Genomic DNA, 72,089 nt, shown 5'->3' on the forward strand with positions numbered 1-72,089 from the left:
TGGAGACCGGTTTATAGTTTAGTTACCGTACTATCAAGAGGGCTCTCGAGTGAGTAACTCGATCGTATCGTTCGGAGAGAGCTCAAACCTTTGCATCCTTGCATCATCTTTCTTGGTTGTTATTTGGACCTTATCCATGTGATGTTTTAGAGCTTGTGCTTATTCTCATGACAAACTCTAGTTCATCGAAAACGGATTTCGCATAGATCACTTGTTGCGTTTTCGAGATTGGTTCATCATCTTTCTTGGTTTTATTTGGATCTTATCCATGTGATGTTTTAGAGCTTGTGCTTATTCTCATGACAAGCTCTAGTTCATTGAGAATGGTTTCTGCATGGGCAACTTGTTGCATTTTCGAGATTGGAGGTTTTACCGGTATGTCTTTTTTAGATAGGTCAAACCTTTCATCATTTGTTTCTATCCTCCCTTGTTGGACTATGATGGTTTCCTGCATGATCTTGTAGAGCTTGTTCCTAGCTTCAAAACAAGCCCAAGATCATCAAAATCGGAGTCCGGATGCTAAAGTTATGCCCGTTTTAGTTTTGGTGTTTCTGCAGTTTTCTGGGGGGTGGATAATCCGGCCCGAATGACCAATTCTGGGAAAATATCTGGCAAAATATCCGGCCCAGTCTAGGGGCGATTTTCGGGGGGCAGATAATCCGGCCTGGGAGGTCCCAAACGGTCATATTTCGTTGGGAGGGGGTATATAAGACCCCCTTCTTCCTCCTTGGGCTGGTTGGTTCACTTTCTCTCTCTCCCCTCCATTGTTGTACTTCAAAGCTTGCCCTAGTTCTTGATTCCTCCCATGATTCTTGCATATTCTTGAGGGAAAAGAGAGAGGAGATCTAGATCTACATCTTGACCAATCAAATCCCTCTCTTTGTGAAGGGAATCCACTAGATCTAGATCTTGGAGAAATTTGGTGTTCCTCCTCTTATTTTGTTCTTCCTCTCTTATTCCCCCAATAGCTTTTGTAGCTTTGTTGGAATTTGAGAGAGAAGCACTTGAGCATCTTTGTGGTGTTCTTGCCATTGCATTTGGTGCATCGGTTTGAGTTTTCCACGATGATTCGTGGAAGTGAAAGCAAGAAGGTTGTTACTCTTGGGTTCTTGGAACCCTAGACGGATTCTAGGCCTTTGTGGCATCTTTGTGGTGTTCTTGGGGACTCCAATTAAGTTGTGGAGAATCTTCAAGGGCAAGGCCTTTGTGGCATCTTAGTGGTGTTCTTGGGGACTCCAATTAAGTTGTGGAGATTCTTCAAGGGCAAGGCCTTTGTGGCAATTTGTTGGGAGCCTCCAATTAAGTTGTGGAGATAGCCCCAAGCTTTGTGCGGGTTCGGTAACCTCCCTAAGGTTACATAGTGGTTCGAGGACATCCCTCTTGGTGGGAATTCTCGAGGAGAATACGGTGGCCCTCGTGCTTTTGGAGTGACTTGTCCTCCACACCGCTCCAACGGAGAGTAGCACTCGCAAGAGTGTGAACTTCGGGCTACATCGTCGTCTCCCGCGTGCCTCGGTTATCTCTATACCCGAGCTCCTTACTTATGCACTTTACTTTGTGATAGCCATCGTGCTTGAAGTTATATATCTTGCTATCACATAAGTTGCTTGTATTGCTTAGCATAAGTTGTTGGTGCACATAGGTGAACCATAGTATATAGGCTTTGGGCTTGACAAAGTAAACGCTAGTTTTATTCCGCATTTATTAAGCCCATCTCATAAAAGTTTTAAACCGCCTATTGATACGCGTACAGCACGCGTCCGTTGGGAACCCCAAGAGGAAGGTGTGATGCGTACAGCGGTAAGTTTTCCCTCAGTATGAAACCAAGGTTTATCGAACAAGTAGAAGCCAAGAAGCACGTTGAAGGTTGATGGCGGTGAGATGTAGTGCGGCGCAACACCAGGGATTCCGGCGCCAACGTGGAACCTGCACAACACAAACCAAGTACTTTGCCCCAACGAAACAGTGAGGTTGTCAATCTCACCGGCTTGCTGTAACAAAGGATTAGATGTATAGTGTGGATGATGATTGTTTGCAGAGAACAGTAGAACAATTGCAGTAGATTGTATTTCAGATGTAAAGAATTGGACCGGGGTTGATGTCTACGTTCCCCCTCCTTTCCTGTAGACAGTGTTGGGCCTCCAAGAGCAGAGGTTTGTAGAACAGCAGCAAGTTTTCCCTTAAGTGGATCACCCAAGGTTTATCGAACTCAGGGAGGAAGAGGTCAAAGATATCCCTCTCATGCAACCCTGCAACCACAAAGCAAGAAGTCTCTTGTGTCCCCAACACACCTAATAGGTGCACTAGTTCGGCGAAGAGATAGTGAAATACAGGTGGTATGAATATATATGAGCAGTAGCAACGGTGCCAGAAAATAGCTTGCTGGCGTGTAGTTGATGGTGGTAGTATTGTAGCAGTAGTAACACAGTAAAACAGTAAGCAAGCAGTAGTAACGCAGCAGTATTTAGGAACAAGGCCTAGGGATTACACTTTCACTAGTGGACACTCTCAACATTGATCACATAACAGAATAGATAAATGCATACTCTACACTTTTGTTGGATGATGAACACATTGCGTAGGATTACACGAACCCTCAATGCCGGAGTTAACAAGCTCCACAATTATGTTCATGTTTTAGTAACCTTATAGTGTAAGATAGATCAACATAACCAAATAGATCACATCAATACCATCATAGTAATAGTTAACTTCACAATCCACAAGAGATCATGATCATAGCCTACGACAAGAACCACATGGTGCACACACTAGTCACCTTTACACCAATGCAGGAGGAATAGAATACTTTAATAACATCACTAGAGTAGCACATAGATAAATTGTGATACAAACTCATATGAATCTCAATCATGTAAAGCAGCTCATGAGATCATTGTATTGAGGTACATAGGAGAGAGATTAACCACATAGCTACCGGTACAGCCCCGAGCCTCGATGGAGAACTACTCCCTCCTCATGGGAGCAGCAGCGGTGATGAAGATGGCGGTGGAGATGGCAGCGGTGTCGATGGAGAAGCCTTCCGGGGGCACTTCCCCGCTCCGGCAGGGTGCCGGAACAGAGACTCCTGTCCCCCAGATCTTGGCTCCGCGATGGCGGCGGCTCTGGAAGGTTTCTATGGTTTTCGTCAATCGTTTCAGGGTTTTCGCGACGGAGGCTTTAAATAGGTGAAGAGGCGGCGCCAGAGGGTCGAAGGGGTGCCCACACCATAGGGTGGCGCGGGCCCCCCCCTGGCCGCGCCGGCCTAGGGTTTGGGTGGCCTGTGCCCCCTCCCTGGTGGCTCTCGGGTGTTCTGGATGGTTCCGGGAAAAATAGGAACCTGGGCGTTGATTTCGTCCGATTCCGAGAATATTTCGTTACTAGGATTTCAGAAACCAAAAACAGCAGAAAACAGGAACTGGCACTTCGGCATCTTGTTAATAGGTTAGTTCCAGAAAATGTACGAATATGACATAAAGTGTGCATAAAACATGTAGATAACATCAATAATGTGGCATGGAACACAAGAAATTATCGATACGTCGGAGACGTATCAGCATCCCCAAGCTTAGTTCTGCTCGTCCCGAGCAGGTAAAACGATAACAAAGATAATTTCTGGAGTGACATGCCATCATAACCTTGATCATACTATTTGTAAAGCATATGTAGTGAATGCAGCGATCAAAACAATGTATATGACATGAGTAAACAAGTGAATCATAAAGCAAAGACTTTTCATGAATAGCACTTCAAGACAAGCATCAATTAAGTCTTGCATAAGAGTTAACTCATAAAGCAATAATTCATAGTAAAAGCATTGAAGCAACACAAAGGAAGATTAAGTTTCAGCGGTTGCTTTCAACTTGTAACATGTATATCTCATGGATATTGTCAACATAGAGTAATATAATAAGTGCAATATGCAAGTATGTAGGAATCAATGCACAATTCACACAAGTGTTTGCTTCTTGAGATGGAGAGAAATAGGTGAACTGACTCAACATTGAAAGTAAAAGAATGGTCCTCCATAGAGGAAAAGCATCGATTGCTATATTTGTGCTAGAGCTTTGATTTTGAAAACATGAAACAATTTTGTCAACGGTAGTAATAAAGCATATGTATCATGTAAATTATATCTTACAAGTTGCAAGCCTCATGCATAGTATACTAATAGTGTCCGCACCTTGTCCTAATTAGCTTGGACTACCGGATCATCGCAATGCACATGTTTTAACCAAGTGTCACAATGGGGTACCTCTATGCCGCCTGTACAAAGGTCTAAGGAGAAAGCTCGCATTGGATTTCTCGCTATTGATTATTCTCAACTTAGACATCCATACCGGGACAACATAGACAACAGATAATGGACTCCTCTTTTATGCATAAGCATGTAACAACAATTAATAATTTTCTCATTTGAGATTGAGGATATATGTCCAAAACTGAAACTTCCACCATGGATCATGGCTTTATTTAGCGGCCCAATGTTCTTCTCTAACAATATGCATGCTTAACCATAAGGTGGTAGATCGCTCTTACTTCAGACAAGACGGACATGCATAGCAACTCACATGAAATTCAACAATGAATAGTTGATGGCGTCCCCAGTGAACATGGTTATCGCACAACAAGCAACTTAATAAGAGATAAAGTGCATAATTACATATTCAATACCACAATAGTTTTTAAGCTATTTGTCCCATGAGCTATATATTGCAAAGGCGAATGATGGAATTTTAAAGGTAGCACTCAAGCAATTTACTTTGGAATGGCGGAAAATACCATGTAGTAGGTAGGTATGGTGGACACAAATGGCATAGTGGTTGGCTCAAGTATTTTGGATGCATGAGAAGTATTCCCTCTCGATACAAGGTTTAGGCTAGCAAGGCTTATTTGAAACAAACACAAGGATGAACCGGTGCAGAAAAACTCACATAAAAGACATATTGAAAACATTATAAGACTCTACACCGTCTTCCTTGTTGTTCAAACTCAATACTAGAAATTATCTAGACCTTAGAGAGACCAATTATGCAAACCAAATTTTAGCAAGCTCTATGTATTTCTTCATTAATGGGTGCAAAGTATATGATGCAAGAGCTTAAACATGAGCACAACAATTGCCAAGTATCACATTACCCAAGACATTTTAGCAATTACTACATGTATCATTTTCCAATTCCAACCATATAACAAATTAACGAAGAAGAAACTTCGCCATGAATACTAAAAGCTAAGAACACATGTGTTCATATGCAACAGCGGAGCGTGTCTCTCTCCCACACAAGCATGATGTAATCCAATTTATTCAAACACAAACAAAAATAAGAAACATACAGACGCTCCAAGCAAAGCACATAAGATGTGACCGAATAAAAATATAGTTTCAAGAGAAGGAACCTGATAATTTGTCGATGAAGAAGGGGATGCCTTGGGCATCCCCAAGCTTAGACGCTTGAGTCTTCTTGAAATATGCAGGGGTGAACCACCGGGGCATCCCCAAGCTTAGAGCTTTCACTCTTCTTGATCATAGTATATCATCCTCCTCTCTTGACCCTTGAAAACTTCCTTCACACCAAACTTCTCATAAACTTCATTAGAGGGGTTAGTACATAATCAAAAACTCACATGTTCAGAGGTGACACAATCATTCTTAACAATTCTGGACATTGCTCAAAGCTACTGGAAGGTAATGGAACAAAGAAATCCACCCAACACAGCGAAAGAAGCAATGCGAAATAAAAGGCAGAATCTGTCAAAACAGAACAGTCCGTAAATACGAATTTTTAATAAATACTTCCGTTACTCAGATCAGAAAACTCAAAACTAACGAAAGTTGCGTACATATCTGAGGAACACGCACGTAAATTGGCATATTTTTATGATTTTTCTACAGAGAAAACAGCCCAGATTCGTGACAGATAGAAATCTGTTTCTGCGCAGAAATCCAAATCTAGTATCAACCTTCGATTAGAGGCTTCACTTGGCACAACAAAACACAAAACTATGATAAGGAGAGGTTGCTACAGTAGTAAACAACTTCCAAGACACAAATATAAAACAAAATACTATAGCAAAATAACACATGGGTTATCTCCCAAGAAGTTCTTTTCTTTATAGCCATTAAGATGGGCTCAGCAGTTTTAATGATGCACTCGCAAGAAAAAGTATTTGAAGCAAAAGAGAGCATCCAGAGGCAAATTCAAAACACATTTAAGTCTAACATGCTTCCTATGCATAGGAATCTTGTAAATAAACAAGTTCATGAAGAGCAAAGTAACAAGCATAGTAAGATAAAACAAGTATAGCTTGAAAAATTTCAGCACATAGAGAGGCATTTTAGTAACATGAAAATTTCTACAACCATATTTTCCTCTCTCATAATAACTTTCAGTAGCAAGATGAGCAAACTCAACAATATAACTATCACATAAAGCATTCTTATCATGAGTCTCATGCATAAAATTATTACTCTCCACATAAGCATAATCAATTTTATTAGTTGTAGTGGGAGCAAATTCAACAAAGTAGCTATCATTATTATTCTCATCAAGTGTAGGAGGCACAGTATTATCATCATAAAAATTACTCTCCATAGTAGGCAGCACTAAAAGACCACTATCATTATAATCATCATATATGGGAGGCAAAGTATCATCAAAGAAAATTTTCTCCTCAATGCTTGGGGGACTAAAAAGATCATGAAAACCAGCTTCCCCAAGCTTAGAACTTTCTATATCATTATCAACAATGGTGTTCAAAGCGTTCATACTAATATTACTACCAGCATGCAAATAAGATTCCATAGGTTTTTTAATTTTCGCATCAAACAATCCATGTTTTAAATCAGGAAATAGCAATAGAAGCTCATTTTTGTCCATTATGCCAAACTAGTGTAAACAAGAAACAAAAAGATGCAATTGCAGGATCTAAAGGAAATAGCTTCGAGTACTTACAAGGCGCCGGAAAATAGCTTAGTAGCCGAGATCCGGAGTGTGAGTACCTTTTACCTTTCCTCCCCGGCAACGGCGCCAGAAAATAATCTTGATGTCTACGTTCCCCCTCCTTTCCTGTAGACAGTGTTGGGCCTCCAAGAGCAGAGGTTTGTAGAACAGCAGCAAGTTTTCCCTTAAGTGGATCACCCAAGGTTTATCGAACTCAGGGAGGAAGAGGTCAAAGATATCCCTCTCATGCAACCCTGCAACCACAAAGCAAGAAGTCTCTTGTGTTCCCAACACACCTAATAGGTGCACTAGTTCGGCGAAGAGATAGTGAAATACAGGTGGTATGAATATATATGAGCAGTAGCAACGGTGCCAGAAAATAGCTTGCTGGTGACATAGGCATCCCAAATGGGCCTGCCGAAGATAGTACCCGGGGTTTACTGAAGGCCCACTACCCGAAGAATAAGAAGATTCGGGAGCCCAAGATATATCAAGGAAAGTCAAGAGTTGTAATAGGAAGTGTTATTTGTAATCTGGCGGGATGAGTTAGAAACCGTCCCGGACTCTGTAACTTGTATAGCACGAATCCCTCGGCTCCACCTCCTATATAAAGGGGGAGTCGAGGGACGAAGAGAGGATCGAATCATTGTCTACAAACCTTAGTTTTCATAATCGTCGAGTACTTTTCGGCTGAAACCTTCGAGATCTACTTACCCTCTACTTCCAACTAAACCCTAGCCTACAATCCATAGGCATTGACAAGTTGATACCTTGTCAATTGGCGCCGTCTGTGGGAATTAGAGGCGTAAGGATCTGATCTCGATGGCACGTTCAAGATCTTCGACATCATCAACTGCAAGCAACACAATGGATCGAGGTAAACAGATCGCTGCTGGTCTTGTCGATTTTGTTCCTCACCCACCCTCCCGTTTGGATGCATATGCGTATCTGGCGGAGCCCATGGAGATGACGTTCGGAAGGTTTCACTTTCGCGTCGAGAAGGAAGGATCGTATCGTGTCGAGGTTCCGATTTCGTCGGGATCGTCGAAGGTCGATACCGATTTTTCAAGCTATGCGTCGTCAACCGAGTCAGGAGAAGAAGAAACTTCGGCGACACGCTACATCAGCACCAGAACAAGAGAGAAACTCGCCAAGATCTTCAACGACATGTCGTTTGAGTCATCTCATGGACTCATATATAAGCGATGGCTCAAGCGATGTCGACGATTACGACTTCATCGACAAATCTATCACAGTAGGCAAGGTCTTCATCAATCTCAACGATGATGTCACCAAACCCAACGTAGATCTGAGTACAAAGTATCATCAGATTTACGCCATTGAAGATCAAGAGGAGACATCTGAGGCTTTCGACAGTCTGGGAAATCCATACGTCGATCCCTCCAATCTGCGACAAGGCCTGGGCAACAAATACGTCGGGCCAGAGCCGCGAGATAGAGTTCAACTTTCACAAGCAGCGTGGGACAGAGCCGCGAGAGCTATGAACGGTACAGAACCAATGGCTACCACGGCCACACCAGAGGAATTGCAAGCATATCAATATAGGCTCGCACGAGCTGCGAGGGAATTGGAAAAACAGACAATGAGTTGAACAGAGAAAGGAAACAGCTTACGCATCCAGCAGAGAAGGGCAGATCTGAGTCGACAATCTAGAACTTCGGGTGATAGCCACGGGAGGCTCGGAACAGAGGAAGATCAAGGTTACAACACATACCCGAAGCGTAAAGAGAGCACTTGGTTCAAAACCTCGACATGTCCTTTATGTCGATAGACACAAGAGGAAACATTATCCCTAAGACACCAGAAGCTGGGTATATGGCGACACAAGCTTTTATCCTCGCGTCTAAACCACCTCCAGGTGATCCAAGGGAAACACTATACAATATGGCGATAGCAGGAGTTGGAGCTATGGGGACAGCGTTCGTTTCAACGCCTCCCGAAGGAACAACAAGGCAAAATAGTCCACGACCTGCAGCAGCAACGGCGGCAGCCCCTGAAGGACCAAGTGGAGCAAGAGATACGGCAGCACAAGCAAGAGTCGATAGAGCACGACAAAGCAGAAGGGATCATCGGCAATCTCCGGAGCTTAACGACGAAGATATGTGCGGCTTGCCATGCTTCACGAGGAGAGTCCGAAAACTCGAGTCCCCTCAGATTCAAGCTACCCGATAATTTCAAGAAGTTCGACGGCCTCCAAGATCCAGAGGATTGGCTAGTCGACTATCCGGAGACGGTGAAGCCGACAGAGGAACCAGGGCAACAGCTATGCAAAGCATCCAGTACATTTGAGTGGAGCCGCACGATCTTGGATAAAGAAACTCGCTCCGGGATCCATCGACAGTGGGAAAGTTTTGAGGATGTGTTCGTCAAGAACTTCGCATCCACGTGCAAAAACCCGCGTCGTTAGAGGAATTGAGAGCATGTCGACAAAAGCCGGATGAGCCAATGAGAAAGTACATCCAAAGATGGAATATCATCAAAAATTCAGCAGAAAATATATCTGACGAGAGAGCGATAGATGCGTTTGTCGCAGGAGTCAGGCGTGGAGATTTTGTCGAGGATTTGGGAAGGACCAATCCAAAGACAGTATCCGCGTTAATGGAGATAGCAAATAAATGGGCAGATGGAGACGATGCTGTCCACAACAAACGGCACAGTCGCGAGAGGAGGACCGTGGTCGAAACTATCAACCGAGGCGAAGATTTCCTCGGCAGTACCGAACTATGACGCTCCGGGACAAATTTCGGCAGGTTTTCGGACAAATACAGGAGGAAGCAACGAGAGATGATTACCGTAGAAGCAAAGTGAACAGCGAGGTGATAACAGGGATGATTCACGCAAAGAGGCAAAATAGCGGGCCTAGGTTCCCAAGACCCTTCGTGTCCCCTGAAGAGATGATGAATGGACCGTGCTGGATGCACTTTTTCCTCGACGACAACGGTAAAAGACAGTCGTGGCACTTGCGTAAAGACTGTCGAAATTTTCAGGCAATGTTGCTACGCGCGTAAACGCTAACGCGAGGGCAGCACAGAGAAATCCTCGAGAACCTAGAAGCGAGATTCACTTGCCGCCTCCTCCCGCGATCACAGACGACAATCGGCATCAGCTCGTAATAGCGGCAGCACCTGCACCACCACCTTATGTTGATCCTAACTCCAATGGAGCAGTGTCGATGATTCGTAAGGGAAGGCCGTCCAATAGAGCTCGAGAAAGTAATCTCACGACGGTGTTTATGGCAGAGAAAATGCCTCCACCAACAGTTGAGTACCTTAATTGGTCGGGACAAGATATCGGCTTCACAATAGCAGATCATCCGCAGCAAGTTCCTCGACCAGGCAGTCGGCACTTATTCTCGCCGGCGATTATCGCGGGATTTGATGTCTCTCGAGTGTTCATAGACGGCGGCAAAGAGCTTGAACCTTATGTATGCAGATACATTGAGGAAGATGAACATATCCTTAGCAAACTTGAAACCAACACACAAGGTTCCACGGCATCACACCGGAGAAACCAAGTTACCCATTGGGAAAGATCAATCTCGACGTTCGCTTTGGGACCCGAAAATTATAGAATCGAGAGGCTCGAATTTGAAGTCGTGGATTTTCCGTCGCAGTACCACGCTCTGTTGGGACGACCGGCATATGCTAGATTTATGGCGGTGCCACACTATACATACCTGTTGTGGAGGATGCACAGGCCAAAGGGACCAATCACGATCAAAGGAAGCTTTGCCTTAGCCGATAAATGCGACAAGGATTTTCACCGGCTGTCGAAACTTTCGGGATGCAAGCTGAGTACTTGGCGTCAAAAAGCATGACCGATTACGACGTACTACCGTACGTTGGAAGGCCAAACAAAGAATCAACTTTCAAGATCGAGAAAAATTCAAAAGAGGTGCAGATTCACCCGACAGACCCGAAAAGACGACATCTATCGCAAACGACATGGATATCGCATAGGAAAGCGCGCTCGTCGAGTTCCTCCGTGAGCAACCGGAAAATCTTCGCATGGTGTCCAGCCGACATGCCAGAGTACCCAGGGAACTTGCCGAGCACCACCTAAACTTGGATCCACTAGCGAGACCAATCAAACAACCTTTGCGGCGTTTTTCGGAACCAAACCGCAAAGCCATGCCGTCGTAAATCAATCGACTACAAGAAGCTGGTTTTATCAAAGAGATATTCACAGAAGCCACATGAGTAGCAAATCCCGTGTCGGTGCCGAAGAAAAACACTAAGGTCCTTCGCATGTGCGTCGACTTTACGTGTCTCAATAAACATTGTCCAAAGGATCACTTTCCCCTCCCGAGGATCGATCAAATTATCGACTCCACGGCTGGATGTGAACGTCTTTCCTTCCTGGATGCATATTCTGGTTATAACCAGATCAGATTGAAAGAAGAAGATGAAGTAAAGACCGCGTTTATTACACCTTACGGCGTGTTTTGCTACGTAACAATGCCCTTTGGTTTAAAAATGCGGGAGCAACATATCAGAGGATGATGCAGAAGTGTTTGGCGACACAGATCGGGAAGAACGTGCAAGTATACATTGATGATGTCGTCATAACATCAAAAAAGGGGGCAACGCTGATTGAGGATCTCAAGGAAACCTTCGACAACCTTGATAAGTTCTCGCCTCAAACTGAACCCGACGAAGTGTTCTTTCAAGGCGTCCAGCGGGAGAACTTCTGGGGTTTCTAGTTTCAGCAAGAGGGATCGAAGCAAATCCCGATAAAATACAAGCTATCGTAACAATGAGGAAGCCAACAAAGTTGAAAGAAATACAACAGCTAATCAAGCGAGTCGCAGCTTTGAGCAGATTCGTCGCTAGGCTGGGTGAAAAAGCGTTACCATTTTACGCTTTGATAAAGCAAGGAGATAAATTCCAGTGGAACGAAGAAGCCAACAGAGCTTTCGAGGATTTGAAGCGCACAATCTCAACACCACCAATTTTGGTGGCGCCAAAAGAAAGGGAACCTCTCCTGCTGTATATCGCAGCCACGCCCCAAGTGGTGAGCACGGTGCTAGTTGTTGAAAGGGAAGAAGAAGGAAAACTCCACGGCGTGCAGAGGCCAGATACTTCGTTAGCGAAGTTTTATCGCCCTCAAAACAAAGGTATCCTCGGTACCAAAAGATAGCATATGGAGTGTTCACGACAAAGACGAAAATTGCGCCACTATTTTTCGGCACATCCGATCATAGTGGTCAACGAAGCTCCCTTGTCAAATATACTGAACAACCCAGAAGCTACGGGTCGTGTCTCCCTTTGGGGAATAGAACTTTCCCCTCGGGACATCACGTATGAAAAAAGAAAAGCAATAAAGTCGCAAATACTGCCGGACTTCATCGCAGAGTGGATGGAGTTGCAAAATACAGGACCTCCAGATTTGTCGAGAACCTGGACCATGAACTTTGACGGGTCCAAAAGACTAGAAGGAGCTGGCGCAGGAGTAGTACTCATATCACCTGAAGGCGACAAGTTAAAGTACATCCTTCGGATGACGTTCCCTAACGCATCTAACAATGAAGCAGAATATGAGGCTCTCATACACGGGATGAAGATGGCGAAAGCCTGCGGTGCAACTCGACTAAAAATCTTTGGCGACTCACAGTTGGTGGCTCAGCAAGTTATGAAACAATGTGACGCAGTCAATGATAGCATGATGGCGTACAAGGAGGTGTACAACGAGCTCGAGAAGTTGTTCGATGGATGCGAAGTAAATCATATTAGCAGATTGAGCAACGACGAAGCCGACGTTCTTGAAAACATCGGGTCGCAATGCCTTGCAGTCCCGCCAGGGGTATTCTGGGAAGAGATAACAGAGAGGTCCACCAAATCAACAAAATCAAAAAAGAAGGAGAAGAAACCCTCGGGGGCTACCAAGGAAAAGCAAGAGGAAGAAGAAGAAGATCAGGACCTGGTCATGGTGATACGTATACCGTGGATGCAGCCGTACATATCATACATCCTCGTGAAAGAAATACCCGATGATCCAGCTTGAGGCAAGACGAGTAATTCGACGCTCCAAAGCTTTCACGGTGGTCACAGGAGAATTGTATAAGCGAAGTATTTCAGGCGTCTTGCTACGGTGTGTTACACCCGAAGAAGGAAGAATAATTACGAAGGACGTACACGAAGGAATATGTGGCCACCACGCGAGTAGTCGAGCTATTGCAGCCAAGGTCTTTCGGGCAGGATTCTACAAGTTGACAAAGAATCGAGGACGCCAAGGACATAGTAAGAACTTGCGACGCGTGTCAAAGGTTTGCCGTAAAACCTCACTCTCCAGCAGCAGAGCTAGCACCAATACCATTGTCATGGCCCTTTGCTCAATGGGGACTTGATATGGTGGGCAAGTTACACAAATCCTGGCCAGGAGGAAAGGAGTATATGCTAGTAGTCATCGACAAATTTACAAAGTGGATAGAAGCGAAGCCGATAAATTCACCAGACGGAGCATCCGCAGTAAAATTCATAAAAGGCCTCGTTTTCAGATTTGGAGTGCCCCACAAAGATCGTCACACGTACAACGGCAGTAACTTCACATCCCACGAATTCAAAGATTATTGCGAAGAGGTGGGTATCAAATTGCACTTTGCGTCAGTTGCACATCCTCAAACCAATGGGCAAGTCGAGAAAGCCAATGGTATAATCTGCAATGGCATCAAGAAACGCTTGTTAGGACCACTGAAAAAAGCTCGACATACCTGGCCAGAAGAACTACCAAGTGTGTTGTGGAGCATCCGAACAACACCAAACACAAGAACACAGAAACTCCATTTTTCTTGGTTCATGGAGCGAGAAACGATACTACCAATCGAGATAGAGCACAACTCTCCACGTGTCGTCGAATATGACGAAGAAGTGTCGAGAAAAGCACTAGAAGACGACGTGGACGCACTTGATGAAGCCCGAGACGAAGTATTGTCTCGGGTAACCAAATACCAACAGGACTTGAAGAATTACCACGATCGACGTTTGCGGCCAAGATCTTTTCTGGGAGACCTAGTTCTTCGGCTCACGCAAAAAAGTCATGAAAAACTCGAGTCACCATGGCTTGGCCCTTACATTGTCACGGAAGTAATCGGAGGAGGAGCATACAGATAAAGGACAAGAAGACGGGGGTGGAGGAGCCAAACCCCTGGAACGTGGCGCAACTCGGGCGGTTCTACGCCTAGAGTCGAAATATAGTCCTTGTAAAACTTCAATATACTGAAACGCCCGCGAGTTTTCAGACGCACTCTTTTCCTTTTTCGGGGCACTGAGTGGGGCCGGAGAAGGTTTTTAATGAGGCGGGCTCGCGGTGCTGCAATATAATAAAGATAGTGTCAATATACCTTTCTCTTTATCGACATGCTCAAAGTCTTCGCTCCGACGAATTTCAATATAGTTCATCAAAAAGAAAAACCTTGCCTTGGTATTAAAATACCTCGTGAGTCAGTAAAAATACAAAATAGTACTCAATAAAGAAGCTCGGGGACTCATATTCGCCATAAATATATAAATGCCTTGGTTCAAAACCTCGCAAATATATAAATACGGAAAGAGTCACCGAAACACTCGGGGCTAGACGAACAGAGAAATATAATGATTGCTTTACAATATAGTCATGGATTACAAAAGAAGAAGTATCTACAAGAGGAAAATAACTAGTCTTGATTCAATATGTCATCAAGAGTAACTCTGTTTCTTCAGAGCAGCACCAAGAAAATCGGCATAATGGCCATCGGCAAAAAAGTCGGCGTCCATCCGAAGAAGGTCCTCAATCATTTCTTCGGCTGTAGGTGTAACCTTCGTGTTAATCCTGTCAACACCAACTCTTCGACGTTGTACCTTTTGATGAACTTTTGCGACAACTTGGGTAAGGTCAAGATTTGAGTGGCAGATCCTGGAGCATGATAAGAGCAAATCTGGCGCCGGCTACCCGGTTGAGCTTTGACAAAATCATGGATACTGCGAGCATCCTTGAATCTTTCCATCAATTCAGGGAGAGTTTTTGGTTGGACGTTCCGAGGAAACATGGAGTTGTAAACCATGGACAAGGTCTTGGTACGAAGTCAAGGAAATCGCGAGTTTGAGAGGTGCGATCTTGGAATCGACAATTTGTCGGTTCCTCTCTCGGGGTAGCCCAAAACAAAGAACCATGGTCCAGGGAAAGGTTAACAAGGAGGTTCGTCCTAGCATTTACCCTCTCTTCCTCGGCAGCAGAAGATCGGTAAAGGAACCTATCAAAACAACGAAGGGGAAACCTTTAAGAGACATAGCATGAGGATGAAAGATATCGGAGGATGAAGCAAGCATACCCGACATATCTCGCACCGGCTTCATTCATTAATTCGAGCATGAAATTTTCTCGAGTGGTTGCCTTTTCAGCCTCGGAAGCAGCAATTTCCTTAGCAGCCACGGCCTCGTGAGCTTGCCGAAGAGCAACTTTTTCGGCTTCGGATGACTTACGAGATTGCTCCATCATCACAAGTGTTTGCTTCTTCGCATACCGAAGCTGCTGTCGAAGCTCATCCAGTTCTTGCGACAAGGTATCGTCGACAGGTGCGATGTATCGGCCAAAAGTTCTCTCGCGCGAGAAGAAGGCGAAACATCGGAAGGAGCGGAAGATGGAGTATAGTTATCAAATATCAACTGAAATTTAAACAAGACAACATCAAACAACAAGCAAAGATAGAGTTTTCATTAATCTCTTGGAATAATTACAAGGGCACTACAGTGGAGCTAAGGAAGTACGTGTCGCCAAATGACTACTTTGGCGACAAGAGCAAAAGAAACATAGAAAGAAAAATAAAGAGGCATGCAACTAGACCTCCGGCCTTGATGAGCTAGGAGTCGACGCTGGTTTGATCCCGAGATAGGCCAAGATCTTCTTCGTGTTGGGCTTGGCTGCCTTAATCAACGACCTCCATCTTGATTGCTCTATCTGCTCGGTGTCGCCAACTTTCGTCCAATCAACGCCTTTGTTGGATCGTCAAAGAACTAAAGCGATAGTGCTTTCGACAGCAATTTTCATATTTTCTTGGCGCATCTTCAGTCCAAGGTCTTCCGGTGTGTTGAACATCTTGGCAAGGTTGAGGAAAGTCGCAGGCTCCTCTTTCTTCGGGAAGAAGTAGGGGAACAATGCCGACAACACTGCGCTAGCATTCGACACACCTTCACGAATCTCGGATCCATGAAGCTCCGGATAGGAAAGTGCGTCAGGACAGGGTCATTGACAGGATTCGTCAGATCAAAATCCTGGTTTGTTTGGGCTGTCAAGGAAACAAAGCATTAGTGAAAAGACAAGAAACAACGATTCTCATAAAAATAGAAGGGATCAGCAAAATTACTTGAAAGTGCGGCGACTACGAGTTTTCAGGCGCTTGAGGATTCCTTCTTCACGAGAAGCTTGCGCAGCTTTGTGCTCATCTAAGGCAGCTGTAGCATCCTCAAGTTTTTTCTGCAGTTCCTCGACACCGGCAGCTTTCGCCTTGGCTTCATCAGCTTCGGCCTTGGCTTTGCTAGCGGCGAGTTCGGCTTTCTTGCGAGCCGCCTCACTTTGCTCAAGTTTTCGAGCAAGTGCGTTGGCGCGTTCGTTGGCCTCTGCAAGTTTCTCTGTCGAGATATGGAAAAGAGAGAGAAGAAAGATCAAAATCGCGAAAAGCAACAGGAGTAAAAAATCAAGGAAAAACAAAGAAGTATAAAAGTCGTTACCTTCGGCTCTATTAGCATATTCACGGTATCCAATAAATTGGGAACCGATGCGGAGAAGATCTTTGATCATAGGCTGTTCAAGGTGAACACAGCAAGAGAAACATCGGCATGAAAAAGAGAAAAGGTGTGAAAAAACAAAATAAGGAAAATATAGATGTCGACAAGCTTACATCATCTAAGAGCAGAAGTCGACATTTAACTGCCCAACCGAGGGGCAGGTTCAACAATCTTTTCAACCCTTGTCCTTTTTGGTGAAGGAGCAAGGGGGCTTGATGGTGGAGTAGTGGTGACGACGTTTTGTTGAGGAGGCGAGGTTTCTTCTCCTTCAACTAGCGTGTCGGAAGCAAGTACAGTACGTGACGTGCTTGTCCGAGGGGCCACGTCAGTAGTTGGTACTTCTTCCTCGTCATCACTGTTGATCAAAAAATCGGCAGCATAAAAAGCAAGACAAGATAAATATTTCGAGTACAAAAAAAAAAGGGAGAAATAAAGACGACTTACGAGCTGACGAGGGATTCAACATAAGGATCGTAAGCTGCCTTCGGATGAGAAGGAACAACTTCTTCAGCCTTAGAGGTGCCAGAATCCTCGGCATCAGTCCTTTTCCTTTTGTTCCTTGGAGAAACAGCAGGAGGAAGGGATTGCGTCGACTCACTGGCTTCGGACTCAACTTCTTTTTTCGTGAGAAGCCGCAGATTTGTGAGAACCCGCGACTTCACTTTCGGGAATAGAAGAACCTTGAGTATCTTCGGCAATGATGGCCTGTTCTTCGACTTCTCCATCCTCAGGAAGAGGAGGAAGGGAAGCCATAGTAGGATGATTCTGCAAGAAAATAGCGACAAAAGAAAATTAGCGAGATACCAATGCAATGAGATGCAAGGAAAAGTTTAGAGCAAGACAGAAACTCGAGAAGACAAAATACCTCGGGAAGAGGATTGGAAGCACTGTATGGTTCTACTCGACAAGAGGAGGGAATAGGATCCTTCTTGGCTAGTCGAGAAACTCTTCGAACCAATTTCTCCAAGTCCTTTACAGAAAGATCGTTGGAGATTCTGTTGGCGTCGTTTTTGCCAGAGTACGTCCAAAGGGGATTTTTGCGAGCCTCGAAGAGGCTGCACTCTAATCCTAAGGAAGTAGGCAGTGATTTGAACACCAGACAGCTCTTTGCCTCGAGTGTTTTGAAGCTGATGAATACGAGACATGAGTGCCTCTGTCGCCTTTTCTCTTCCTCGTAAGCTTCGGCATCCCGGGAGCGGCGGCGCTGAATTCTCGGCATTTCCGTCGAAAGGAACTATGTTGTGTTCAACGGAGTTGGCGCTTTCTTCGTGAATGTAGAGCCACTTTTTGCGCCATCCTTGGACAGAATCAGGAAATTTGACGTCGAAATAATCGACATCGGTACGAACACAGATAACAACGCCACCTATGTTATAAGTGACGTTGTGGGAGCCATTGCGGCGGAGGCAGAAAATGCGTTTCCACGAGCCCAATTGGGAGGGATTCCGAGGAAGCATTCGCAAAGTGTGATGAAAATAGAAATGTGAAGGATGGAATTGGGGTCAATCGGTGCGGTTGAATCCCATAAACGAAAAGAAGGCCGCGGAGAAAATCGTGAATTGGGGTCGAAAGACCACGGATAAGGTGATCAACAAAACTAACCCGGTACTCCATTGGAGGCTTGGGGTAGCTTTCTTCGCTGAAAGCGGATGGCGTCTTCCTTCTTCATGAGGCCAAGCCTCTTCAGCATGTTGATGTCCTGGTTGGAGATTTTAGATCTCTCCCACTCAAGATCCTCGGCGGCCATCTTGGATTCCTGAGTACTGGTGGCGAGTGAGTCGCGCGTGCGCGGTGGCATCAACGGCAATGGGCGAGCAATGCTCGTGGAGTGCGGATGATCGAGAGAGAGTTGGGCGCGGGGAAGCTTTTTGCGAAGAGGAACGAGATGAGCGGCGCAAGCGAGGGATGAACGGAGGTTGAAGAAAGGTTTATATAAGAATCGGGTGAAGCGGTGCGCCGTTGGATGAAGAAATCGTGTGGTGAAAAAAGATCTCCTAGATACAAGGGTAAAAAGGTATTTTTACCGAGATAGGCGTTACCGTACGTGCGCCGAGAAAAAGCGAAGGACGTGTGTCCCCCACTTGCACGACGTGTCAACGTGGTGGAAGCAATGGACCCACAGGGCAGAAAAATCACGACTATTCAACAGGGATGAAGTAAATTTGGTTAAGGGAAGCATGTCGACAAGGAAAATAAAAGAAGATTGGCGACAGGGAGAATTATTAAATATCATGGGAGCCTTTGATCAAATACAAGTTTTTGCCCAAATGCTCGGGGCTACTTCGACAAAAAGTAAAATTTCGAGTATGGCAATATAGAAATTGCGGGAGCCTACAACCAAGCACAAGTCCTTGGCTGTAGCCTCGGGGGCTACTCCCATCGGGAGCGCTGTTCGCGCACCCGAGAGATAAAAAAAGAAGAAGAAAGAGATCATATTGGGAAATAATGACAATATAGCGACAAGGTGGACTAAAATGTTGAGCCTACAACCAAGCACAAGTTCTTGGTTGTAGCCTCGAAACTACTCCCATCGGGAACGCTGTTCGCGTGCCCGATGAAATTAACAAAGGAAAAATAGAAAAGCAAGAGAGTATATTTCGAGTTATAATTAACTCTACATATACTCCCATCGGAGAACAATATAAGTCAAAATTGACTCGATAAAATGTGCCATTCCAACAGCCGGAAAAGCACTCAACAATATATTCTCAGAACGCCGAAGTTGCGATCAATTTCTGAATGCCGCAAATTTGCGAAGGTAAGACCCCAGATCCGTTCTGCTGGGCGTGGCATCGCCAAAGACTGCGCTCTGCTACCTTTATCCGTATCAACAGATACGAAGAAAAATCCTAACGGACGCGTTAGGTACCCGATAAATTTGACTGGGACTCGACAGAATGGTAAGACCTTAAGCGGCACCTGTCGAAGTTTACACCAGTATCCCGAGATCATGTCCAGGGACGTGATCTTGAAGTAGGTTTTTGCGGATTGCCACTAGAGCAGTTAACTAGTACCTGATCCGTCAGATGAACTAGCCCCAACTACCATTATCCCTGTACAATATAGAATTTTATGTGAAGAAATATAAAAAAGTTGAAGCTTTCGAATAAAAATAAACAGTGGAGATTTTCCCTGATTCTACGATTCAAGCAAAATCTCGGGGGCTACTGACATAGGCATCCCAAATGGGCCTGCCGAAGATAGTACCCGGGGTTTACTGAAGGCCCACTACCCGAAGAATAAGAAGATTCGGGAGCCCAAGATATATCAAGGAAAGTCAAGAGTTGTAATAGGAAGTGTTATTTGTAATCTGGCGGGATGAGTTAGAAACCGTCCCGGACTCTGTAACTTGTATAGCACGAATCCCTCGGCTCCACCTCCTATATAAAGGGGGAGTCGAGGGACGAAGAGAGGATCGAATCATTGTCTACAAACCTTAGTTTTCATAATCGTCGAGTACTTTTCGGCTGAAACCTTCGAGATCTACTTACCCTCTACGTCCAACTAAACCCTAGCCTACAATCCATAGGCATTGACAAGTTGATACCTTGTCAGCTGGCGTGTAGTTGATGGTGGTAGTATTGCAGCAGTAGTAACACAGTAAAACAGTAAACAAGCAGTAGTAACGCAGCAGTATTTAGGAACAAGGCCTAGGGATTACACTTTCACTAGTGGACACTCTCAACATTGATCACATAACAGAATAGATAAATGCATACTCTACACTTTTGTTGGATGATGAACACATTGCGTAGGATTACACGAACCCTCAATGCCGGAGTTAACAAGCTCCACAATTATGTTCATGTTTTAGTAACCTTATAGTGTAAGATAGATCAACATAACCAAATAGATCACATCAATACCATCATAGTAATAGTTAACTTCACAATCCACAAGAGATCATGATCATAGCCTACGACAAGAACCACATGGTGCACACACTAGTCACCTTTACACCAATGCAGGAGGAATAGAATACTTTAATAACATCACTAGAGTAGCACATAGATAAATTGTGATACAAACTCATATGAATCTCAATCATGTAAAGCAGCTCATGAGATCATTGTATTGAGGTACATAGGAGAGAGATTAACCACATAGCTACCGGTACAGCCCCGAGCCTCGATGGAGAACTACTCCCTCCTCATGGGAGCAGCAGCGGTGATGAAGATGGCGGTGGAGATGGCAGCGGTGTCGATGGAGAAGCCTTCCGGGGGCACTTCCCCGCTCCAGCAGGGTGCCGGAACAGAGACTCCTGTCCCCCAGATCTTGGCTCCGCGATGGCGGCGGCTCTGGAAGGTTTCTATGGTTTTCGTCAATCGTTTCAGGGTTTTCGCGACGGAGGCTTTAAATAGGCGAAGAGGCGGCGCCAGAGGGTCGAAGGGGTGCCCACACCATAGGGTGGCGCGGGCCCCCCCCTGGCCGCGCCGGCCTAGGGTTTGGGTGGCCTGTGCCCCCTCCCTGGTGGCTCTCGGGTGTTCTGGATGGTTCCGGGAAAAATAGGAACCTGGGCGTTGATTTCGTCCGATTCCGAGAATATTTCGTTACTAGGATTTCTGAAACCAAAAACAGCAAAAAACAGGAACTGGCACTTCGGCATCTTGTTAATAGGTTAGTTCCAGAAAATGTACGAATATGACATAAAGTGTGCATAAAACATGTAGATAACATCAATAATGTGGCATGGAACACAAGAAATTATCGATACGTCGGAGACGTATCAGGGATCCACAGTTCACTAGAGGTGTCTCTCCCATAAGATAAATAGCATGTTGGGTGAACAAATTACAGTTGGGCAATTGACAAATAGAGAGGGCATGACCATGCACATACATATTATGATGAGTATTGTGAGATTTAATTGGGCATTACGACAAAGTACATATACCGCTATCCAGCATGCATCTATGCCTAAAAAGTCCACCTTCAGGTTATCGTCCGAACCCCCTCCAGTATTAAGTTGCTAACAACAGACAATTGCATTAAGTATTGCGCGTAATGTAATCAATAACTACATCCTCGGACATAGCATCAATGTTTTATCCCTAGTGGCAACAGCACATCCATAACCTTAGAGGTTTCTGTCACTCCCCCAGATTCACGGAGACATGAACCCACTATCGAGCATAAATACTCCCTCTTGGAGTTAAGAGTAAAAACTTGGCCAGAGCCTCTACTAATAACGGAGAGCATGCAAGATCATAAACAACACATAGGCATAAATTGATAATCAACATAACATAGTATTCTCTATTAATCGGATCCCAACAAACACAACATATAGCATTACAGATAGATGATCTTGATCATGTTCGGCAGCTCACAAGATCCGACAATGAAGCATAATGAGGAGAAGACAACCATCTAGCTACTGCTATGGACCCATAGTCCAGGAGTGAACTACTCACTCATCACTCCGGAGGCGACCATGGCGGTGTAGAGTCCTCCGGGAGATGAATCCCCTCTCCGGCAGGGTGCCGGAGGCGATCTCCTGAATCCCCCGAGATGGGATTGGCGGCGGCGGCGTCTCTGGAAGGTTTTCCGTATCGTGGCTCTCGGTACTGGGGGTTTCGCGACGAAGGCTATTTGTAGGCGGAAGGGCAGGTCAGGGGGCCACATGAGGGGCTCAGGAGACAGGGTGGCGCGGCCAGGGCTTGGGCCGCGCCGCCCTACCCTCTGGCCGCCTCGTGGCCCCACTTCGTTGACTCTTCGGTCTTCTGGAAGCTTCGTGTGAAAATAGGCCCCTGGGCGTTGATTTCGTCCAATTCCGAGAATATTTCCTTACTAGGATTTCTGAAACCAAAAACAACAAAAACGACAAGCGGCTCTTCGGCATCTTGTTAATAGGTTAGTTCCAGAAAATGCATAAATATGATGTAAAGCATGCATAAAACATGTAGATATCATCAATAGTGTGGCATGGAACATAAGAAATTATCGATACGTCGGAGACGTATCACCTATTCACCCCCCCCCCCCCTCTAGGCGACATCCGTGTCCTTTCATAGTTATGGAGATGTTGGGTGTAATGCTTAAAAAATTTAAGTAATAAAATGCCCTTCACCAAAAAAATCTTAACTTTTTGAAGCATAGAAATATGGAGTTTGGGGCAAGCAAGCTAGTGTACCAGGTATACACGAGTTAAGAGCAACTCTAACAGTGATTGAAAAATGGGCCGAAAGCGAAAAATTCCGGTGAGAATACAGGTTCAGGCCGAAAGACATCCAGAACGGAGCCCAAACTCGCGGCCTGGCCCGTAAAATAAGTTCGGTGGCCCGAGAAATTGGACGGTCGCCCCGTATTTATACAGGGCGCGGGGCGAGTTGGGTTCCAAAACCCTACTCCTCCGCCGCTGCCGCCGCTCCACCGCATCGCAGCTCCACCTCCGGCGACGAAGTAGTTCACCGTCGTCGGCTTCTCCGATCCGCCGCTACCAGCTCCGATACGCGTCGGTATGGGAGGGGCCGAATCGGCGGCGGAAAGTCGCCACCGCGTCCGCCGGGTGTGCGGTCGGAGGCGGACACCTTTTCAGTTTTTCAGTTCACCTTTTCAGTTTTTCAGTTCGCCTTTTCAGTTTATATTCTGCACGTCGACTAAAAACGTCGAAAGGGAAAATTTGGGAGACCGAATTTCATCTTTTCGGTTCCGACATTATATGGGCTGTCGTAGAGATTCTCTAATTTCGGTGAATATCTGCTCTCGCAGCGACCACTTCACCCCCACTGCCCTGTCCACGCCTCCAGCCCTCTAGCAAACTTCGGCCCAAAGCCCAAGTGCCAAGTTCCAGCACAAAACCTGGCCCTTCCCTTTCGCACGCGCCGCCACCCGCCTCCTGTCCCAACCCTTGTTCCACCGCCGCCGTTCCCCCCCTCCGCTGCAGGCTGCGGCTAGCCCCCCTCTCCTCCTCCACGCTGAAACTCGACAGGCCGCACGAAAATCCCAGCGCAGTACTGTTACCATGGGGAAGAGCAGCAAGAAGAAGAACAAGGTCATCCTCGCGCCGCCGCTGCCGCCGGAGCTCGACGAAGACGATATCGTCGTATCCGACGACGATGTCGAATTCGTCGAGAAGAATCCACAGCAAGCCCGCAATCTCGCCGACCTGGACAAAGATGCCATCGACGGTTTTCTCAAAAGGATCGCCGACCACGACGACGACAAGGTCGAGCTCCTCTACGAGGAGCGCGAGCGCAAGAGGAGGGCGGCCGAAGCACTCAAGCCCAGGAACGGCGACGATATCGAGGTGGACCCCGTCGACGCGCTCCCTGTCAAGACTCTGGACGGGAAGGTGGTCTACAGACCAGGTATGCATCAGACTCGCTCAAGTTCTATTTGATTTCGAGCCGCGGAATGAGGGGAACCGATTGAGTCAGTCTTAATCCTGAATCTGGGGTAGGAGCACTTGCTAGCTGCACAGGGCTTTGGAGAAGTTGTGAACCACATACCATATGCCCTCTATATTAGCAAATGATTAGCCGCAGTTCTTTTGGGTCTGTTTTTACCAAGTTTGATTGATTGTTGGAATAAGTAGGAACATACTCCTGTAGATGCTTGGCACAACCTATAAGCACATGAAGAAAACAATGATTTCCGTAGGAAATGTACGGCCAATGGCTTGTTCACATTGTTTTTGGTCTGTGAATTAAATAAGGTCTTACATCCTATCCTATTGTTGTTGGTCCATGATTTAATAATGCCGTATGTAGAAATTGCTTTAACTAAATAAATTGGCACGCAATCCTTACATGTGCCCTAGAGAGATCTTCCTGCCCTGATGTGTGCGTAAAATGACCGAAATGAAACAGAAATATAAGTCAAAAGCATCAAGCAGTTCTCTGGAAATATGTCAAGCATTGCCATATGAGTTTGAATGAATTGTAGGCACTGTTTACCCTACTTCTCTAACATCACGCCATGACATGCAGCCAAGAAAGCAAGGTCTGGTGACGAAGCTAATGGCGTTAAATCTAGATCTGAAGAAAAAGGGGATGGTGCCACCCAAGGTTCCCAAAAAGAACCTAAGGGAAGATCCAGCAAAAAGGAAGCTAGTAAACTACAGAATCTGCAATCTCCAACTGAAGTTCCCAAGGAAAATCTGCACTCAGTAGTGTTGGTACTACCTCTGTACTTGTTGCATCAGTCTGAAGCTCATTTTTCCAAACAACCTTTCATGTGATTTTACTCCCATGTTACAGTTCGCAGCACTTTTATTTGTTCAAACTGCTTGATATCATGAACGCAAATTACATGACCATGTTTGATTGCAAACATCTAAGTATCTTAGACATTCTCAACATATGGCAGAATAGCTGAAGTAACAGTAACATAGCTTTGATTATTGGATGGCTCATTAACTTGTTTTTGACATAACAAACTGAATGCTACAGTTTCATAAGTGAGAAGAAATGTTGAGCCAAATGAAAATGAATAAATGCAGCATCAGCTATTCAACATAGAGTATAGAGGTGTATGGATATTTGTTATAGAGAATAATGACAACGAAAGCAAACGTAGAAGTTATAAAACAGTTCGTCAGATATCATATCAATTAAAATGGAAGCATTTAGCTTCCTTGGGTCATAATTTCAACCTTTTCCATCTTATACAAAATTGCTACTCCCTCCGGATCGGTTTAACAGGCGCGCACACAGTTTAAGACAAAGTTTTGAGATTAATTTGGTCAACAAGATATAAATTATATGTCTACAAAATCTATACCATTAGATTCGTATTCAAAAAAGGTTTCAAATGATATAATTTTTGTGATATATATTCCATATTTTGTTGACCCAAATAATGGTCAAAGCAATTTCTTGAACTACGTGCGTGCCTGTTAAACCAATCCGGAGGGAGTACATTTTATTCTCAAATAGTGAATTTTGCTGTCTGAGTTTACTATATACTACGATTGGCAGGAAGAGGTGAAAGAAGAACTTTCATCTGATGAATTGTTTGAGAAAAAGAAGGCCCAGCTTGCTGAACTAGGGATGGCCTTGCTTGAAGACCCAGAGTCAAACATTAGATCCCTGAATGATCTGTTAATCTTATGCAACGACATGGACCAGAAGGTTGTTAAACTTGGTATAATGTCCTTGCTTGCTGTGTTTAGGGACATAATTCCCAGGTACATGACCGTTCAATTTTCAGATCACCACAGTGACAATGTTTCCAAGGGACTTATATATGTGTCTTGATCTTCTTCTCCAGTTATCGGATTAGGCAGCTGACAGAAAAAGAGCTCGCTGTAGAAGTTTCAAAAGAAGTGAAGAAGACGAGATATTATGAATACACGCTTATTCGCTCCTACAAGGTTTTATTCTGAATCCTGCTTCATACCCTTCATACTTAGTGACAGAAAGTCATTTGATTATGAATGATGTGATCATGGATAATGTTTCAGTGGCTCATCATTCGCTTTGAGTTTTTTTTCATACTATTACTTATTATTTGCCACTGATGCTGCATCTTTCGTTGATGGTCAAAGATATTTCTAGATGCTCTGATTGTTGAAATTCATCTTCTTTTTTTTTCTCTTTCTGTGCACTTTCAGGCATACCTACAAAAACTGATATCACTGGAGAAGCAACCGTATTTCTATCTTGTGGCTGTTCGTTGCTTGTGTAGTTTATTAGATGCTGCTCCGCACTTTAACTTCCGTGAAAGCTTACTGGCTAGTGTGGTAAAAAATTTAAGCTCCTCGAATGATGTAGCCAGGTATCTCCTTTATTTTTATTTACTTACGCAGTTATGTCAAATCATTTTCTACCTGTTAATGCCATAATGAGTCAATCATGTAGTTGACTTACATATAAGTCGTAACGTTAGCATCTGGGTTATTTCCCATGGCGGATTACTTCCGAAATTCCTATCTGCATTTAGCTACTGAGTACAACTATTGTCCCGCAGATCAATCCCCATCCCCGCCGTGCATGTATAGGTGAATGGGACCCCAGTATAGAGTCAATCTCTGATTCCATATTTAGTTCATTTCATAATTTCATCAAAGGGCAAGTGGGCAACTATGGACAAGTAAATCTGTAGTTATACACACTGAATGAGATATACTGTAGAGTCTAGACAAGTAAATCTTAGATGTACCCCTGTTTTATACATTTTCATGTACCGATTTACAGGAATATCAGTAAATATTGGGGGTATAGTGCAGTATGTAAGGCACCTGACTCCCATGTAGGGTGGTGGTAATAACTTTTCCGATAATCAGGAGCTGCCAGGGAACGGGGCCTCATAATTGCCGGTGTTCCAACTGTTATTTATACTTGTTGGTAATGCATCAAACCATTGCTGCATGGAACGCAAAAAAAATTTTGGCACGGGGGGGGGGGTGGGGGGTGGGGTGGGATAATAGTTTTATCTTCCAGTGACCCAACTTTCGTTTGTAATCTAATCACTTTAACTTTAAATTTGAAAGCCGTAGATAATACTATCAGGTGTCTAAACTAATCTGATGAGTATCTATTTTTTTAGTAAGGGTTAATAAATTAATCCATTCATTTATTAGGAGTAGTCAACTAGAGCAGAGTAGTCCATCTAGCAGCATTGACCTAACTTGCATCTATCTCTCACAAACTTGTAGGAAACTATGTTGTGAGGCGATAAGATCTCTATTTAGAAATGAAGGAAAACATCGTGGTGAGGCAACCATTGAAGCAGTAAGATTGATAGCAGCCCATGTCAAGCTCCATGATTGCCAGCTCCATCCCGATAGCATTGAGGTATGTATGTGTTGAAATTGCCGGTTATCGTTTGGCTGCTAGCATCTTTTCATGCAGTTGATACATGAAGATTCTTGGTTTATCTTGCTGGCTATGGCTCTTTTTTCTGTAGGTCTGCTTGTCTTTGAAGTTTGATGAAGACCTTGGAAAAGATGATAGCAAGGAAGACAAACTGAAACCAAAGAAGAATAAACGATATCAGAATCGGGATGTCGCAAAACCGAGTGAGAAGAAGAAAATAAAAAAGGAGATGCTTTCTAAGGCCAGACAAGAGGTAACATTCGATGTTGCATACTCTTGTAGCATAGCCTTTAATTCTCATGAGGTTATATTTATGCAGGTTCGTGCGGATCTTAGAGCTGTTTCGTTTACTCTTGATCCAAAGGAGAAAAAAATGATACAAAGGGAAACTCTCGCAGCTCTGTTTGAGACCTATTTTCGAATTTTGAAGCATAGCATGAACAATTCAAGGTTTGTGCATTGTGTATCTGAGTTTATGGGTAGAAAGGATTCATGTCTGGTAGTATATGTTTGGAATTGTTGCCTTATATCATAATGTTGCACTCCTGACGATGATGATATTGTCATGTCAATGATTCTAGGTACAAGGCCACCAGTGTCTTTCCTGGTGGCTCGCACCCTTTACTTGCTCCATGCTTGGAGGGCTTAGGAAAATTCTCGCATTTAATTGATTTGGATTTCATGAGTGAACTTATTGCTTGCCTTAAGAAGCTTTCTGGGTATACAGACCATCAAGGTGAAATTCCGCCAGATAATGCACTCTCTGTGTCAGAACGTCTGCAATGCTGCATAGTTGCTTTCAAAGTCTGGAGGAACAATCTTGAGGCTTTGAACGTTGACCTGCAGGACTTCTTTGTGCAGCTTTATAACCTTATACTGGAGTATCGGCCTGACAGGTTTGGACACTATTCATACCGGGAGTTGTTTCCTCTGCTTCATCCATTCCTTGACAATGTTTTACTTAAAAAATTGTCATTTAATAATTCATGGGATATTTTTTATTATATCGAACATAATAATAGCTAAGCTATCCGTATGATGAGAAGTGCATGACCTGATCTATTGCATCCAGAGATCATGGAGAGGTTTTGGCCGATGCTCTGAAAACACTTCTGTGGGAAGGCAAGCAGCAGGATATGCTAAGAGCAGCTGCTTTCATTAAACGTCTGGCCACATTTGCTCTGTCATTTGGCTCTGCAGAAGCAATATCAGGTTTGGATATATCATTACCCCATGTGATTATTGGCTAGTTGGCTACCAAGGCTTGCAAAGTATTTTATTTTATTCGAGTTTGGTAGTATAATGCAGTGATCCATCTGCCGAGTCAATCTTGCGTAGCAGAAATCATGGGACAGTTCATAGTAAATTAGTAAATGACCCCTACATAATCACGATACTTTTGCTACAGGTGATCATTTTAGGTTGCTTCCTAGGGCCCATACAAATATGCATCACAAGATGAGTAAATCATCAGTAAACCAATAGATAGATATGTAAAGTAATTTCTTCCTGGGTGGTTGTTACAAGCACTTGTTGTCAAAGCGTTGTCGTTTCCGGTTGCCTTGCACGCATAATGATTTACATGTTCGTCTAATGTTTCAGCCTTGATCACGCTGAAGCATCTCCTCCAGAAGAATACAAAGTGCCGAAACATGTTGGAAAATGATGCTGGTGGTGGTTCCCTGTCCAGCTTAGTTGCGGTATAAGCTTTCCCTTCTTTTTTCTATTCAATCATGTACAGTTTCTATTTATCTGATTATTATGCAAAAAAAATTGTTTGTTCAGAAATATGACCCAGAGGCTAAAGATCCTTATTTGAGCGGCGCACTAGCTACAGTCCTTTGGGAACTTAGCCTTCTTCAGAAGCATTATGACCCATCTGTTTCTGGAATGGCTTCAAATGTCCTGAGCATGGCAAATCTGAACGCCACTCAGAATCCAGTTCAACTTTCTAGTGCAAACCCTCTGGAAGCATACAAAGACTTGTCAATGGGGCTGGAATTATCAAAACCAGCCGGCAAGGTGTTGACGCTGAAGTGCAAAAGGAAACGGCGCAGTAAGGAGTTTGTCGCCCTAAGCCCAGATGTGCTTCAGAAGGCAGATTGCACGGTGGGTGAAGATGAACTCAGAGAGAAGTTGCAAAGTCATTTTGCGGTGCTAAGAGGCATTTCAGAGAATGAGAGATTGAGGACCGAGTTGAACCATACATTGTCATCCATAAACATGTATAAGGAATACAAGAAGCAGAAAAAGCAAAGCAAGAAATCAAAAACTGGCAGGAAGAAAGTTACAAGGTCATAGGGATTGGTCGTTTTCTGTTTGAGGATCTTTTCCACACCAGCGATAAAGGTGTACTTCAATTTTGTCAGTGTCATTGTACTGATTTAGTGTAGTACATACTATTTGGTTCCTGTGACACACACTGTAGTTTCTGTGCAAGATACGAACGTTACATGCTTGATCTACTTGATGTTGCTCTTTCAATATGCAATTGTTACGTGATCTTTTTTTTCATACATATTTCGTACAAACTCTGTTTACACTTCTATAAGACATTTTTGGTAAAACGTCTTTGGCTTGCCAAAACGTGAAGTGAACGGAGGGAGTAGTTACTACCAATTGACAAACCATTTCCATCTACAAAGTGGTACTTTTTTTTGACAATCAATACCACATACTAACTTTATATTGACAAACCACTTTTTTTTGACAAAGTGGTACACATTGAAGCCCCTAGACTCGCTGCCGCCGAACGAGATGCCGCCGCCACCGTTGGAGAGACTGAGACCCACGAAAGCAGGTCGGTCATTGCCGCCACTGCCTGTCCCGCCCCCGACGGACGTACACCAGTTCGAAGAACCGGCCTCATATGGTGCCGGTGGGCGAGCTGGGCGGGACAGACCGACGCGTCGCCGTGGCGCCACCTGCTCGCTGCCTGCCGTGCCCATGGAGAAGGAGGGCAGCCGCTCACTGCCTGTCATGCCGATGGAGAAGGAGGGCAGCGGACCGCGTCCAACAAGACCAAGTGGTGGAAGTCCTCCGGTTGCCGGCGACCTAGGTTGGAAAGCAACACGAGAAAGCCCACGCAGGCCAAGAGGAGGAGTCCGGCGATCTCCTTCTGCTTGGTGCGGCGGCGCCATGGCCTCGAGAGGGAGGAGGAACGATACGATCTGGAAGTTTTGTTTCTCTACCAATCTCTATATAAGGAGGAGAAGTGGCGCTAGAATTTCGGCCAGAATTCCAATTTTGGTGCAGGGAAGAATCACGGGAGTTTTGGAAGCGAAAAATTTGGGATTTCATTGGAACTTTTGGAGCGAAACCTTGCGGGAAGGAAATTGATGTAAAAATCGCGGCAACTTTCGCAGGGAAGAAGAGGAAGGTTTTGCTCGATCGGTCTCCACCACTGCATGCCCGGAAACGATTCGATTAATGGACGGGAGGAGTACCAAAGCCGGTAATTACGTTTAATTAGGCGTGTTGGGTTTAATGGGCCTAATTAGAGAAGCTATTTTTACGTTTAATTAGGCGTTTTGGAGTACAGCTGAAACGAATCTACAACCAATCGCTGATTGTCTTGGTCCCAGAGATTTCTCAACCACGCCCTGTATACCGTGAAGGAGGGAGTAATAAAGTACATGGTAAATATACACAAGTTGACTTCAATAATTACAAAATAAAGTATAAAAGAAACAAGGATTGCAGAATACTTATTGTGGTCGATGATATCTTCAATGTGGCGAAAGCCAACAAGAAGACTGCTACCAAACCCTAACCTGATCTATTGAAAACATTATTTTATGAAAAACTCCACGCATAGATCAGATTCACCACCCCTCACGATGCCGGCAAGACCGGACGGAGGAAGAGGAACCGATTTATGGTGGAGATCAAGGCGCAGTTTTCTTGTAGGCGGCAGCTGCCAGGGAAGACGAAAAGATTTTTTCATGTCAAAGTAATGTTGGTGTTCGTTGTTCCATCTACAAATCGGTACTTGGTTGCACAGGAAGAAGTTAGAAGTGCTATATAACTTCGAAAAGGTTAAGGCTGCTGGCAAGCTTACATAATCGAGTGATTGTTTGGAAGCATATAAAACACATACGCAAACGGTCTTAAGCTGCCCCTGACAGAATTTTCAAGAGTGTAATAATTAAGTCAGCCAACAAAAGACAATTCAGTTAGGCAACAACAGGCAGATGGTAATGCCCTTCGGCTCCCTTTCTCCCAATTTGTAGTAAAATGAGACCCAATATATGTTCCGTTCCACTCACGGAAACACTGAAACAGGTTGGTGTATCAAGTTACAATGCACAATAGATAATGTAATAGTATCTAGAAAAAACTTCTCAAGGTACTAGTTCAGAATTACAAGAATGCCGACGGTGCGGGGTTGACGACGATATGCCTAAGAGGATTCGAGACGTCACCCCCGCCTGCATGCTTCACAAACTCTGCAGGGGTGAGGAAGCTACCATGGCAGACGCAAACTATCCTGACGCCCTCGCCGCCTTTCTTATACCTGTATAGGAAGCCATCGATTTTCTTTCCGCCAGGCCCTTCGACTTTGGAAGAGACCATCGGCATGTCCTCCATCATGCACTTCTTCATGTCGCTAGTGCTGCTTGTCCTCATTGTTGTCAAGGAGCCAAGCGTCCTCAATGGAGGCTGCTCCGGCATCGCGCTGTTTGTTGGCCCCCCAGCTGCTGCTGCTGTTGCTGGAGGAGGAATCACAATGTTTTGATTTGTATTTTCATTGGTTGAACTCCTATCGTCTGTTGACTGGCAGACTGCACTTCTGTCAACACCTGAGAACACAAGAAGAAAAATTGAGTTTCCTTGATGAGCAGATGCAAGCAGAAACTAAGACACCAATTTATGCTGCACCAGATTGATTATCTATTCTTTCTGCTTTTGTATGACCCAGTCTTCACATCGGCTACTACAACAATCCAGCTTTGAGATTTGTGCAAGGAGTTTGGCACATTGCATAAAACGCCCTACTTTAGATCCATTTTTTATCGGCCATTCCTTCCTTTTTTACAGAACAATCCCTTTTTTTCTATCTATATTTCTTTGCAATCGTTTTGGTAATACACTAATACAGATAGATAGACATCGATATACAAGTAAGCTTAAAGCTCGGAATTTTCAAGATTAAGCGTCAGTCACTGGGGATGCATACTTTTGTAGTTCGTGGAGGAAAGCGGCATACTGGGGATGCACATCAACAGTACCGATAGAAGTACTTAACATTAACTATGCTTGAAGTTGTAACTGACCAGGTTTTCAAAGGTAAACAAGGGAGGAGTCAAGAACACAAAAGTTTTAAGAACAACTCTTATCTCCAAGTTCTGATAGGCCATATACCCAGAAGATTCTAAGGTCAGAACTAACGAGGAGGCATAAGATGGGTTTTTGTGTTTGGAGGTTGCTTAGGTAAGTCCATATTTAGACTCTTTCTGTTAGCTTTAATATGCAACTACAGTCGGTAAGTTATTCTGCATATAAGTTCACCTTTGTCTAGTACAACAAAGTTTGCAAACTTCCTTTTTCTTTACACTGAGGTGTTGGGGACAAAATAGTTGAAGGAAAAACCTATTTGAGCCACGAACACCTGAAAGACAAGAAACCAAAAGAAAAACTGGACACCCGACTCAATCTGGAGGTGGCTTGCGTGGTTTACGTGTGGTAGTGGTGGGTTTTAAACCGGTTAAGCACTCGGGGTTAACGTCTTCAGGTGAAGTAGTATGAAAGCACGTGTGAGTCACTAGCATACGTGGTCCACGATAGCCCTCAGTAAACCTTCCGTAAATTTGGGCCCTAGGCATTGCAAAAGTAACACTCACGAATTCATAATATTGTGTTCGACCACTAAACCAGAGTATATGCATAATAATAGTGCACTACCAGCATTTGATATCATTATCAAGCTTGTGATTCATGCATTCTCCATACTGGGTATATGGTTTAAATTTGATTGTATGGATCAGCTTTTTTGTTTGTCCTATAGCCATTAGAGGAATTTTGAGGTGTTATGTCACTACCCTAGTTCGATGACTCTGGGTGATTATGAGCACTAGACTAATATTCCCTGGGTAGCTATATTTGTCATGGGGTAGCAGACTGTACAAAGAAAGTTGAAGCACACCAGATCACACATTTGCAGTTGTATGATACGAGGATGCGACCAAACATGAAGATAATAAAACGGGTTCCAAAATAGCCCACCCACGGATGAAGAGAAGCATAATTCAGTATCTGACAAACATTCATGTCATTAAACTTATCTCACTAATCAAATATTCGCCACTAGCTAGCGACACACCCGGAGTAAGAACTATATCGTTGTACATCTATGTGCATAGCTAGACTCAAATCTGGGACTAAAAATTTGGCATACCATTATCCAAAATACAACTGCAGTTTGTAGGAGGAAATGAGTCAATATTTGTGTATTTCTAGCTTATTATTGACGACTCTGGTCCTCCACCCTCTCTCTCTAGTCATTATTACACCGCATGCTTTTCAAACTAGGGTGGCATCTTGCAATTGCGGATATGTTCTTTTTTTTGCGGGTATGTTCTTGTTAGGCAATATTAGTATGTTGAAGCATCGGTTACAGGCTGCAACTTCAAGCAGCCCAAATCTGATTGTGTGGATCAGCTTTTCTGTATGTCCTATAGTCCTTAGTTGAATTTTGAGGTGTTATGTCGGTACCCTGGTTCGAAGATTCTGGGTGATTATGAGCACTAGACTAATATTCCCTGGGCAGCCATATTTCTCATGGGGTAGCAGACAGTACAAAGAAAGTTGTATGATACGAGGATGCGACCAAACATGAAGATAATTAAAACAGGTTCGAAAATAGCCCACCCACGGATGAAGAGAAGCATAATTCAGTATCTGACAAACATTCATGTCAATTAAACTTATCTCACTAATCAAATCTTCGCCACTAGCTAGCGACAAACCGAGAGTCAGAACCCCATTATATCGTTGTACATCTATGTGCAGAGCTGGACTCAAATCTGGTACTGTACTCAAAATTTGGCATACCAATATCCAAAATACAACTAGAGTTAGTAGGAGGAAATGAGTCAATATTTGTGTATTTCTAGCTTATTATTGCCGACTCTGGTCCTCCACGCTCTCTCTAGTCATTATTAGTGCTTGACCGCATGCTTTTCAAACTATGGCGGCATCTTGCAATTGTGGATATGTTCTTTTTTTGAGTAAAGTTTGAAATAAACCTTGAAGTTGTAGACGGTGTCTAAATCAAACCTTGAACTCCTAATCCCGGAAATCGCTACCCTATACTAATCAATCCTGGTCATTTTTTGCTTTTAGATAGTTTCCAAACAGGTATCCTGTTACGTGGCCAGGGAGTCTCATCTGCATCGTCTTCATGGCCACTGGGATCAGACTGCAATGGAACCAGAGGCTCAGCGACCGAACGGCGGAATAGCCCTCCCCGGCGTCCTCACCTCCAACTTCCCTCCATCCCCGGCGTCCTCTCCTCCTCCACCGAATCCACTCAATCGCCGGTGTCCTCTCCTCCTCCACCGAATCCACTCAATCATGAGTGGCGTGGAGCTCGCCGGCTCGGCTTGAAGCTCGCCGGCGCCGCCTGGACCTCAAAGGCCCGGCCTGCAGCGCGGCGCGTGACCTGGACCACGACGGCGCCCTTGAGTGCAGCGCGCCGCATGGACCTCGACGGCCCGGCCTGCAGCGTGGCGCGCGACCTAGACCTCGACGGCGGCGCGCGATCTGTAGCTGAACGGCGCACTCCACCTCGCGCTGACCTTCTGGGTTCGCCGCCGTCAGCGTGATTTTGAAAACGTGCGCTCGCCTTCAGGTCATTGGCCTAGCTTCCCTTGATGGCCCAGATGTGCATGTTATCGGCGGTGCAGCAACGACGAGCTCACCGTTGCGAGCGTTCTGCTCGATGAAATGCTCGGCCGTGGCGTGAGGGTGACGAAGAGGAAGGGGCATCCGAATATGTTGACCGGCATGAGGAATCCTCATTGAGGATGCCGAACAGCAGCGACCCCAGCGGTGACTGCTGCCACATCAGAAAATTTTGAATGGAAACGAGCTTCATGCAAGTAAAGACCGGGAATAGTAAGCTCAGGGTGCTAATATCCGGGATTAGAAGTTCAAGGTTGTAGGAATTTATGGCTTTTAAATATTTTACATGTTCACTACATTGTTATACTCCCGGAATCAAATCTCGATGTGGAAGTATATTCATGGAAATAGCAGGGAACAATTGATGCGGAATTTGTACTTAAGGAAATATACTTAAGGAAGCCGGTACGGCTATACTGGAACATAATGTATATAAGTACGTTGGAATTATACCCGGGAACAGTATAGAGTGGAATGCCAGGTTGTCCGTAGGATTGGCTCTATGGATTGTTAAAGCCTGCGAGTTTGACTTTGAATTCAAACTCGGCGCACGACTCACACGTGCGTGTTTAGGACCTAATTGATTAACAGTTGGGCTCAGCAGATGGCTGTTAATGATAGTGGTTGGTTTAACAAGTCGCTGAGTCCTATCTGGAAACAGATACAAATATCTGGAATTTGGAGTCTATATAAAGGTCCTTACCCTCTAGCCTCAATATGCATTGTGAGCGGCACCACCGATAAGGCAGAGGAATAGAGGGTAGGCCGAATAGCTCCTAACCCTAATTTCTTACATTGGTATCAGAGCACAAGGTTCATCGTCCACCGGCGGCCGTAGTCTACCGTGGAAGGAAAGATCTTGAGCACTCTGCCGCACTCTTGCGTTCGATTGTCTCGCATGTCCGGTCAGATCGCATCGTCGCTGACGGAACCAAGATCGACTTTGTACCACATCCGCTGCAATATCACGTCGCCATGAGGATCTGACCCAACCGGTTGGCAGCTCGCGGCTTCCATCTGCGCCCAACCGCTCCCGCCAGAGCTCCGTCGGCCTCGCCACTTCTTCATCCTCATCGCGACTCTCTGGGAGTCACAGGGCTCACGCGATTCAGCCGCCTTGTTGGCCCATCGCGGAACAATCGACCTACGGGTCCCGTCGGTTCTCCGTTCAGCTGTCCCACTTCGTCACGAACTCGACAAGCTAAACGAGTCCGGCATGAGCTAACGAACTCGCGGGAATTAAACTGCCGCACACCACGACCCGTAACCTGCATGGAGGAGGCTTGCTCGCAAAGATCTGCAGCTTCACGGAAGCTGCTCAAATCGCTGAAGCTGCACATGCTGCTTTCGGGAACTTGAATTGACAGATAAGAATTTCGATTTTTTGCTTGTCTTTTATTTATTTTCTTGTCTGGAAATTGCTACGGTAATAAATAACAGTGACGTTCTTGTGAGGAATTCGCTATTAGAAGGATCAGAATTAACCTTTTGGAATAGATTGTTTTCTGGACCTACTGACACACACCCCAATTTGGTGTACTCTGGAACGTGGAGAAACAATCAGAATTATTGGAGTACTCTGCATATTTGCCAGAATCGTATGGACCTCACCATCCACCCAGATCGTGGGAATCTACATGATGTTCTTCCTCTGTTTGCAGTTCGTCCTTGTGGCTCCAAGGCAACTCTGAATAGCTCACCACTTTGCTGTGTTTTTTTTTTTTAACGCAAAAGGAACACTGTTTTCTTGCTTCAGCGAGAACAGAGGAACTTGCTACGGATTTCAGCAAATTGGTTGATCTGGTATTTCAGATTGCGTCAAATTGAGTACAGTACTTAAAGGATTGCTTGGAGATTACAATTCCCTTTCCTCTGTTTTTCGTGAAGGAACTTGGGCTGCTACTTGACCAAGGAACATAAATCTTGATGGAATTTACTGCATAGTGACGGTTGTTTCCAAGTTCATCTAGAAAACAATTTATACTCACCGTTCCCACCTGGAAAAGGGTACTATCTGGGATTTATTTCTAGACATATTGAGGATTGTCTGAATACTTTGTACTTCCCTGGCTCTAGCGCGCACATGTAGCTTCCTCTGCGACGGAAAACTACGTACGTCTGTACTGTGGCAGTGTATTATTTTTTCAAATGGTACCATATGCTGACCAACAAAGGAAACAAGGATGCATATCATTTGCTGCTGGTGTACAAGGATATATTACTTTGTCAGTCTTCAGACCCATGGAATATTATACGTATGGACATGTATATCATAATAATGGGCATCACTTGTTTTGGAAGATTATGAGGAATTACTTGAAGGAAAGGGATTAACACTTCTCACTCACGTATGGTACGTCCATTGCTTATGTTGCACCGAATATTTATTTATGACTTGCTTTTCCAAATAATTGGATTATTAGCTTCTATGTCATAATATGTTGCTGGAATACGATAGCAATTTTATTAAAATGCAAACAATTCCAAAGGAATACATAATCAATATGTGTACTTCATGTTCAATGCTAAATCTCATGAACTTTGGAATTGGAAAATTATGCACAAACTCTTTTGGTGGAGGAAAACAATTATTGTTAGGAGACTATTTTCAGCTACAATCGGAAGTAATTTTAGTTATTGTTATCTATCGGATTTTATCAATATGACATTCTATTTGGAAAGGAAGAGTCGGAAAATTGCTCGCAAATTAGTGCGTTGTGCAATTTAATACAATGGCCATTTTATCTCTCGATGATCCATTGGAAGTTGGCAACATAAGTTTCTTATTTGGTAAAGATAACTCCCATATGGAGGAATACTAATAATATGGATAAACGTGCTTGGAATTTTATTATTGTTGATATTTACAACTTGGTCGCATACCAAGGAACATGATAATTACTTCTGGAAATATATATTTAAGTGGGAGGACTATCATATATGGATTTATATTCCCAATGTGGCATTTGGGGTATTTTGTTTACACTCCCATTACAGTTCAATTATTTTATCTCTTTAACAACTTGGTGGAATATCAAGGAACATAATTAAGTGGCATTTTAATTCTGGAATTATAAACCTCAGTGGGAGGATTGTGATACTTCATCATCATACTTATGATAAGTTGGAATACACACGTATCATACTGAAGTGGAAAATCAGTTCATCAAAGGCTAAAATTTTGTGTACTGATTGGTGGGGGAAGTACACTTCAGGAAGTATGGAAATTTATATAAGAGCATGAAATTATTCACCATTGAATTATGGCAGGTACTCCACGGTTGAATGGAGGAATATAACACTTTGTTCTTCCCTTTTATTATTTGGAATAGGAATTAAATATTGCTATGTGTTCAACATTTCATAATCTCTCACGGTCACTGGTAATGTTTAGTGGACTGGAAGAAATCTAGTGGATGCAATGGTACCACTTTTGGTCTACAAACGAAATGCGGTGGAAAGTAGGAACACACTATCTTTTATCATGGTTGAAATTAGTAGCAATAATACCGCATTGGAATCTCATGTGGAATACTGTTATAACTCCAAAGGAAAACACAAGTTAAACTTCCAACACTAACATGCTTAGGAAAAGTGGGAGGAATTAAAGTGGTCAGTCTTGACTATTGTTGTATGTTCTTTCTAGAATTCATGCACTCTATGTTTTAGAGGAACAAGTATACTGGATTGAAGTTGTTACTAATGTCAACTATGGGTGAAAGCATTGCGGGGAGGAAGAAACTCTATGAGGAAGAATAAAAGTTTTGGAACTTGTTATCTAACCAAACAACCGCATGCCTATAGGTTGTAAATATATTTATTTACAAGAATGTTTAATGCAAGATGCTTAGTGGAAACCACGATTCTAGGCTTGTTGTTAAATGCTTTACACAAAGGAAATATTTGTACTTTGTGGAAACTCTTTCTCCAATGGATTTTTTTCTTTCCTTCTCTGGAATTTAGAGAAAGTGGGAACAAAAGCAGGGTTTGCTAGCTAAATATATCATTACATGTTGGAACAAGCTTCACATCAATGGTATACCAGATCTTATGGTTTTCTTAATGATGGAAGATGATCATATACAAAGGTACGTTGAAGCTTCCATTATTTTGGTAGTGGAATTACATAGAAATTCTATGGAAAATTGCAAACCTGTCAAACACCTTTGATAAAGGGAATGGTACTCTGTGAGGAATTTTGTTTGAACTCCAGAGCAAAAGGGAAGAATAGTTGTCATCCAGTAATTATTTTGGGATATTATTCGTGCGACCCAACCTTAGCCATGCTGCTGGAATTCTTGCTATTTTGATTAGCATAATAACTCACACTTGCCGGAATTGTTAGCAAGTGGATGACTCATCGTGGAAAGATCGCTGGAATCATAGGAAATGCATATGGAGTAATGCCAAGAAATTATGGATTATTCATCATTGGTTGATTGTCACAACACCTCTGCAAGGATATACTAATGTTACTTTCGGCAAAATGATCTTGGTGAGTGGTATTTATATTTTTTTTTAATATGTATTTTTTGCAGATCTTTATTGTGTAGAAAGATAAATGTTTTAGAGGGTCTTTCTGATGAAAGATGTAATACTTTGATGTTATGAAGCATTAAAGGAAGGCATGTTGCTAAGGAATTATTTTGATATACTTATGGTCGTGGAAAAAGCATCATAACCTGTTACTTTGTGATAATACGACTCCAAAGTCACAAAGTTTATATACAACATGAATACATTGAGGGAATTTGCTGACCATGTTAATAGCGTGGGAATTCACTTTGTTGGATAAAATATTTTCAGCCAAGTGGGAGATGTAGGAATTTATGGCTTTTAAATATTTTACATGTTCACTACATTGTTATACTCCCGGAATCAAATCTCGATGTGGAAGTATATTCATGGAAATAGCAGGGAACAATTGATGCGGAATTTGTACTTAAGGAAATATACTTAAGGAAGCCGGTACAGCTATACTGGAACATAATGCATATAAGTACGTTGGAATTATACCCGGGAACAGTATAGAGTGGAATGCCAGGTTGTCCGTAGGATTGGCTCTATGGATTGTTAAAGCCTGCGAGTTTGACTTTGAATTCAAACTCGGCGCACGTGCGTGTTTAGGACCTAATTGATTAACAGTTGGGCTCAGCAGATGGCTGTTAATGATAGTGGTTGGTTTAACAAGTCGCTGAGTCCTATCTGGAAACAGATACAAATATCTGGAATTTGGAGTCTATATAAAGGTCCTTACCCTCTAGCCTCAATATGCATTGTGAGCGGCACCACCGATAAGGCAGAGGAATAGAGGGTAGGCCGAATAGCTCCTAACCCTAATTTCTTACAAAGGTTTAATTTAGACACCGTCTACAACATTAAGGTTTATTTCAGACTTCACTCTTTTTTTTTTTGCGGGTATGTTCTTGTTAGCCAAATTTAGTATGCTGAAGCATGGTTGACAGGTTGCAACTTGAACCAGCCCAAATCTGGCCACACAGTATTGAGCAGGTTGCAATCACAAGATGTATCAGGAAGAATCAACAGCAAACTAAGTGAACAAAAAAAAAGCGAGTGCACACCTTGGTCCTGCTGCTGCTGCTGCTGCTGGTTTGCAGAGGTGCTCCCCTGCGATCCGGTTGACCTCCTGAGCTGCATCCCATTAACGGCGTCGGCGCCGGCCACGTCCTCCTTGGCTGGCTTCCCGGGCACCGAGGAGGAGCCGACGGAGCTCCTCCTCCCGAGCATCTTCCGGCGCGCCTCGAGGCGGCGGCGGCTCTGCATCTCCCGGCGGCGCCAGCGCTCCTCCTCGGTGTCAGTGGGCAGCGAGCTGGTCCGCAGCAGCTGCAGCGGCGAGGCCGGGGAGGGGTCGCCGTCGCCGTCGGCGTCGGCGTCGGCGAGGGAGACGGAGCAGGCGGAGGCGATGGACGCGGAGCGCGCCAGGCGCGGGCGCTTGGCGTCCGGGGAGCGGTCGGTGCCGAAGCGGCCGCCGAGGGAGAGCCCCAGGCCGAGCGAGAGGCCCAGGCCGAGGTCGATCTCGTCCGACTCGCCGCCCTCCGTGCTCCCGCCCTCCTCAGGCGGCGCCACCTTCCCGCCGCCGAAGATGCCAAGAAAGTCCCTCGAAGCCATGGGGGAGCGGAGCAGAGAAGCAGCACCAGCAAGAAAGCCTCGCTCTGTTCCACGAAGTCTCCCTCAAAGATCCTCACCACCCTCTTGCACTTCCGAAGCAGGGAGGTGCCGGCCGGACAGTCATGAAGTGGTGCGTTGAGTCCAAACCATGGCTAGAGCTGCCAAGAACTCGCATCCAAGCTCTCAGGCAAGCCAAAGAGCACGACGCGGTCGATTAGTTGCTGCGGAAGATGGCAGTTCATGCGGAGGGAAGAATGGGGCAGGGAAGTCGAGTGGATTCGCTTTGCCCGGCGGAATCGAGCGAGAGAAATGGTAGGATAGTAGATTGGAGGAAATGGGTCTCGAGGAGATAAGAAGCAGGGAAGCAGCAATCAGGGCAGATCTCTGTGTCCGTGTGAGATTGGTGGGAGGAGCAGGGGAGAGGAGGGAGACAGGAGGGACGTGTCCGCCTACTAATCATTTTCTTCTTTCTCCGCCCACTTGCCCGTTAATGTACGATTAGTTAGTGTCGCAAGTGGGGCGTAGATAATTAGGGGGAGGTTTGTTCAAAAAAAAAAAGATAATTAGGGGGAGGCGCCTAGATGGGCGCGGAGGGTGACCACGTGTCGGACGGCGCCCACACGCTCACCAGCCGAGCCGTGCTGACTGCTGAGCCGAGCTGGGGACGGATGGAGCAGGTCGGGGACGGGAGAACGGACACGTGTTAGACACACAACATCGTTTCATGAGATGATATCCGTTGGTTAGGGCATCTCCAGCCGCGCGACGCAAACGAGCGACCGTTTGTGTCCGCCGTGACCGGAAATGCGTCTGGCACCACCTCCAGTGGGGTGACGCAAAGTGACTGGGCCATCCGCGGAGACGCAAACCTGGCCCAAATATGCGCCAGGTTTGCGTCTCCGCGGACGCTCGACGGTCGCGGAATCTGTCCGCGTTGCGTACATCCGGGCCCGGTCGGCAGTGAGTAGGTAAGCAAAAGATTTTTTTCATTACTATTGATTGGCCAAAAGGACCATCTTTACAGAGATGGTTAGTCGAGTTAACCTAAAACTACAACGGCTGTACCTACTCGCAGTCGCGCGCCCTACTAGTGGCCGCCGGATGGGCCGGCGCCGTCGTCGAAGCTGGAGCGCTTCTTGCACTCCGCGCGCGCCGCACGCCGGCGAGCGGACCGCCGCCGCACGGGCCGCCTCCTCCTCCGCCGCCGCTGGACCGCCGCCGCCGCCGGGCCTCCTCCTCCTCACGCCACCGCCTGACCGCCGCCGTGCGTCCTCCTTCGCTTTGGACCGCCGCACTTTGGATCGCCGCCACGTCGGCGATGAAGCGGGCCCCGTCCCTAGCCGCCGCCGCCACGCCTTCGTCCCTGGCGGCGATGGCGACCTCCGCCTCCGGTTCTCTGCTCGACCCGCGCGGGAGAAGGGCCCTACGCCGAGCGAGTCCAGGTCGGAGCACATTAACCCCCGAGCCATGGCCGTCGCATAGCCGGCGGCTTCCTCCTCCGCCACCCAAGCCTGGCGGCGGCGGGCGTCCCCGGCCAGGACTCGAAGGACGCGAGCGAGCGAACTCGGCGCTCACCGGCGCACTCGAAAGCGCTTGGGCACGGGGGGGTCGTCGTCCGCGATGTCGTGGATGACGGCGTCGGCCGGAGGGGCCGCGATGGCCGCCCGCGCCTCCGCGAGCTCGGCCATGGCGTTGGCGATCTCCGCCCTAGTCGCTGCGAGGCGCCCTTCCGCGCGCTTTGCCGCCTCCGCCTCCGCGACCTCTAGGTCCAGCTGCTGGGCCTCAACGCCGGCGGCGGCTACCTCGTCCTCCTCCTCCTCCGGGTGGAGCTGGCGGCACATGTGAACAACGTGCTCCCAACTCATGTGGTCCGCCATGGATGGATGGTAGGGTTAGCTTGAGGTGTGCCCGTAGCCCCCGGCGGTGTCCACCATATATAGCCACGGCGGGGCGGGAAACGGCGTTGGCGCGCAGGGCGTTTCCCGCGCGCGCGAAACGCCGGCGAAACTTGCCAATGTATTGGGCACGCGCGAGAACGATCGTCGTCGCGCGGGAACAGTTAATCGCCGGCGGCAGTCCTCGACGGGACGTAAAACGCCATTAGCGACCTTGACGCTGTCCCCGGATAAACTATGCGTTCGCACCGCTGGAGGTACCCCCGACGCAAACGGTCGCCCTGGGCCACAACGCGTCCGCGGGCCGACGCAAACGGACATTTCGGACGTCTGAAATGCGTCGGCCCGCTGGAGATGCCCTAAGACCAACTCAAATAGTATAGGTGCCAAAATGGTCGAAATCGACTGCGCTTCCGTTTGCGTCGGGTTGGCTCCAGCGGCACGATGGTTTTTTTGCTCGAATTTCCATTTTTTATAACATGAAAACATAATTTACATAGTAAAAAAAAACTAAGAACATCTGCGCCTACTGGTTCTCCTCGTCGCTGTCGATCACGACGAGCTCCGGAACCACCCACAGTTGGGAACCGGCGGAACGTACGCCGGCCGCACCGGCAGTGCTGGAGGTGGAGGCACCCAGGGTTGTGGCTGTGGCGGAGGTGGAGGCGCCCAGGCTGTGGCGGAGGCTGAGGAGCCCAGGGCTGAGGTGGGGGCTCCCACGGGTTGTACGGTGGCGGTTGTGGCGCGACTGGGTCCTGTAGCGCCAGTCGTAGGGCTTCATCCTCCGACAGGCCTAGCGGCATGATGCCGGTGGCGTACCGGGGTAGCGGCGGCTGCACAGGTCGGTCGTTCTCTGAGACGAGGACGCCGAGCCTCGCGGCCTCATCGTCCATCATATTGTCCGGAAACTCAAACTTCCGGCCATCCGCCATGGCCTGATGCCATTCCTGGAAGACGACCGCGACATAGTCATCGTTGTCATCTTGACCTCCTCGTTGTGGTACGCTAGCGCCTCGATGTAGTCGTCGCCGTAGTCATCGTCGTCGTACTGCGCACACGTCGGTGCCTGCTGTCTTCGAGGATGAGGTGGCGGTGGACGGTCGAAGGGAAAGTCCCTGTCGCCCATGAAGCCCGCCCTCCTCCTCCGATCCCTTGATGCGTGCAGTTGACACATGTCCGTTGGGAACCCCAAGAGGAAGGTGTGATGCGTACAGTAGCAAGTTTTCCCTCAGTAAGAAACCAAGGTTATCGAACCAGTAGGAGTCAAGGAACACGTGAAGGTTGTTGGTGACGGAGTGTAGTGCGGCGCAACACCAGGGATTCCGGCGCCAACGTGGAACCTGCACAACACAATCAAAGTACTTTGCCCCAACGTAACAGTGAGGTTGTCAATCTCACCGGCTTGCTGAAAACAAAGGATTAACCGTATAGTGTGGAAGATGATGTTTGTTTGCGAAAAACAGTAAAGAACAAGTATTGCAGTAGATTGTATTTCAGATGTAAAGAATGGACCGGGGTCCACAGTTCACTAGTGGTGTCTCTCCCATAAGATAAATAGCATGTTGGGTGAACAAATTACAGTTGGACAATTGACAAATAGAGAGGGCATAACAATGCACATACATATCACGATGAGTACTATGAGATTTAATCAGGGCATTACGACAAAGTACATAGACCGCTATCCAGCATGCATCTATGCCTAAAAAGTCCACCTTCAGGTTATCATCCGAACCCCTTCCAGTATTAAGTTGCAAACAACAGACAATTGCATTAAGTATGGTGCGTAATATAATCAACACAAATATCCTTAGACAAAGCATTGATGTTTTATCCGTAGTGGAAACAGCACATCCACAACCTTAGAACTTTCTGTCACTGTCCCAGATTCAGTGGAGGCATGAACCCACTATCGAGCATAAATACTCCCTCTTGGAGTCACAAGTATCAACTTGGCCAGAGCCTCTACTAGCAACGGAGAGCATGCAAGAACAGAAACAACACATATGATAGATTGATAATCAACTTGACATAGTATTCCATATTCATCGGATCCCAACAAACACAACATGTAGCATTACAAATAGATGATCTTGATCATGATAGGCAGCTCACAAGATCTAACATGATAGCACAATGAGGAGAAGACAACCATCTAGCTACTGCTATGGACCCATAGTCCAGGGGTGAACTACTCACACATCAATCCGGAGGCGATCATGGCGATGAAGAGCCCTCCGGGAGATGATTCCCCTCTCCGGCAGGGTGCCGGAGGCGATCTCCCGAATCCCCCGAGATGGGATTGGCGGTGGCTGCATCTCTGGAAGGTTTTCCGTATCGTGGCTCTCGGTACAGGGGGTTTCGCGACGAAGGCTTTAAGTAGGCGGAAGGGTAGGGTTGGAGGCGGCGCGAGGGACCCACACCATAGGGCGCCGCGGGCCCCTCCCTGGCCGCGTCGGCCTATGGGTACGGGCCCTCGTGGCCCCACTTCGTATCCCCTTCGGTCTTCTGGAAGCTTCGTGGAAAAATAAGACACTGGGCGTTGATTTCGTCCAATTCCGAGAATATTTCCTTTGTAGGATTTCTGAAACCAAAAACAGCAGAAAATAACAACTGGCTCTTCGGCATCTCGTCAATAGGTTAGTGCCGGAAAATGCATAATAATGACATAAAGTGTGTATAAAACATGTGAGTATCATCATAAAAGTAGCATGAAACATAAGAAATTATGGATACGTTTGAGACGTATCAAGCATCCCCAAGCTTAGTTCCTACTCGCCCTCGAGTAGGTAAACGATAACAAGGATAATTTCTGAAGTGACATGCTATCATAATCTTGATCAATACTATTGTAAAGCATATGAGATGAATGCAACGATTCGAAGCAATGGTAAAGACAATGAGTAAATAACTGAATCATATAGCAAAGACTTTTCATGAATAGTACTTTCAAGACAAGCATCAATAAGACTTGCATAACAGTTAACTCATAAAGCAATAAATTCTTAGTAGAAAGCTTTGAAGCAACACAAAGGAAGATATAAGTTTCAGCGATTGCTTTCAACTTCAACATGTTTATCTCATGGATAATTGTCAACATAAAGCAATATAACAAGTGCAATAGGTAGATATGTAAGAATCAATGCACACAGTTAACACAAGTGTTTGCTTCTAAGATAGAAAGAAGTAGGTAAACTGACTCAACATAAAGTAGAAGAATGGCCCTTCGCAGAGGGAAGCATGGATTACTATTTTTGTGCTAGAGCTTTTCATTTTGAAAACATAGAAACAATTTTGTCAACGGTAGTAATAAATCATATGTGTTATGTATAAGACATCCTATAAGTTGCAAGCCTCATGCATAGAATACTAATAGTGCCCGCACCTTGTCCTAATTAGCTTGGATTAACACGGATTATCATTGCATAACATATGTTTCAACCAAGTGTCACAAAGGGGTACCTCTATGCCGCATGTACAGAGGTCTAAGGCGAAAGTTCGCATTGGATTTCTCGCTTTTGATTATTCTCAACTTAGACATCCATACCGGGACAACATAGACAACAGATAACGGACTCCTCTTTTAATGCTTAAGCATTCAACAACAGATAATATTCTCATAAGAGATTGAGGATTTGTGTCCAAACTGAAACTTCCACCATGATTCATGGCTTTAGTTAGCGGCCCAATGTTCTTCTCTAACAATATGCATACTCAAACCATTTGATCATGAAAATCGCCCTTACTTCAGACAAGACGAAAATGCATAGCAACTCACATGATATCCAACAAAGGTGTAAAAGTTGATGGCGTCCCCAGAAACATGGTTACCGCTCAACAAACAACTTATAAGAAATAAGATACATAGCAGCATATTCAATACCACAATAGTTTTTAAGGCTATTTTCCCATGAGCTATGTATTGTAAAGGCAAAGAATAGAATTTTAAAGGTAGCACTCAAGTAATGTACTTTGGAATGGCAGAGAAATACCATGTAGTAGGTAGGTATGGTGGACACAAATGGCATGGATTTTGGCTCAAGGATTTGGATGCACGAGAAGAGTTCCCTCTCAGTACAAGGCTTAGGCTAGCAAGGTTGTTTGAAGCAAACTCAAGTATAACCGGGTACAGCAAAACTTACATAAGAACATATTGCAAGCATTATAAGACTCTACACTGTCTTCCTTGTTGTTCAAACACCTTAACCAGAAAATATCTAGACTTAGAGAGACCAATCATGCAAACCAAATTTTAACAAGCTCTATGTAGTTCTTCATTAATAGGTGCAAAGTACATGATGCAAGAGCTTAAACATAATCTATATGAGCACAACAATTGCCAAGTATCAAATTATTCAAGACATTATACCAATTACCACATGAAGAATTTTCCGTTTCCAACCATATAACAATGAACGAAGCAGTTTCCAACCTTCGCCATGAACATTAAAAGTAGCACAAAGAACACATGTGTTCATATGCAACAGCGGAGCGTGTCTCTCTCCCATACAAAGAATGCTAGGATCCGATTTTATTCAAACAAAAATAAAAATAAAAGCAAACAGACGCTCCAAGTAAAGCACATAAGATGTGACTGAATAAAAATATAGTTTCACTAGAGGTGACCTGATAAGTTGTCGATGAAGAAGGGGATGCCTTGGGCATCCCCAAGCTTAGATGCTTGAGTCTTCTTGAAATATGCAGGGATAAACCACGGGGGCATCCCCAAGCTTAGACTTTTCACTCTTCTTGATCATATTGTATCATCCTCCTCTCTTGACCCTTGAAAACTTCCTCCACACCAAACTCGAAACAAACTCATTAGAGGGTTAGTGCATAATTGAAAATTCATATATTCAGATGTGTCATAATCATTATTAACACTTCTGGACATTGCACAAAGCTACTGAAAGTTAATGGAACAAAAAAATCCATCAAACATAGCAAAAGAGGCAATGCGAAATAAAAGGCAGAATCTGTCAAAACAGAATAGTCCGTAAAGACGAATTTTTTCTGGGGCACTTAACTTGCTCAGATGAAAAAGCTCAAATTGAGTGAAAGTTGCGTACATATCTGAGGATTACGCACGTAAATTGGCAGAATTTTCTGAGTTAACTACAGACGGGGCTGCTAAATTTCGTGACAGCAAGAAATCTGTTTCTGCGCAGTAATCCAAATCTAGTATCAACATTACTATCAAAGACTTTACTTGGCACAACAATGCAATAAAATAAAGATAAGGAGAGGTTGCTACAGTAGTAACAACTTCCAAGACTCAAATATAAAACAAAAGTGCAGAAGTAAAATAATGGGTTGTCTCCCATAAGCGCTTTTCTTTAACGCCTTTCAGCTAGGCGCAGAAAGTGTGAATCAAGTATTATCAAGAGATGAAGCATCAACAGAGGGGTTTGGAGTTTTCTCAACTATGCATTGTATCTTGTCTATGTAAGTAACTCCTCTTTCGTTGCTCCTAGGCTTACTATCCTCATCAAACAAATTTTCAGGAACAAGCCAAGCATAGTTATTTTCTAGAGCTTCATGCATTCCTAGGAGCTTACTAGGTATCGGTACTTTAATCTCCCCACCATCATTAACATTATTAGTGTACTTTATTCTATCCATGTTCATATTTTCAAGTGTTCTTGCAACATCGGTATACAAGCCAAGCCTCTTATGCTTAATAAAAACTTTTCTAGCTTCTTTAGCTATATCACCAAATTCTCTAAGAAGGACCTCTAAAACAAAATCTCTCTTTTCTCCTCTTTCCATATCAGAGAGTGTAAGAAACATATGTTGGATTATAGGATTGAGATTAACAAATCTAGTTTCTAACATGTGTACTAAACAGGAAGTAGCACTTTCATAAGTAGGAACATTTTTTACCAAGGATCTATCTTCAAAATCTTCAACCTTACTAACATGAGTGAAAAATGCTTCTATATTATCTCTTCCAATGATAGACCCTCGTCCTAACGGTATATCTTTCAGAGTGAACTTAGGAGGAAACATGATGAAATAAACAAAAGGTAAATAAAGTAAATGTAAGTAACTAATTTTTTTGTGTTTTTTAATATAGAGAACGCAACTAAATAAAGTAAATCTAGCAACTAATTTTTTTGTGTTTTTGATATAGAGAACAAACTAAGCAGTAAATAAAATAAAGTAAAGCAAGACAAAAACAAAGTAAAGAGATTGGATGTGGGAGACTCCCCTTGCAGCGTGTCTTGATCTCCCCGGCAATGGCGCCAGAAAAAGAGCTTGATGCGTGCAGTTGACACACGTCCGTTGGGAACCCCAAGAGGAAGGTGTGATGCGTACAGTAGCAAGTTTTCCCTCAGTAAGAAACCAAGGTTATCGAACCAGTAGGAGTCAAGGAACACGTGAAGGTTGTTGGTGACGGAGTGTAGTGCAGCGCAACACCAGGGATTCCGGCGCCAACGTGGAACCTGCACAACACAATCAAAGTACTTTGCCCCAACGTAACAGTGAGGTTATCAATCTCACCGGCTTGCTGAAAACAAAGGATAACCGTATAGTGTGGAAGATGATGTTTGTTTGCGAAGAACAGTAAAGAGCAAGTATTGCAGTAGATTGTATTTCAGATGTAAAGAATGGACCGGGGTCCACAGTTCACTAGTGGTGTCTCTCCCATAAGATAAATAGCATGTTGGGTGAACAAATTACAGTTGGGCAATTGACAAATAGAGAGGGCGTAACAATGCACATACATATCACGATGAGTACTATGAGATTTAATCAGGGCATTACGACAAAGTACATAGACCGCTATCCAGCATGCATCTATGCCTAAAAAGTCCACCTTCAGGTTATCATCCGAACCCCTTCCAGTATTAAGTTGCAAACAAGAGACAATTGCATTAAGTATGGTGCGTAATGTAATCAACACAAATATTCTTAGACAAAGCATTGATGTTTTATCCGTAGTGGCAACATCACATCCACAACCTTAGAACTTTCTGTCACTGTCCCAGATTCAATGGAGGCATGAACCCACTATCGAGCATAAATACTCCCTCTTGGAGTCACAAGTATCAACTTGGCCAGAGCCTCTACTAGCAACGGAGAGCATGCAAGAACATAAACAACACATATGATAGATTGATAATCAACTTGACATAGTATTCCATATTCATCGGATCCCAACAAACACAACATGTAGCATTACAAATAGATGATCTTGATCATGATAGGCAGCTCACAAGATCTAACATGATAGCATAATGAGGAGAAGACAACCATCTAGCTACTGCTATGGACCCATAGTCCAGGGGTGAACTACTCACACATCAATCCGGAGGCGATCATGGCGATGAAGAGCCCTCCGGGAGATGATTCCCCTCTCCGGCAGGGTGCCGAAGGCGATCTCCTGAATCCCCCGAGATGGGATTGGCGGTGGCTGCATCTCTGGAAGGTTTTCCGTATCGTGGCTCTCGGTACAGGGGGGTTTCGCGACGAAGGCTTTAAGTAGGCGGAAGGGTAGGGTTGGAGGCGGCGCGAGGGACCCACACCATAGGGCGACGCGGGCCCCTCCCTGGCCGCGTCGGCCTATGGGTACGGGCCCTTGTGGCCCCACTTCGTACCCCCTTCGGTCTTCTGGAAGCTTCGTGGAAAAATAAGACCCTGGGCGTTGGTTTCGTCCAATTCCGAGAATATTTCCTTTGTAGGATTTCTGAAACCAAAAACAGCAGAAAACAGCAACTGGCTCTTCGGCATCTCGTCAATAGTTTAGTGCCGGAAAATGCATAATAATTACATAAAGTGTGTATAAAACATGTGAGTATCATCATAAAAGTAGCATGGAACATAAGAAATTATGGATACGTTTGAGACGTATCATCCCTCTCGGACACGAGATACATGCGCCAGCTGTCGGAGTCGATGGCGTACGCCGGACAGGCGCGGAGGTCCGGCGGCAGGTACCGCCTCCTTCGCCGGATCTCGACGCTCCTATCTGGCTCGCGCGTAGGCACGGGAGGGACGGGCACCCGGTGGTAGCTGAGCCGCCAGGCAATTGCACGCCCAACCAGGCGTCGCACGGCGTCCAACTCCCGTGCATCAGCCTCCCCGCGTCAACGGGCAGCGGCACCCTCTGCGCCCGCTCCCCCTTCTTGGTGCCGTTGCCGGACGCCTCGAAGTCGTTCTTCTTCTTCCCCATGGTGCTGCGGCGGCACACGGCGGTGGAGGTGGGTGTGGAGGTGTAGGCGAGGGCAGAAACTGTGTCGGTCGACTTTTAAGGCCGGCCGCACGCGGGAAACGATGCCATTGAAGGTGTCGCATAAGCCTAGCCACCGCCCGCCAGTGCGCGCGCAGAACAGGCATCCGCTACATTGAAGGCGAAGGGTGCGGCGCAGACGCGGAAGCGCTGACCTCGGAAGCGCTGGCTGCGAAAGCGATGCCCTTGATACAGGCTCGCTGTCAGGCGGGCCCTTGGGTGAAGCGGGCGGACGCTCGGAGCAACCGCGCAGCATCCGCAGAGACGCAAACATGCCGCATATTTGCGCCGCGTTTGCGTTGCTGCGGATGCCCCGGACACGATGCGTCGCCCTGCTGGAGCAGGGTGCAGACGCATTTTCGGTCCGCGCGAACGCAAACGATCGCACATCGTCCGTTTGCGTCGCCCCGTTGGAGATGCCCTTAGCTATAAGAGTAATTTCATTTCAATAGTATAGCCAGCTGCTAGCTATAACAAGATGTCATGTCATTTGTAGTCACCATATAGCTAACATGTACAATAGTTAGCTATAAGGATGAAGTACTTTACTAATATATGGTCCACCTTTCACTCTCACAAAATGCTTAGGAGCACGTGCAAGAGTTGGCTATTGCATAACAGCCCACCTCCCTTCTCTCTCCCCTTCTCTCTCCTCTAACTCATTTAAAATATATTATTTAATATCTTATAGACAATTGACTAGATTCTATTGTACTTCCTCTAAGAATGTACTTCTTTTTTAATGGATGACCCACCTTTCAATCACACAATTGCCTAGAAGCACGTGTTAGGGCTAGCTCTTGCATAACATCCCACTTACATCCTCTCTCATCTCCAACTAGATGCAAATATGTTATTATAATCCTTGTAGCAAGCTGACTAGGACTTATTGTACTTTCTCTAACGGGGTTCCACCGGTCCCACAGTCAACTCGAGCAGGGCGACCAAAAAGGTCATTTAAATGGTCCAATTTTATCCCTTTAGGCTGCGTCGCGTTTATAAATTGAACCGATGTCCGATCGGTTAGGCCAATGGTTTCAGCCATGTGACCTATTCAGTTTGTCTTGACCATTTTGGGAGGGCCCAAAGTGGCCACGCGAAGGACGCGCATACCACTACTGGAGGGTCCGGGAGGATATAGGAGGTCGTGTGCATTGTTCGGCCCGACGCATCTCAGACCCAAATTTGGAGCATGGATGGATCGGTCCATTTGAGTTGCGCCGCTAGAGCGTGCGATGCCTGTCCGTCAATCTGCACGGACTGTTTCGGGATGGCCAGAACATGATGGATCGCCTCGCAGGAGATGCCCTTAGGTCATCTCGAGCGGCACAATATAAACGGATGCGAAAAATGTCCCTGCGCATCTACTTGATAGAGATACATAGTTAATATGGTGTCCACTTAGTCGTCGGAAAACATAAGATAATCTAAAAACAGAGTGGAAATCTACTGGGCGTCTGGTCGTCGTCGGTGAGGTCGACGATTTCCGTCATCTCCCATGGCCAGTCCAGCACCAGCAGTGGCAGACGGTATACCGACGACGCGGGAGGAGGAGGATGAATGGTAGCCAACACCGTCGAATCAGACCACAGATCCCACATCACGGAAGGAGCAGTCGTTAGGCCGCGTGCCTCGCCCTTCGTAGTCAACGGAGGTGTCACCGATATCCCCTGCGCCAAAACAGACTCGTGACGATGAACGGCGATGCCATCCCACTGGGCGAGCTTGCTCTGGGGAATGGCGAGTTGGATGGCCTCGTCCTCGTTGAGATCCGACGGCTGGTGCTCCGGATAACACGCTGCGCCGCTGTCGTCGAAGTGCTCGTCAGACTGCCCGTCGCCGTCCGGCTCCTCTTTATCGCCCTCGTCGTTGTTCGTGAGGCCGCTCACGAGTTCCCGCTTGAACAATCCGACTTCACCGAGGTATCCCACTCGGCGGCGCTGATTGAATTCCCACGTCCCAAACATGATCCAATTGTACGAGTTGATGTCGAACGTCGGATCATAGATCTGGAGGCAGGATGAAGTGGTGGAGCCGGACCTCATTGCGCCACTCTTGTCCTGAATGAGGCACATGAGGGACCGTCACGCGGAGGGAGTCGATGTACCAGTCTTCGCCTGGTAGGCTGGCATCCCACGATGGGACCGGCCGATTCGCCTCCCATAGCTGGTGATAATCCCTAAGTGCAGGAAATCACCGTAGTACAATTCAATAAGTATTTAAGTGTCGAACCTACGAGTAGCTGAATATAAATTATATATTCTCTAAGGCCTTAAAACCCACAAGAATGATATGAGGATTGACGATGCTGATGCTGGCCATATGGTGTCGGTCCTACTGACAATGAGTACTGAAAGACCAAGAGGCGGGAGTAGGCTGACGCTATGTATGCTAAGAGCATCTTTAGTAATGCCCGTATTTTTTTAAACTGAAAACACGGAATTTGGTCTCCTGAATTTTTCAGTTTGGATGTTTTTAGTCGCGCAGATTAGAAAAACCGAAAACGCGAATTGAAAAAAGAAAATCAAAAGTCGCGCCGATGATCATGCGAAATGAAAAAAAATCTTGATCCGATCGAGCTACGTTCGAACATAATTTACAAATACTAATTAAAATAGTTAACTAAACCTACACTGCCTCGCTAATTTGACTAATAAAACTACGAAATTAGCCTCGGGATTGTCAACGGGGCTGTTCTACCGGCGGAGGAAGGTTTTTCGCGCCCCGGCGACGCCTACGCGAGGACGAGCGCGGCCACCTCGAACAGTGTCGCCTCCGCCGAGCTTCCGCAGGTGAGAGGCGGCCCGTCTTCCTCGTTGTCGTCGTTGTCATCGCCGCACGGAGGAAGCGCCGGCAGCGGCGGGCTGCATGAGCCGGCGGGCGGTGCCTCCGCTTCCCCTTCGCGAGCCTCCGAGCGCGTAGGACGGCGCACGAACCTACGCGGCCACTTGTGTGCCGCCCGCTTCCAAGATCCATCGGAGCACGCCCGCCTCGCGTGGTCCGCCTCCGACCGCACACCCGGCGAACGCGGTGGAAACTTCCCGCCACCGATTCGGCCTCCTCCCCTACTGGCCCGTCTTGCACGCGCCATTGCGAAGGGAGGGGTGGTGGCGGCTGACCGGAAGAGCCGAGGACGGTGACCCAATTTGTCGTCGGAGGTGGAGCAGAGGCGCGGCGGAGCGGCGGCGGCGGGGGCAGGGGAGTAGGGTTTTGGAACCCAACTCGCCCCCATGCCTTGTATAAATATGGGGCGGCCGTCGAGTTTGTCGGGCCCCCCAACTCTGTTTAAGGGCCGGGTCGCGAGTTCGGGCTCTGCTCTGGGACTATTTCGGCCTGAACCCGTAAACTCGCCAGAATTTTTCGGTTTCGGCTCGTTTTTCAGTAACTGTTAGAGTTGCTCTAACAGAGGCAACACCAGAATTTGAAGATGAAGTAAAGATCGGGAGATGTGCCGTTGTATTTTATGAACTCCTTTTATGTGTATGTAACTCGTACTTGTGGTGAACTACTATTTAATTGTAGCAAGGTAACATGTCCACAAACTGATGTTTGCTAGTGGCTAGGGCTAAATATCGTTAATTTAGGGCGTGTTTGGTTGCCTGCATCAGTTTCCTGCACCACTGGCGCAGCGGGAAGGAGTCACCCACGCGTCGCAGACAGGCCATGGGCCATAAAAGCCACGTTGTTTGGTGGTCTGCATATAGTTTTTTCAGCCCCGTGGAGATTTGGGCTCTGCCCGTTTGGTAGGTCGGTTTTCAGGCCTTGTAGCAGCCCAGAACGGCGCCCTTGTTGTTTGGTTGCAACCCAGAAACTGCTTCTGCTTACCTCTTACCTTCGTTGGTGAGGTTATCAGCGATCAACAGCACAAGCAAGAACACAATTCACAGTTCAGACAAACTTAGCACTGATCATAGTTCAAACACGGTCATAGTTCACGACACAGGACGATCATAGTTCACGACACACCATAGACGATCATAGTTCAACAGACGACAGGAACAACAACTACACACAGACTAGGTAAGCTTCAGACATGACTTTGGAAGACGACACACCTGGTGGCGTCGCCATGGTAACGTCACATGGTCATCACCTCAGTGCAGGTGTAGTCGAAGATCACCACATTGTACTGGAAGGTGGACACCTTCTTAAAGACGAGGAACTGGCCTATCTGTAACTGATGAGCGACGGCGAAGGCCGCCCACCCCTGGTCGATGTATGCGTCATCGCCTTCTCTCACCGTAGCCATCCTCCAGTAGCAGCCATTGTTGGTGGTGACGATGATGTTCAAATGGATTTCTCCGAACCACCTGACGAAATCATGAGGGATCCGTAGTCGGTTGAAGGTTGGCTTGAAGACGATGCACATGAACTGGTCCGGCCCTACGTCCGACTGGAAGTGGCCGACGTTAGCCGCCCTTTGCTTCTTGGACGGTCCCTCGTCGGGGTCTCAGGTGACCCAAGCTTGAGCTTCTCAGTCTGCCACAAGAACACATGCCATTAGAGGTGTGCATGCTCACAAGTATGTAGATGAAAACGAACATTGAAAACATGTGATGCCTCATACATTGGATCACATGGCAGTTCAAGGGACTGCCCTCAAACTAAGTCTAGTGTGCAAGAAATCACACACCCACGACTAAGTTTGAGGGAAGCACCTTGCCTTCCAGTGTGCCATTGTTCAATCATTGGCCAATGCAGTAGACAAACAAAATGCGGCCTCATATGTAGGATCATACGGCATGCAAAAGGAATGTCCCCAAACTAAGTCTAGTGTGCAAATAATATGGCACACATGACTAAATTTGAGGGCAGCATCTTGCCTTCCAGTGTGCCATTGTTGAATCATTGGCCAATACACTAGACAAACAAAATGAGGCCTCATATATTAGATCACACGGCAGGCAAAGGGACTGTCCGCAAACTAAGTCTAGTGTGCAAGTAATATGACACACACGACTAAGTTTGATGGCAGCACCCTGCCTTCCATTGTGCCATAGTTAAATCATTGGTCATTGAAAAACTGAAGAATTACAAACATGGAAAGCAAGGTAGCATAGGCCTCATACAATGAGCACATATGGAGGAGATGTTTGATCTGAACCAATGACATGGTGATGTTCAGGCATGCCATAGGTTCAGATCAATCATCTCCTCACACTATGATTACCGGTTACAATCATCGGCCTAGTTCAATCAGAAACTACACAATCTACAACAAACTACCGCAACTCATTCCGCACAGCAATCTCAACATGCTAAACCCCAACACAAAAAACCCTTCCCTTCTTTGCATGCACAGTAAGATCTGCCAGTTTCACCAATCCAAATCCCGATCTAGGAAGGATCTACCGCAATCCGATACTAGAGTAACAGATCTAAACAAATCGAGACCGTGAAAAGCAAGAACTGGACAAGAACATGAATAAATGGGGACGAACACCTGCAAACGTCAATCCGACCGCTATCCTAACGGAAACCCTAGCAGATCTAATGTGCATGTCGTCGGAAATGCCCGAGAATGGCATGCTCTGCCAGAACGAGTACGAAGGTGAGAAGTAGAGGTCGTTACCGCTATTGTTCCGGCCGAGGACGAGATCGAGGTCGCAGGCGAAATCGAGATGCCGATGAAGGCTGCGGAGCAGATTGCGGCCGATGTCGCGGTGCTGCTCGCCGATGTCTCCTCCTCCGGTACCGGTGCTCCTCCGTGCGGCGGTGCGGTGGATTGGTCGGCGGGAAGGGAACCGCCGGGTGATGTGACAGTTTGGAGGAGGTCGCGAGTGAGAGGAAGGAGAGGGAACGGTGACCCTAATTATGGCGCGTGTTCCCGAAGGGACGCAGCGTTTCCGCCTCCCTTCTCCACGCGTGCAGGCTTCTGGCCGCAATGGGCCTGGCCCTGGAGAAACTGTCATTTCAGGCGTTCCTACAGGCCTGTCCCGGGGGAGCTTTAAAACCCATTCATGCAAGAACGCAGTGAGCTGCAGGCATCCAAACGGACCGAAATTTGTTGGGCCGGTGCGTACCAAGGTCCATGAAGGCTACCAAATGCGCACTTAGTGTTACATTTAGTTCCATATACTGCCTTTTAGTTTATATAGTAGTACATGTGGTAATGTCATCACTTCCGAGAAATGGTTATCACAACATCAACACATATAAAACCAAACAGCCAAATTTCGACACAAATAAACCAAAAATATTTTGTTACCGTCTAAACTAGATGTATAGCTTAAATTTAGATTTGGTCCGTGAATCATATTTCCGGTGGCAAGATCTCCGTGAAAATGTCAAGCACGCCCCTTAGTCTAGCCGAGCAATGATAGCTTGTCGGAACGGCTTGGCTCGGCTCGGCGTCACAGCAGATGGCAGAGAAGAGAGGACGACGCAAGTTGTGCAAGTTGCCCCGCAAGGCGGGATCCCTTCCCCACCACGACCAAACAGAAGAGAACCAACGTGGCGGGACACCGAACACGAGCGAGCCAGCCAAAGGCCCAACAGCGTCGTGGTTTGTTAGCCACGTGTCGTACACCCTCCGCGACATGAGCATCTGGCCACGCGCACGCTAGCCTCGCTTTGCCTGTCCCACCTGTCGGTTTCTTGGCTAGTTGCCGCATCTCGCAGATGGAGGGTTTGCTCACGACGTCTGGACTTGTGCTCCTGAGCTACTGCCAACAGGGCCCACTGACCAATGCGCTGTCAACATGCACATTGGATTTCGATTGTTTCGTTTGCCTTTCACAGCACCTTTGATTGTTTCATTTGACAATCCCCCCTCTACGTCCTCTTTTACATGGAGAAAAAGAGGTCAAACAAACGAAAGAGAAACATGCATGATGATAGCTGGACCAACCGGATTTTGTATCCATTGATATCACATAAATTGAGTTTTTCTTGTGAAGAGATCTGCCGATTTATTAATAATTATAGTATAAAAAGCTTAAAGGAAAATAAAAACTTGTAAATAGATCTATCAAACCCCTAACAACAACTACGGGACCGAGTTGAAGGCGCACCACCGTCTTCGCCCCTCCATTACCGAAGCCAGATAATGCTTGTTGTAGTACATAATCATGAAGTCCTAATGCCCCAAATAACCAACGCATGAGAGCAGCAATCATCCTCCACGATGAGACTAATCGGAAGAAGTAGACTAAAACCAAATTAAGGAACACGAAAACCACAACCCATGCATCCTCTGTTAGCACTAGGCACACCACCGGAGTGACGGTAACCTTATTTTGATTTTGGGATTTTTGCGACCGCCTCACCATCCCGAAAAGAAACCGAAACTACAAAAAATAATGCCGAAGACCCTCCCGCCGGCGAGCGGCTATGATCCGCCACAACTCCAATGCCCCAAGGGCCACAACTGACGGGTTGGACCAGCGGTGTAGCCGACGAGAAACACAGGAAACCATACCGCCTCCTCTCTCTGTCTCTATCCACATAAATTGACCTAATTTCCTTATTTAGCTTAGTTTAGTTTAGAGGTGTGGTGATTTATACTCTTTTTGTAATTTGTTTGTACTCCCTTATCCCAATGCATGTGCCATCTTAGTTTTTTTTTCTATTTTAGCTTTGACCACTAATTTGATAAATAATACATACATCAATTATTATTAAAAAAATATATATTACTCCCACCTATTCTAAATAAGTATCGAGAATTTTGTACTAAGTTCCTGACACTTATTATGGATCATAGAAAGTATTACAAACTTATTCAAATACGGATTTAATCATATATCTTCATCAAATACAACTAATATTTTGTTAGTCAAATTGATAACCAAACTTAAATCTTAAAACACCCGCGCCACCTATGTGGGATAGATTAAGTACTTCCTCCATCCTAAAATAAGTATCTCAACTTTCTCCATGTACGTAGGTGTCTATAACTAAAATACATCTAGGTAGATCTGAATCTAGATAAAGTTAAGTCACTTATTAAGTATGAGAGAAAAATGCACTGCAAAAATAAAACTGAAAAATATGGGGCGGAATCTATTCCACACCAAACAAGTTACTTTTACCCACAAAATTGATGCAAGCAAATGTGTAAAGTTTGGTGACACATGACTCGTATTATACTAGTCGATATTCATGGTAAAAGTCATAGTTATGACTACTCCTAACCAAACAAGTTTGGAGTATATTATTTGTTGGTCAAAGGTTTATCCTAGCGAAAGGTAATACGCGGAACAATTTTAGAAACAGCACAATATTATTTTCAGCAATAACAAGGCCTATGACGTTTCCTCCCGTGATCTCTCACTAAAATAATGATTGAGCGAGTAGAGTGACACCGACGGTAAAGCAAAACATTTCGAAGATGGTGATGTCCTTACCATTCCGGAGACTCGACGGAGCGACACGCAGGCGTTACGTACCTCACCACGATTCCGATTCGCATCGTATGATCACACATAGTAGTAGCAGTATCGAGGGAGCAAGTTGAGCAAGGGGACAGCCGTCTAGTGTGACCAGCGACCGCCATACGATCCGCAGAGGTTCCTTTCGAAGACGATGCGCCAGATCGCCGTGGTGGGGAACACAAATCTTGCCTGGATCGCGTCTACCTCATAGGGACTATATATCTTTTCCTGAATCTTTTACTGGCCGGTTCAGAGACTTGCACGCCTTTGCTATCGTTGATAAAAGTTATGGAATGTCTAGGACTATTATCTCACTGATACGAGACGGCAACTGCGTTCAGGAAGCGTTCCATTCCATCCAAGGAAAACACACGGCGACGTCATGCGCTTTTCATGATTAATTAACGTGTGGGTTGTCACCTACGATCGACACGTAATTCGAACTTTTGCATAAAAAAACAACCAATTTCATGTTATCAGAGAATTCACCTACCACTGAACCTTTCAAGTATGCTAGTGCTGACTTGTTGTCTACACAAGGCTATCAAGCCAAACTTCCCAACCGATCTCAATGCTCCCTATAGAGTATAGCGTCTTCAGTTGTGTCCTCGATTCGGCGTCCGGCCCCAACGCCACATTGATACTGTTGGGAGCGTTGGCATATTTAACAGTAGTGAATGACTTAACACATAAATAAAGTTTGCACAATTCAAAATAGAAATAAATAATTCATATAATTTTCAAAAAAAAATGAAGTTTGACAAGTTCAACTAGATCAAGCCTCTGCGCCATTTCCATTGATCACCCATAAATGCTCTACTAATTTATTTTACGGTTGGTGATGAATAAGTTGTCACACATTTTTCTCCTGGACTCGGAGGAAAGGAGCAAACTTGACCGACACTTTGTGTTCAACATGGACAAGAGGGCCCTACCATCGTATGGATCAGGGACGGAGCCAGCTTCTCATGTTGAGGGGGCAAAATGGACTGAATTACTGCTGTAAACTGGAAGAGGGGGCAAATTTGACTAAATCAGTGAGAAATTAGGGTGCAATGACTAGTATTCTTCACAAAATCCCAACAATTGGAGCAGCGCACTCACTATCGATGGCCATATTTTACATGATTATACAAACAATCATGAGCTTCTACATCTGATTTGTTGAGAAGCATATCGGACAATAGCAAACTAAGCCCTTTTCTGACCTAGAAGCATATTGGACAATAGAAAAACAAGCTTGGGGGGGGACAAAATCAGTTTTATTGTAAATATATACACAAGAACAACTAGTTATAATTTCAAAAATCAAGTTCGGGTGACAAAGACCGCATTCAACTCAATGTTGTTCCACCCCGCTTTAACAATAACTCTAATCCAAAGGGCAATTGCCACAAAAATAAAATCTTACGATTGGAGCGTTCCAAGAACTCATATAAAAAATCATCACTGCAAGACCCTTATAACGTGCAAGGTACAATAATATTAAAAAAAAACTAGGTCCACTCCTTGCATGGCCTAGTAAGTTCTCCCACCATGTAGCATGGGGATCATGATGTAAAGGGAATTTGGAGAACCTATGTATTACCCAACCCGATTAAACTTAGTCTATCACTACACTAAGTTACAACCTGATCACTAAGTTACAAAAAATTTGGAAGGGTGAAGTTTCCTTCAAAATATTCATCTGAAACTTGTGATTTTTGCCTAAGCTACATATTTTTGAATTTGGGTATAAAAATTGGCACGCACGTATATCCCTACATGCTCTACATGCAAAAAATTTGGAGATCCGGAAATATGAATTTTGGAGCGCTACAGTATTCAGGTTCCGTTGAACCTAGGCGCCACTACGTAGTTCTAATCATGATGGTGCAAAGGGAGCAGATTTTGGGGTGGTGTGTGTGCAAAGGGTGCATGGGGACCATTAGTACTAGTGTGGCGTTGACCCGCAAAGTTTCAAGTCGAAATGCATAAACAAAAATGAGATTATTTTGCGGTTTTGCTAGTTCTAAGTTGGGCAAATCTTGACCCGCTAAGTTTCAAGTCCCAAATGCATAAACAAAAATGAGATTATTTTATGATTTTGCTAGTTCTAGGTGGGCAAAAAATCAAGTTAGAGCTCGGTCAACTCCAAAACAGTTGAATTTGCACATGGAGTTGCAATTGCAGCCAAATTTTTCGAGTTGTACATAAATTGCTCATCAAAATAATTTATGTAATCTGACCGAGAACTACTTGCGTCCAAAATCTCACATACAGATCTCAACAGAAACCTACAAGGCCTAGAGGTGCACCTGGATGGGTGTAATCAAAACTTACCGCTAATCGATATACATGACAAATAGCAGTTTTGTAATTCTAAGTAGTCAACTTCTGAACTGTTGGATTGTGTTATTATAGTGAGTTGCATATGAGTTGTAAATGATATTTTACCGGTTATATATGAGTTGTAACTAAGATTTTTACGAGTTGCAACGATGAAAAATATGCACACTCAGGCGGAGGTGCAACAGGAATTCTAGGCGGGCCAAGCTACAAAGAAAACCCTTATTTTTCTAGAAACAATAGCCTTTTTGGGCCGGTCCAGAAAGAATAAAAAGAATTGAACAAATCCTATGCGGGCCATGGCCTAGGATGGCCCCAAGGTAACTCCGCCCCTGTCACACTTTTGAATTTTCTTCATGTTGTGGTGAGCTATGAGGTGCACATGAATTGTAGCTAGGTTATAATTGAGATGCGGGTGACGTCGCTCGATTGAAATTTATTTAAATCTAAGTCAACTAAGATCTAAGCATTCTTTGACTAATAAATGCCAAAAATCTGACGTGCAACATATGTACCTACTGATATGCACTAACAGATAACAGTGGAAGACCATTCATAACATTCGACACCATGATACTTTTCTTGGTCAGTGAAAGTGGCCAATATTAACATAAGATAGAACTTAATTGTTCTAATAATACTGATAGCAGAACTAGTCCGACCCTATAGCTACACCGCGTTGTCATCTTGCACATCGTCATTTTGCAGAATGCCTTTAGGTTTATGTCTTTACCTTTAAGACATTCTCTCGAAATTATCTCTCTGAATACCTCTACAATAAACTGGATTGTTATTTAAGAAACATAATGGAGAGTGTCTCTACAAAAATGTCTCTAATGCACGGTTTTTGTTGTAGTGTGGCGTAGTACTCCTAGCGACGCCCTTCTCCCAGTCATGGATCACCTGCATATTCTCGACGATTGTGGTCGCAGCAAGGCACGGCCTTTCGTGCTTCTTATATTTCTGCTCGGCGTCGATGAGTGCGCTGTTCACGCGAGGGCGCGGTTCCTTGGACCGGGCGATTAGCCTGTCGATCTCATCCTAGCTCACCAGCCTCATCTTCCTCCGACATTATTTTGCTTTTCTTCCATCGGCCTATTGATTTGTTGCGGCGTCATGCACATATATGATTGTGTCGGACCAGCACTACAAGAAAAGTTGCCATAGCCGACGAATTGAAAGTCGCGTCGTGGTTGCTGATGCACCATGGCCGATGATTTTTGCCCTTTCCGTGGTGCATGTCAAAACTTTTTTTTTCTCATTTTTGAGGCTACCTAGCCCGATAAAAACGTGGAAAACGTCGCGTATGGTGGCCCGGGACGTGGTGTATGATGAATTCTCGGGTGCGCCGGCCGAGTCAACGCAAATCCGCACCGCCCATGGATGTAGGGCCCAGATGGTAGCCTCTCTAGCATTGTTTTGTTTCTCGATCGCGCCATCTCGTTCAACGCTCTCCGATTGAGCCGTTTACGATGCAGGATCATGGGTCCCACATGTCATCCTCTATGAACGAAAATTCTTTCTTTTCTTGGATTATTTTGACCCCCTGATTTCTGGCTACTTCCTTTTTCTTTTGATCCCGTGCCGCCTTGGAAACGTTGAGACCGCTGTTGCAAAATGGAGCCTGCATGTCATCCTCTATGTGCAATCAAGTTTCTTTTCTTGGAGTTATTTTTGGCACATGATATTTGGTCACTTGCATTTTTCTTTCGATCTCGTGCCGCCTTTGAAACGTTGATACCGCTGCTGCTAAAGGACCCGCATGTCATCCTCTATGTACAATCAAGTTTCTTTTCTTAGAGTTATTTTTGGCACCTGATATTTGGTCACTTGCCTTTTTATTTCAATCCCGTGCCGCCTTGGAAACGTTAAGAGCGCTGCTGCAAAATGGGACCCACATATCATCTTCTATGTACAATAAATGTTTCTTTTCTTGGATTATTTTTGGCTCTTGATATTTGGTCACTTGCCTTTTTCTTTCGATCTCATGCTGCCATTGAAATATTGAGACCGCTGCTGCAAATGGAACCCGCATGTCATCCTCTATGTACAATCAAGTTTCTTTTCTTCGAGTTATTTTTGGCACCTGATATTTGGTCACTTGTCTTTTTCTTTCGATCTCGTGACGCCTCTGAAACGTTGAGACCGCTGCTACAAAATGGGACCCGAATGTCATCCTCTATGTACAATAAAAGTTTTTATTCTTGGGTTATTTTTGGCTCCTGATATTTGGTCAGTTGCCTTTTTCTTTCAATCTCATGCCGCCTCTCAAACGTTGAGTAAGCTGCTGCAAAATGGGACCCGCATGTCATCCTTTATGTACAATAAAAGTTTCTTTTCTTGGATTATTTTTGGCTCCTGATATTTGGTCACTTGCCTTTTTATTCGATCTCATGCCGCCTTTGAAACATTGAGACCACTGCTGCAAAATAGGACCCGCATGTCATCCTCTATGTACAATAAAAGTTTCTTTTCTTGGATTATTTTTTGGCTCCTGCTATTTGGTCATTTGCCTTTTTCTTTCGATCTCGTGCCGCCTCTTGATACGTCTCAAACGTATCTATAATTTTTTATGTTCCATGCTAGTTTTATGACAATACTCACATGTTTTATATACACTTTATATCATTTTGATGCATTTTCCGGTACTAACCTATTAACAAGATGCCGAAGTGCCAGTTCCTGTTTTCTGCTGTTTTTGGTTTCAGAAATCCTACACAGGAAATATTCTCGGAATTGGACGAAACAAAAGCCCACGGTCTTATTTTCCACGGAGCCTTCCAGAACACCGAAGAGGAGACGAAGAGGGGCGACGAGGCGGCCACACCATTGGGGGGCGCGGCCCCACCCCTGGCCGCGCCGCCTTATGGGGTGGGCCCCTCGAGCGTCCCCCGACTCTGCCCCTTCGCCTATATAATCCTTCCGTCGCGAAAACCCTAGGACCGAGAGCCACGATACGAGAAAAGTTATTGAGACGCCGCCGCTGTCAACCCCATCTTGGGGGGTTCTGAAGATCGCCTCCGGCACCCTGCCGGAGAGAGGAATCATCACCGGAGGGCTCTACATCACCATGCCCGCCTCCGGACTAATGCGTGAGTAGTTCATCCTTGGACTATGGGTCCATAGTAGTAGCTAGATGGTTGTCTTCTCCTCTTGTGCTATCATGTTTAGATCTTGTGAGCTGCCTATCATGATCTAGATCATCTTATTGTAATGCTACGTGTTGTGTTTGTTGGGATCCGATGAATATGGAATACTATGTCAAGTTGATTATCGATCTATCATATATGTGTTGTTTATGATCTTGCATGCTCTCCGTTGCTAGTAGAGGCTCTGGCCAAGTTGATACTTGTAACTCCAAGAGGGAGTATTATGCTCGATAGTGGGTTCATGCCTCCATTGAATGCAGGGACGATGTGAAAGTTCTAAGGTTGTGGATGTGCTGTTGCCACTAGGGATAAAACATCAATGCTTTGTCTAAGGATATTTGTATTGTTTACATTACGCACAATACTTAATGCAATTGTCTGTTGTTTGCAACTTAATACTGAAAGAGGTGCGGATGCTAACGCGAAGGTAGACTTTTTAGGCATAGTTGCATGCTGGATAGCGGTCTATGTTCTTTGTCGTAATGCCCTAAGTAAATCTCATAGTAGTCATCATGATATGTATGTGCATTGTTATGCCCTCTCTATTTGTCAATTGCCCAGCTGTAATTTGTTCACCCAACATGCTATTTATCTAATTGGAGAGACACCACTAGTGAACTGTGGACCCCGTTCCATTCTTTTACATCTGAAATACAACCTACTGCAATCATTGTTCTTTGTTGTTCTTTGCAAACAAACATCATTCTCCACACCATACGTTTAATCCTTTGTTTACAGCAAGCCGGTGAGATTGACAACCTCACTGTTAAGTTGGAGAAAAGTATTTTGATTGTGTTGTGCAGGTTCCACGTTGGCGCCGGAATCCCTGGTGTTGCGCCGCACTACACTCCTTCACCAACAACCTTCACGTGGCCTTCATCTCCTACTGGTTCGATAACCTTGGTTTCTTACTGAGGAAAAAACTTGCTGTTGTGCGCATCACACCTTCCTCTTGGGGTTCCCAACAGACGTGTGCATCACGCGCCATCAAGACCTTTTTCTGGCGCCGTTGCCGGGGAGATCAAGACACGCTGCAAGGGGAGTCTCTCACATCCAATCTCTTTACTTTGTTTATTGTCTTGCTTTATTTTATGTCTTGTTTGCTTTCTTTATATCAAAAACACAAAAAAATTAGATACTTATTTTACTTTACTTAAATTCGGTTTTTCTTTATTTTTATTATTGCTAAAATGAGTAATCCTGAAGTTGAAGTTCGTTCGTTTAAGCAACAAGGGGGAGAAAGTTTTAAAGATGCTTGGTATAGAATTAGTGATGCTCATAATAGGTGCACTAAGAAACACTCCACTATTATCCTCCTTGCGGGGGGTAATTTCCTAGGCACTCCTTCTTTAGAAGCTTGTTGCATTATTGAGAGTCTAGTTGGAATACCACCTGTTAATGAAGTTAAAATTGAAGTCTCTCTTGAGGATGTCATGAAAAAGTTGGAGGCCATAGAGAAAAATCTTCCAAGTTTTGAGACTAAATTGGAAATATTACTTGATAATACTGAAAAACTTGATAAATCTCTAGGAGGAAATAATAAAAGAATTGCTGTCTTAGAAACTTGTGCTATTCATGATAATCAAACCCATAGGATTGGTGAACTTGAAGAAGCTATGGGAACCTTGGGTTCAACCTTTTCTTCTCTTAAGTTTAAGGAGAAAGCTTATGTGGGTAAGGAGCAAAAGTTCATGTATGTCCCTAAGATGCCTAAGCCAAAGAATCATTATGAGCTTAAAATTGATAAAACCCTTAGTACCACTATGGGAAATTTAGATAATGGAGCATCTAAGATACCTACTGCAACAAGTTGTGTTTTTAAGGAAAATTATGATGTTGATGCTTCTTATCTTGATGTTACTTGATTTACACTTTCTGCGCCTAGATGAAAGGCGTTAAAGAAAAAAACTTATGGAAGACAACCCATTGTTTTATTTCTGCAATTTTTGTTTTATATTTGAGTCAAGGTGCTTGTTACTACTGTAGCAATACCTTTGTATATTTACTTTATTGCATTGTTGTGCCAAGTAAAGTCTTTGATAGAGAGTTGATACTAGATTTGGATTTCTGCACAGAAACAGATTTTTAGCTGTCACGAATTTGAGCTGTTATCTCTGTAGGAGAATCTAAAAATTCTGTAAAAATTCATGACTAATCCTCAAATATGTACGCAGCTTTCATTAAATTTGAGCTTCTTCATCTGAGCATGTTAAGTGCCTCGAAAAAATTCGTCTTTACGGACTGTTCTGTTTTGACAGATTCTGCCTTTTATTTCACATTGCCTCCTTTACTGTGTTTGAGTGGATTTCTTTGCTCCATTAAATTTCAGTAGCCTTGGGTAATGTCCAGAAGTGTTGGGAATGATTGTGTCCTCTCTGAACATGTGAATTTTCGATTATGCACTAACCCTCTAATGAGATTGTTTTGAGTTTGGTGTAGAGGAAGTTTTCAAGGATCAAGAGAGGAGGATGATATAATATGATCAAGAAGAGTGAAAAGTCTAAGCTTGGGGATGCCCCCGTGGTTCATCTCTGCATATTTCAAGAAGACTCAAGCATCTAAGCTTGGGGATGCCCAAGACATCCCTTTCTTCATGAACAACTTATCAGGTCACCTCTAGTGAAACTATATTTTTATTCCGTCACATCTTATGTGCTTTACTTGGAGTGTCTGTGTGTTTTTATTTTTGTTTATGTTTGAATAAATTTGGATCCTAGCATTCCTTGTGTGGGAGAAAGACACGCTCCGCTGTTTCATATGAACACTGGTGTTCTTAGTTTTACTTTTAATGTTCATGGTGAAAGTTAAAAGCCGCTTCATTGCTATTTGGTTGGAAACAGAAAATGCTTCATGTGGTAATTGGTATATTGTCTTGAATAATTTGATACTTTGCAATTGTTTTGAGTTCTCAAGTAGATCATGTTTAAGCTCTTGCATCATGTAGTTTAAACCTATTAGTGGAGAACTACCGTAGAGCTTGTTGAAATTTGGTTTGCATGATTGGTCTCTCTAAAGTCTAGATATTTTCTGGTAAAAGTGTTTGAGCAACAAGGAAGACAGTGTAGAGTCTTATAATGCTTGCAATATGTTCCTATGTAAGTTTTGTTGTACCGGTTCATACTTGTGTTTGCTTCAAACAACCTTGCTAGCCAAAGCCTTGTACTGAGAGGGAATGCTTCTCGTGCATCCAAAACCTTGAGCGAAAACCTATGCCATTTGTGTCCACCATAACTACCTACTATGTGGTATTTTTCTGCCATTCCAAGTAAATTCCTTGCGTGCTACCTTTAAAAATTTCATTCCTTGTCTTTGCAATACATAGCTCATGGGAAAGTAGCATAAAAAACTATTGTGGTAATGAATGTTGCTTATGTATCTTATTTCGTATAAGTTGCTTGTTGAGCGGTAACCATGTTTCTGGGGACGCCATCAACCTGTTACACCTTTGTTGAATATCATGTGAGTTGCTATGCATGTTCGTCTTGTCTGAAGTAAGGGAGATTTGCCATGATTAAATGGTTTGAGTATGCATATTGTTAGAGAACAACATTGGGCCGCCAACCAAAGCCATGTATCATGGTGGAAGTTTCAGCTTGGACATTAATCCTCAAATCTCTTATGAGAATATTATCTGTTGTTGAATGCTTAAAGCATTAAAGAGGAGTCCATTATATGTTTTCTATGTTGTCCCGATATGGATGTCCTCAAGTTGAGATCTATCAAAATTGAGAAATCAAATGCAATTTATCTCCTTGGACCTTTGTACAGGTGGCATAGAGGTACCCCTTTGTGACACTTGGTTGAAACATATGTAATGAAATGATAATCCATGGAAATCCGAGCTAATTAGGACAAGGTGCGAGCACTATTAGTATTCGATGCATGAGGCTTGCAACTTATAGGAGGTTTTATGCATAACACATATGAATTATTACTACCGTTGACAAAATTGTTTCCATGTTTTCAAAATAAAAATCTCTAGCACATGAGTAATCCCTGCTTCCCTCTGCAAAGGGCCTTTCTTTTACTTTATGTTGAGTCAGTTTACCTACTTCTTTCTATCTTAGAAGCAAACACCTGTGTCAATTGTGTGCATTGATTCTTACATACTTTCTTATTTGCACTCATCATATTACTTTGTGTTGACAATTATCCATGAGATATACATGTTGAAAGTTGAAAGCAACTGCTGAAACTTAAATCTTCCTTTGTGTTGCTTCAAAACCTTCTATTAAGAATCTATTGCTTTATGAGTTAACTCTTATGCAAGACTTGTTGATGCTTGTCTTGAAAGTACTATTCATGAAAAGTCTTTGCTATATGATTCAGTTGTTTAGTCATTATCTTTACCATTGCTTTGAATCACTTCATTCATCCCATATGCTTTACAATAGTATTGATCGAGATTATGAAAGTAGCATGTCTCTTCAGAAATTATCCTTGTTATCGTTTACCTACTCGAGGGCGAGTAGGAACTAAGCTTGGGATGCTTGATACGTCTCAAACGTATCTATAATTTCTTATGTTCCATGCTAGTTTTATGACAATACTCACATGTTTTATATACACTTTATATCAATTTGATGCATTTTCCGGCACTAACCTATTAACAAGATGTCGAAGCGCCAGTTCCTGTTTTCTGTTGTTTTTGGTTTCATAAATCCTACACAGGAAATATTCTCGGAATTGGACGAAATAAAAGCCCACGGTCTTATTTTCCACGGAGCCTTCCAGAACACCGAAGAGGAGACGAAGAGGGGCGACGAGGCGGCCACACCATAGGGGGGCGCGGCCCCACCCCTGGCCGCGCCGCCTTATGGGGTGGGCCCCTCGAGCGTCCCCCGACTCTGCCCCTTCGCCTATATAATCCTTCCGTCGCGAAAACCCTAGGACCGAGTGCCACGATACGAGAAAAGTTACTGAGACGCCACCGCCGTCAACCCCATCTCAGGGGGTTCTGAAGATCGCCTCCGGCACCCTGTCGGAGAGGGGAATCATCACCGGAGGGCTCTACATCACCATGCCCGCCTCCGGACTGATGGGTGAGTAGTTCATCCTTGGACTATGGATCCATAGCAGTAGCTAGATGGTTGTCTTCTCCTCTTGTGCCATCATGTTTAGATCTTGTGAGCTGCCTATCATGATCAAGATCATCTTATTGTAATGCTACATGTTGTGTTTGTTGGGATCCGATGAATATGGAATACTATGTCAAGTTGATTATCGATCTATCATGTATGTGTTGTTTATGATCTTGCATGCTCTCCGTTGCTAGTAGAGGCTCTGGCCAAGTTGATACTTGTAACTCCAAGAGGGAGTATTTATGCTCGATAGTGGGTCCATGCCTCCATTGAATCTGGGATAGTGACAGAAAGTTCTAAGGTTGTGGATGTGCTGTTGCCACTAGGGATAAAACATCAATGCTTTGTCTAAGGATATTTGTATTGTTTACATTACGCACAGTACTTAATGCAATTGTCTATTGTTTGCAACTTAATACTGGAAGGGGTGCGGATGCTAACCTGAAGGTGGACTTTTTAGGCATAGATGCATGCTAGATAGCGGTCTATGTTCTTTGTCGTAATGCCCTAAGTAAATCTCATAGTAGTCATCATGATATGTATGTGCATTGTTATGCCCTCTCTATTTGTCAATTGCCCAACTGTAATTTGTTCACCCAACATGCTATTTATCTTATTGGAGAGACACCACTAGTGAACTGTGGACCCCGGTCCATTCTTTTACATCTGAAATACAACCTACTGCAATCATTGTTCTCTGTTGTTCTTTGCAAACAAACATCATTCTCCACACCATACGTTTAATTATTTGTTTACAGCAAGCCGGTGAGATTGACAACCTCACTGTTAAGTTGGGGCAAAGTATTTTGATTGTGTTGTGCAGGTTCCACGTTGGCGCCGGAATCCCTGGTGTTGCGCCGCACTACACTCCTTCACCAACAACCTTCACGTGGCCTTCATCTCCTACTGGTTCGATAACCTTGGTTTCTTACTGAGGGAAAAACTTGCTGCTGTCTGCATCACACCTTCCTCTTGGGGTTCCCAACGGACGTGTGCATCACGCGCCATCACACCTCAAACGTTGAGTAAGCTGCTGCAAAATGAGACCCGCATGTCATCCTCTATGTACAATCAAGTTTCTTTTCTTGGATTATTTTTGGCTCCTGATATTTGGTCACTTGCCTTTTTCTTTAAATCTCATACCGCCTTTAAAACATTGAGACCGCTGCTGCAAAATGGGACCCGCATGTCATCCTCTATGTACGATCAAGTTTCTTTTCTTTGAGTTAATTTTGGCACCTGGTATTTGGTCACTTGCCTTTTTCTTTCGATCCCGTGCCGCCTCTGAAACGTTGAGACCGCTGCTGCAAAATGGGACCCGAATGTCATCCTCTATGTACAATAAATGTTTTTATTCTTGGATTATTTTTGGCTCCCGATATTTGGTCAGTTGCATTTTTCTTTCAATCTCATGCCGCCTCTCAAACATTGAGTAGGCTGCTGCAAAATGGGACCCGCATGTCATCCTTTATGTACAATAAAAGTTTCTTTTCTTGGATTATTTTTGGCTC

General features: G+C 44.9%; 2 protein-coding genes across 2 annotated transcripts; one reads left to right on the forward strand and one right to left on the reverse strand.

Annotated features, from left to right (window-relative positions):
- The first annotated feature begins 23,558 nt into the window (after window positions 1-23,558).
- Window positions 23,559-29,967, forward strand: LOC127332505 (nucleolar complex-associated protein 3). Its single transcript, XM_051358807.2, has 12 exons — window positions 23,559-24,033; window positions 24,655-24,842; window positions 25,645-25,853; window positions 25,937-26,039; window positions 26,280-26,443; window positions 27,324-27,462; window positions 27,575-27,736; window positions 27,803-27,933; window positions 28,065-28,379; window positions 28,556-28,695; window positions 29,086-29,183; window positions 29,269-29,967. Exons 1-12 carry the CDS (start codon window positions 23,688-23,690, stop codon window positions 29,782-29,784), a joined length of 2,511 nt encoding a protein of 836 aa, XP_051214767.1. The 5' UTR covers window positions 23,559-23,687; the 3' UTR covers window positions 29,785-29,967.
- A 1,691-nt stretch (window positions 29,968-31,658) lies between these two features.
- On the reverse strand, window positions 31,659-41,974 carry LOC127332504 (ninja-family protein Os03g0419100). The gene is made up of 2 exons (XM_051358806.2): window positions 40,971-41,974; window positions 31,659-32,285 (listed from the first exon to the last, which is right to left on the reverse strand). The coding sequence occupies exons 1-2, from the start codon at window positions 41,515-41,517 to the stop codon at window positions 31,846-31,848; spliced, it is 987 nt and encodes a 328-aa protein (XP_051214766.1). The 5' UTR covers window positions 41,518-41,974; the 3' UTR covers window positions 31,659-31,845.
- Between the last annotated feature and the right edge of the window lie 30,115 nt (window positions 41,975-72,089).

This window comes from Lolium perenne, chromosome 4, assembly GCF_019359855.2.
Source record: "Lolium perenne isolate Kyuss_39 chromosome 4, Kyuss_2.0, whole genome shotgun sequence".
NCBI classification, from domain to species: domain Eukaryota; kingdom Viridiplantae; phylum Streptophyta; class Magnoliopsida; order Poales; family Poaceae; genus Lolium; species Lolium perenne.

Excerpts from the sequence above, each read along its gene's own strand:
- LOC127332504 (XM_051358806.2), bottom strand. The coding sequence starts at position 41,517 with ATGGCTTCGAGGGACTTTCTTGGCATCTTCGGCGGCGGGAAGGTGGCG. Across the intron at positions 32,286-40,970 it reads GCAGCAGCAGCAGGACCAAG|GTGTTGACAGAAGTGCAGTC; the intron begins GTGTGCACTCGC and ends TTGTGTTCTCAG.
- LOC127332505 (XM_051358807.2), top strand. The coding sequence starts at position 23,688 with ATGGGGAAGAGCAGCAAGAAGAAGAACAAGGTCATCCTCGCGCCGCCG. Across the intron at positions 25,854-25,936 it reads TTTAGGGACATAATTCCCAG|TTATCGGATTAGGCAGCTGA; the intron begins GTACATGACCGT and ends CTTCTTCTCCAG. Across the intron at positions 28,696-29,085 it reads CTCTGCAGAAGCAATATCAG|CCTTGATCACGCTGAAGCAT; the intron begins GTTTGGATATAT and ends CTAATGTTTCAG.